At 46.9% G+C, this 70,014-nt stretch overlaps 3 protein-coding genes and 1 long non-coding RNA gene across 8 annotated transcripts; 1 reads left to right on the top strand and 3 right to left on the bottom strand.

Moving 5' to 3' along the window:
* Positions 1–2,803: 2,803 nt before the first annotated feature.
* LOC147351495 (uncharacterized) lies at positions 2,804–5,520 on the bottom strand. Its single transcript, XR_015147556.1, has 2 exons — positions 5,454–5,520; positions 2,804–3,723 (listed from the first exon to the last, which is right to left on the bottom strand). It is a non-coding gene; the product is annotated as an uncharacterized LOC147351495 (long non-coding RNA).
* Positions 5,521–5,747: 227 nt separating this feature from the next.
* DUSP3 (dual specificity phosphatase 3) lies at positions 5,748–20,494 on the bottom strand. Of its 2 annotated transcripts, XM_086357502.1 has the most exons (5): positions 20,425–20,494; positions 20,188–20,232; positions 19,002–19,143; positions 15,612–15,838; positions 5,748–9,450 (listed from the first exon to the last, which is right to left on the bottom strand). In XM_086357502.1, the coding sequence occupies exons 1-5, from the start codon at positions 20,492–20,494 to the stop codon at positions 9,245–9,247; spliced, it is 690 nt and encodes a 229-aa protein (XP_086213628.1). In that variant the 3' UTR covers positions 5,748–9,244. The 2 variants fall into 2 exon arrangements, with proteins under 2 accessions (XP_086213628.1, XP_086213627.1); XM_086357501.1 differs by lacking the exons at positions 20,188–20,232; positions 20,425–20,494 and having other exon boundaries at positions 19,002–19,158.
* A 167-nt stretch (positions 20,495–20,661) lies between these two features.
* CFAP97D1 (CFAP97 domain containing 1) lies at positions 20,662–23,431 on the top strand. The gene is made up of 5 exons (XM_086357504.1): positions 20,662–20,813; positions 21,365–21,435; positions 21,694–21,812; positions 22,746–22,869; positions 23,375–23,431. The coding sequence occupies exons 1-5, from the start codon at positions 20,690–20,692 to the stop codon at positions 23,429–23,431; spliced, it is 495 nt and encodes a 164-aa protein (XP_086213630.1). The 5' UTR covers positions 20,662–20,689.
* Positions 23,432–34,431: 11,000 nt separating this feature from the next.
* Positions 34,432–62,160, bottom strand: MPP3 (MAGUK p55 scaffold protein 3). Of its 4 annotated transcripts, XM_086357499.1 has the most exons (20): positions 61,977–62,160; positions 61,595–61,671; positions 60,722–60,778; positions 60,360–60,478; positions 60,115–60,192; positions 58,831–58,911; positions 58,448–58,585; positions 54,561–54,642; positions 52,968–53,053; positions 51,119–51,193; positions 47,646–47,842; positions 45,342–45,406; positions 43,708–43,728; positions 43,099–43,140; positions 41,506–41,670; positions 41,330–41,410; positions 39,888–39,981; positions 39,366–39,474; positions 37,630–37,752; positions 34,432–35,516 (listed from the first exon to the last, which is right to left on the bottom strand). In XM_086357499.1, the coding sequence occupies exons 3-20, from the start codon at positions 60,744–60,746 to the stop codon at positions 35,340–35,342; spliced, it is 1,758 nt and encodes a 585-aa protein (XP_086213625.1). In that variant the 5' UTR covers positions 60,747–60,778; positions 61,595–61,671; positions 61,977–62,160; the 3' UTR covers positions 34,432–35,339. The 4 variants fall into 4 exon arrangements, 2 of the variants coding, with proteins under 2 accessions (XP_086213625.1, XP_086213626.1); XR_015147554.1 differs by lacking the exon at positions 43,708–43,728; XR_015147555.1 differs by lacking the exons at positions 34,432–35,516; positions 43,708–43,728 and having other exon boundaries at positions 37,639–37,752; positions 45,342–46,188; positions 61,977–62,084.
* Between the last annotated feature and the right edge of the window lie 7,854 nt (positions 62,161–70,014).

Below are 70,014 nucleotides of genomic sequence, written 5' to 3'. Positions count from 1 at the left end.
CTGGAGGCCAAAGTCTGAGATCAAAGCATTAGCAAGGTTGGTTCCTTCCAAGGGCTTCAAAGAAGAGTCTGTTCTGTGCCTACCCCCTCATTGGCAGTCTTCGACATTTCTTGGTTTTGCAGAAGCTTTGCCCCAATCTCTGTCTTCATCTTCACATGCTATTCTCCCCGTGTGTGTGCGTATGTCTTAATTCCCCCTTTTTACAAGGGCATCAGTCATGTTGGATTATCACCCACCCTGATGACCTCATCTCAACTAATTATATCTGCAACAACCCTACTTCCAAATAAGGTCACATTCTGAGGTCTTTGGATTCAACATATGAATTTTGGATTCATAGTCAATCAACAATTCAATACATAACAGCATGTTTTTCCACAAGGCTGCCAACCCTGAGTGTGGGCTGTTAAATTTTTTTTAATTGAATTTATTTATTTGGCCACATCACGCAGCATGTGGGATCTTAGTTCCCCCTCCAGGGATTGAACCTGTGCCCCTTCAGTGGAAGGGCAGAGTCTTAACCATCAGACCATCAGGGAAGTCCCTTAAATTGAATTTAATAATTTAAATTCAATTATTAGTAGTTGAATTTCTAGCAAGGCTGTTTTTCTACATGATGATTTAGTGGTTTTTGTTTCTATCAAGCTGCCTATTCTTAAGTTCACTTGTCAAACATTTAATGAAGCAAGACCTCAGGCACAATGAACTGATACATACTCCCCACCCAGGAGCTCCAGTATCAGGGAAGGAATAAATTCTTCATCCACATAACCCCAATACCAAGTAGAAAGTGATTGGTGACACTAAGGAAAGGGCCAGATACATTCTTTTAAAAGGAAAAAGTGTTTGGGACCTTTAGAGAAAAGAACAACCTCTTCTTGCTGGGGTGGATCTGGGAAGATGTGGCATTTGGACCAGACTTTGCAGGACAGGCCACATTTGGAAAGTAAGTTATGCTCCTCTGACTCCTCAGGCTTGTAGAATGCTTAATCCGAAAGTGTTGGCAAACACAGTAGTTTCAGTCTCTACTTGGTTCCCAAGCCCCCTGTCTCTAATTCATGGAAACTGAGGACTCCTAGTGACTGCGTTTTTATTTATATTTTTAAAAATCTTTTTTCCTTATCTGTGTTTCTCTAGTCTTTTAAAAAATATTTATTTTGATATATTTGGTTGATCTGGGTCTTAGTTGTGGCACGTGGGACCTTTGATCTCTGTTCCTGGTCGTGGGCTCTTTAATTGCGGCACTCAAACTCTAAGTTGCGGCATGTGGGATCTAGTTCCTCGACCAGGGATCAAACCTGGGCCTGCTGCATTGGGAGCGTGGAGTCTTAGACATTGAGAAGTCTCTTGGCTGCATTTTTAAACAGATTTGCTGCCACAGATCAGTGGTAAAAATGGAGGATCTGGATTTGGAGGGCAATCTCTGTTTATAGACAGTGTCTGCCCTGAGGGAAGTCCAAATCACCCTGTCTTTATTCACAGTTGAGAAATCATTCTCTGCAGAGGGCAGGGTCTCAGGACAGGTGGAAATCTACTTGGTTCAGCAGCTCCTGAGGGATGGCACTAAAGAGCCTGGTTATTCACCCTCCTGCTTAGAACAGGCCAGTGGCTCCCCAGCCCCAACACGACTAAACCTCCACTTCCTTCTGCCTAGCAGACCAGGCTGTTTAAGGTGGGGCCCTGAGTCATCCCAGAACCTAACTGCCACCCTTTGCCTGCAGGAAGGCCCTTCTCTGTAAATCCTTGTTTCAAATGATAAATAAGGGACTTCCCTAATGGTCCAGAGGTTAAGAATCTGAGTGCCAGTGCAGGGGACTCAGTCCAATCCTTGGTCTGGGAAAATCCCATGGAATTAAGCCCGTGTGCCACAACTACTGAACCCATGTGCCACAGCTACTGAAGCCTGTGTGCCTAGAGCCCGTACACAAGAGAAGCCACTGCAATGAGAAACCCGCACACTGCAACTACAGAGTAGCTCCCACTCGCTGCAACTAGAGAAAGACCATGCGCAGCAATGAAGACCCAGCGCAGCCAAACAAAAGAAAGAAAGGTAAAGACGGAGCGGGGGACCATCATAATAGGTATAGGGACCACTGCAATGGAGTTGGGTAGTGGGGAAGACAGATTGGACTCAACTCTGAATATAACAAGGAAAGTGGGAATTTATAGCCAAACAGCAGGGTAGGGGGGTCAGTGAATGGAAAATTACCAAGAGGACACATCGGGGGTGAGGGAGGATTCTGGCGAAAGGAACCTAATGAGATTCTTGCTGAAGGCAGGCCGGGGTGGTCAGACATCACCTGGGGATGCTGGGGGGTGAGACACCTGATCAGGTATTGAAGGTGACCAGATATGGAGGATGGGGAATTCAGGCTAAACTGAGTTGGCAGGATTCTTGCTAAAATGAAATAATACAGAGATGACCGTAAAAGTCTAAAAGACAAGGAAGGCCTAGCTGAAGAAGAGTTCAGCGGGGCCTAATAAAGTTGACCAAAGAAGACTGTCACCCTTTGCGTTCAGAAACGTCTATCCCCTCAGAAGCGATTCCTTCCTGCCGGGGTCCAGCCCCGGTGGATCCAGGGAATTCGAAGCGGGGACGGCGTCCGCGAGGATCAGGAAACAACTGCTTAATTAAACGTTAATTAAGGATATAAAGAGTAATGGAATAAAGATAGCTCAGTGAGGAAATTCAGTGGAGAAAAGAGGCTGAAATAAGGATAGCTCAGTGAGGAAATTCAGTGGAGAAAAGAGGCTGAATAATTCAGCCAGAAGGTAAGAGAAAGAACGACATGGTGAGACCAAGTTTCAGTGAACAAGGCCCGCACTTTATTTTCCAAAGTAGTTTTTATACCTTAAGTTATGCATAGAGGATAATGGGGGAAGGGGTAGAGTCATGCAGCAAGCCAGGCTCTCTTCCTGCAAACTTATCATATGCAAAAGCTTAGGTGATTTGCATCATCTTCTGGCCCGGAGGCCTGTTAACATTTTAAGACCCTTTCTTCAGAAAACTTATTTTTCTCTAAAGGTGATTGGTCAGGAGCCACCCTCCAAAAGCATTAGATAAAGTTGCATTCCTACAGAGCAAAGGTGTGGTGGGCTATAACAAGAAAAAGAATTAACTCAAGGGTCCCAGGTTACAAACATTAAAGCTACTACTTACACCAATTATATTAATCAATACACTGCCAGGGACACAGCAGGTAAGGGATATGGAAACTTAGCAGCAAACATTGGCCCAACAAGTGAAAATCCCTTCACCAATACAATTTCTAATCAATCTTTTAACTACTCAAAAGAATCTGTGTTTAGACAGTTTAGAACATCTCCTGCCTCTCACAGTTGGGAGGCTCTGAACAATCACATGTGGCCGGGAAAACCTATTCAGGCAGGCTAGAGGATTTCCAAAGGAAATGTAGGTTGAAACACTGTCACACCCAGGAATTATTAACTGGAGCTGTAAGCTAACTCTTTTTTCAGAGAGGTAGTGGGGGACAGCCCCCAGTAAAGTCAGAGGTGTAGGTGAAGGCACAAAGCAGAAAGTAGGCAGACTCTGGTTTTGGGTGTAAATGCTCGAGAATTTCCACGGGGACTCGAGGCTCGATCCCGCCTTTGCGTATGCCAAGCCTCCTTCCTCATGACCTTTGTCATGGGTGGAGCTCCTCACGCTGGATCCCGGCAGTGATAGAATTCCAGTTGAGCTATTCCAGATCCTGAAAGATGATGCTGTGGAAAGTGCTGCACTCAATATGCAATATGCACTCAGTATGCAATATGCCGGCTCCCGGCACCTTCCCTTCTTTCTGCCCTCCTCCTCCTCCTCAGGGTGGCCCCCAGGCGCGATATGCAGTCCTCTGGTTCATGGGCCTTCAAACTAGATCCCCCAGAACCCCAGCTTCCACAGAGATGGTTCACGGCTTAAAAACCATGTACATTTTAATTAGTTAAAAATATAATAGGGAATTCTCTGGTGGTCCAGTGGTTAGGAATTGGTGCTTTCACTGCCAAGGGCTCAGGCTCAATCCCCGATTTGGGAACTAAGATCCCACAAGCCCCATGGCCAGCCTAAGTAAATAAATAAAAACATAATAAATACACACATTATAACAGTGTGGTATGCATCTGCTTTGAATGAATTGGAGATGACCCACTCATGGTATTGCCTGCAAATTAACTCATTTTGATGTAGACTTAAAAAATGCAGTCTTCGTGCATTTGGACCTCTTATAAATGGGATCATCAATTCAGGAAGCCATAGCTCAGAGACTGTCTTTTTTTAAAAGTTAGCCTGGACATTTCCACACTCATGAAATTACACAAGGGAGCACAGAACATCCTTCCTTAGTTCTGAGTAGCAGGCTGTGCCTGACACTGTTCCACCCCAATGGACAACAGAAATTAACCGGATACAAAGCAGATAAAACACTGTGATTATCACTCATGAGTCTCATTTTATATTTGGTGCTCATTACAGCAGACTGGACCTTTAAAACAACAGTATACAGAAATCGCAGTTTGTCCATACACAATGGCTGCTAGGTAGCTGATAAAATGAATGGGAATATAAGAAACAGAGGGTACAATATATTGTTTAGCAAAAAAAATCAAAGTGTAGAACATTTTCCATTTATGGATATCTACATACACACATGTACTTCCCTGGTGACTTAGTGGTGAAGAATCCACCTGCCAATGGAGGAGACTCGGGTTCAATCCCTGGGTTGGGAAGATTCCGTGGAGAAGGAAATGGCAACCCACTCCAGTATTCTTGCCTGGGAAATCCCATGGGCAGAAGAGCCTGGCAGGCTACAGACTATGGGGTTGCAAGAGTCAGACACAACTTAGTTGACTAAACAGTAACAACAAACACACACGTATCCAAACGTGTGCTTACACATGCACGTCACTTTTCTAAAAGGATATACTTAGAACTGGCTTCCTCTGAGGGAGAGGTATTGAAGGTTTGGGGTAAGGTTTACTAAACCTTTTTGCATTGTTTGAATTTATTACTGTTCCTATACAGTATTTCCTTTTTAATTAAAATGTTTAAGTTCCACTTTAAAAACATTACCCATTTTATATAGCAGTGCTTTTGTATCAAAATATGAAGATTAGGTTGCCAAAGAGGTTTGATAATACTGAGCTAGTCTAATTGCCTCCTGCTGTAGAAGGTGAGCTGGAGACCAGGAGGCTCTTTTTCCGCCCAGGATCTTTCTGTCTGGAGGAAAGTCACTCGGTTTTCTCTCAGTTTTTTATTCAGAGGGGGAAAAAAGCAATGCTTCTTATAAAAGAGTTAGTGCTAATAGAGGAACTTATAAAACATCTAGGGGCAGGGGATGTTTAGGGACTGCCCATTTGCAGGATCACTCAACTCCTAAAATGCCACGCAGTCATCTTCATGGGAGGCGACCCTGAGACTCACCCCATCCCCCCTTTCTTAGGAACATAAATCTTACCTGCCTCATTGACAGTGGTGGGCCATTCCAATCAAGAATATTCCAATCAGTTATACAATCATAAAGCTAGAATTTTAAAAAATTAAATAAAAAGATTATTCCTAAGCCAGGAATTTTCTGGTACTGGAGAGATGTTCAATAAATATTTACTACATGAATATAATTATCACAGAACCTATAACTAGATCAGGAGGGTGAATTTTTAAATGATGATCATTAGAAAAAGCAAACATAAAAGCTAAGCATGAAAGTATAAAAGAAAATCAACTATGATAAGAAGGACAAAAAAGACCATTTCTTCATAATATAAGACATTTATTTTGGTTACAGTTTTAGTGTTTTAACACTAATTTGTGATATGACAGACATTAAACTTATTTTTTTTAAAACCAGTTTAATACCTTTCCCTTTTCTGTCCAGAAAATTGATGCTTTCACAGTCAAATTACCCTAAAAGCTGACAGCAGGTAAGTTAAGCTTCCAACCAATCTATTCTCTCAACCGGAGATGGCCTCCCTTTCCAATCAGGATAAAATCTTGACTTGGAAGGACCATCGTTGTCAGCTCTTCAGTGATTCTTGATGCCGGTTTTATGACAGAAAATTTCCTACGAGAAAAGCTAACATCTTCATATTTTAAGATCAGTGCTTATTTCGATTAAAACATTAGCATCTTAACATTGTGACACAAAAGGCACCAACATTTGCCCAAGCATCCATCACCATGAGTGGAACACAGCGCCACCTGCTGGTCATCATATTGTTACACACCCTATAATTTCCAGGTGGCGGTCCAAGTCAATGGGGATTCTCCTAACAACGCAATGGTGTCAGAGCCAAAAGGGACCTTAGAGGTCTTCAAGTTTAGTCCCCTTGCTTGAAAGATGGTGATTTCTGCTCTCCAGCTAACCTGGAGTGGCAGGGAAACAGACAAGCCAGTGGAAGATGTACTGCTTCAGAACTGAGAAGAAAACCATTTGGTGCTCTCATTTGGTCTAGATGGGGCTCTCCCAGTCAAAGAAAGAGACCAGGTCAGAGGAGGGGATAGAGGCACCCTGAGTTCCTATTCCATCACTTTCCGGTGGCAGAGGGGGAAGCTGTCCAGATGAGCATGTGTTGGCTCTTACACAACAGAAGTTGATTTTGTTTTTACTCAAAGTAGGAGCCACATTTCGTGAAGGAAATATAGGGTTTCTGGGACTAAAGACTGAAGAAATCCCAAGTTATTAGCAGAAAAGTAGCCCCAAAGTGATGGCAGTAATTCTCCCCATGGCCTTTTCTCCAACATGTCCCCACACAAAGAGGCTTTTCAAGAGGTCCTGTCAGCAGACCTAAGTAGCTGAGGCTGTCTCGTGTGAGGACCACCGCCTGGGCATGCGAGAGGGACCCCAGCCCCAGCTCTCGAGCCTCTTCCGGAAGTGGAGCAGAAAGCTCTGACTTAGGGATGCTATGTGTTTCCGAGAAGAGCCACACATCCTAACCCAACTGGGGACCCACACTTCTTATTTTTCCTGTAGCAGGCCCCCCTCCCCTCCCCCGGCACTACGGCTTGACCTGTTGTCCTCTGGCTACAAAGCTAATTGGCCTCGTGCACAGGAGCTGGGTCAACAGCATGCACAGAGCACTGAGACCTTCCCGAGGGCTCATTTCTTGAGGAGGAGTGTAGTAGGAGAGGAAGAATTCAGCTTCAGAGAGCAGTCAACCTGAAGTTTCACCTCAGCTCTGCCTTTGAGCTGGGAAGCCCTGAGCACCCCACCCCTAATCACTCTGAACCCCAGTTCCTTTTCTTAAAGGTACCAATACATGAATGAGCCCAACACCAAGTTAATAAGGTTATTGTGAGGATCAAGTTAGATGAAGTGGAAGAGTTATCTGGCCTCTGTGAGGGACACAGTGGGGGAAAAGGCCGTTTCACTTGGGTGGGTCTATGGGGGCAGCCTGGTATCTGAAAAAGACAGATTCTAGTCTGTTCAGGGCTGCTACGGTCACAGAGCAAAGGGGACATCCAGGCTGGGCGGTGCTGCTTCTGTCAAGATAGAGATCATTACCCTGGGTGTTAAGCCCCAAGGCATACCTGCCTCTCCTCCACCTAGCTGGAAGCTTCTGGTCAATTCTCGAAAAGGCACATTTCCCACCTCCACATGGTCAGAACCACTGCCTGAATTGAAACTTAAAACTGAATTTTAAATATTCAACAAAAGTCCCTGATATTTCATTTCAGGTAAGACTCCTTTGCAAATCCTTGCAAGGGATCCTACCACCAAGTCAGGCTTCTGGGAGCTTGATAGACCCACCAGAACAATGCCTTGCATATATTTGGTGCTCAAGAAAAGAAAAAAAAAAAGTTTAATTCCACAAACTTTTATCAAACATCTATGTGCTAAGTGCCAGGGGGCAGAGCTGAGGACCACCTCTCTGCCATTAGGGAACCTGAAGACAACGGCACTGCGTTGCTTGCCCTGATGACAATTATGCCGAGTGCTAACAAGACTGTGTTCAAAACAAAACTCCTCTATTCTGACAAATGTGTACACACGTGTGAGTGTGAGTGTTCATGGCTTCCAACATCATCCTAAAAAGTCCTTGCAAAGGCTGTTTCTTTTTGTTTCTTTGCTCTACCATCAATAAAGGCGCCATTTGAACCTTCCGTCATGTTTCCTTTCTGCCTGGCTGAATCATTTTTGCTCCCAAGGCTCCAGAACCTTTTCTGGCAGCAGAGAGCTGTAAGAACTACCTGTGAGTGGGCAGGGTGTGAGCCTGGGCCGTTCAACCCCCCGTTTGTCCAGCCACTGGCTATGTTGCTCTCTCACGCACACGCGGCACACGTGCTATAATTGGCCAATTTCCTCCTCCTGTTCTTGGAATAGCAACTGAGACAAAAAGCAGTGAGCACGAGTGGCTTGGGCCCGCCAACACTATAATTCAGGACAAAACCCTTGTAATTCTCCAAATGGTGGGGTTTTTAAATAGGCTGGACTTCAACACCCTGTTTTCTAAAAAAGAAAAATAAAACCCTGCCTAAGGAACTACTCTTCTAACGGACCAAGGGACTGAGAGCCGAGTATCCCTAAAAGGCGGATTCTGAACTCAAGCCTTCTAAGGAGTCACATTTTTCAAACTATTGATCTAGGAGAGTCCTTCAAGAAGGGGGATGTGTCTGCCCACACAAGGGCCTCTTTGTTTCAGTATCGTTAATCCTAAGGAAATCGTCAAATGCAGTTACTTGATGAGCATTTCCACCCACGGATAACTGACCCCAGCCAGCTTCAGACCTCATGACGTGTCTCTGTGAGCAGGGCGTGGACGGCTGTGAGGATTCAGGGGAGACAGACACAGTGGCGGGAGAGGGGCCCACATTTGCATAGTTCCTTTACAGAGCCCCATTCAGGAAAGGGCTCAGGGGTGGGGGCTCGGAATAGGGGGCGGGGGAGGTCAGGAGGGCCCCCGTGAGCATCTCAGGCCTTGCACTTCCACAGACCTCTTGCCCTGGGTCGTCCAGGAGAAGCACACCTGTCACAGGCCTTCCCCCTCTGGGCCCCCACCTCAGGGTGAGGGCGTCATAAACTGCAGGTGCAGGACACGCCAGGGAGCAGGACGCCCTCCTCAGCAAACTTCTTTATATGCTCCCCAGGGTAAAAGCGGCCCAGGGCCGTGCTGGGACAGACGTGTGGGCAAGTGCCTGGTGATGCTGGGAGCAGGGTACACTGTGTTTCCTAAACATGGCAGCCTGTGACATCACAACCAGGGACCCCCACCCCCGTCTGACCTCTAGAGAAGAGGCAGTGGGGGCGCCCTAGAGTTTCAATTTTCCCTCCTTGACGAGTCTGTCATTGAGCTGGCAGAGCTGGGCCAGGAAACCGTCGTTGGGGCCGATCTCACGGTTCTGCCTGACGATGCTCAGGGCGGACTTGACATCCATTTTCTGACGCATCATGAGGTACGCGATGACGAGGGTCGGGGAGCGGCTGTAACCCTCACGGCAGTGGACCAGCACTCGGCCTGTGAGAGACGGGGACGTGATGAGCTGGGGCTGGCCCGCCACGCCTCAACTCCAGTCAAAACTCTTCCCAGGACATGCACATGCAACTTACACTGCCAGGCCATCCTGGGCCCACCAGAATGGCTAAGATGGCAAAGATAAATATAAAACACACAAAGCACTGTCAGGGATGGGGAGCATAGATAGGACTTTGATCTGTGGCTGGGGCAAGTGAAAAAGAAAAGTCATAGTTGCTCAGTCATATCTGACGCTTTGCTAGGACTTTGATCTGTGGCTGGGGCAAGTGAAAAAGAGTGACAGTTGCTCAGTCATGTCCAACTCTTTGTGACCCCATGGACTATTCAGTTCACGGAATTCTCCAGGCCAGAATACTGGAGTGGGTAGCCATTCCCTTCTCCAGGGGATCTTCCCAACCCAGGGATCGAACCCAGGTCTCCCACATTGCAGGCAGATTCTTTACCAGCTGAGCCACCAAGGAGGACCAAGAATACTGCAGCCTATCCCTTCTCCAACAGATCTTCTCGACCCAGGAATTGAACCAGGGTCTCCTGCATTGCAGGTGGATTCTTTACCAGCTGAGCTACTGTGGTTAGGGGAGGGGATGTACCAGCCCAAGAATATTGCAGTGGGTAGTCTATCCCTTCTCCAACAGATCTTCTCGACCCAGGAATTGAACCAGGGTCTCCTGCATTGCAGGTGGATTCTTTACCAGCTGAGCTACCATGTTTGGGGAGGGGATCATGGCTTCAGGAAACCATGTGGTGGGATCTACTCAAGCTGACCATGTGCATCCCCCAGGGCCTGGCAATTCCATCCCAGACCCACACCAGATAGGACTGCATACACATGTCTGCTAAAAGAATCCCACCAGGACATCATAGGCAGCACTAGTCACAACAGCCCCAAACTGGAAACTCCCAAAGGCTGGTCAACAGAAGAGTAGATAAATACTAAGTCTGAACAGTCTACAACTTCCCAGATACAAACTGGATGAAACACACAAACAGGATGTGTACGATCCCACAGAGTAGAAGTGACAGGGGAATTTACTGGTGGTCCAATGGTTAGGACACAGGGCTTCTACTACAGGGGGCACAGGTTCAATCCCTGGTTAGGGGACTAGATCACATATGGTGCGAGGTGTGGCCAAGACAAAACTGAAAAAAAAAAAAAGGCCAGCAAAACTGAGCTATGCGTTTAGAAGTTTGGATAGTGGTGTGGAGGTGGGAGATGAGACACTGGGAGGAACATGTGGGGCTTCTGGGGTGCTGGTCAGGTTTAGTTTCTTGATCTGGGGGCTGATAGTGAAGGACAGGGAAGTTTGGCATGCTGTCCATGGGGTCGCAAAGGGTCAGACACAACTTAGCAACCGAACAACAAAACATGGGTGGTGTGCAGTGCATTGATCTACACACTGCGATCTGGTACTAACCTACATGAATTTTCTATTTCAAGCAAAAGCAAAATATGAAAACCACCCAAATGTCCATCAACAGGTAAATGGATAAACAAACTATGGGACGTCCATCCAACAGAACACTACTCAGCATTACAAAGGCATTCCTGCCACGTGCAACAGGATGGAAGAAACAAAAGAATTATGCTGAGTGAAAGAGGCCAGACCGAAAAAGCATACATACTGTGCAACTCCATTTACACGAAACTCTACAAAATGTACACTAATGTCTAGTGATAGAAAGCAGATCAGTGGTTACTTGGGAGTGGAGGACAGAGAGGAGTGGAAGGGAGAGGTCACAAAGGGAGGTGAAGGAAATCCGTGGGGTGATGGATAAACTCACCATCTTGGGTGTAGTTATGGCTTCACAGATGTATACATATGTCAAAACTTACCAAACTCTGTGTAGTTTAGGGAACGTCAATTAATGCCTCAACAAAACCATTTCAAAATAAAAGGACCATGAATGTCAAACACAAACACAGAGAATCAAACAATGTATGCACGTGTTGTTCAGCTGTGTTCCACTCTTTGCGACCCCAAGGACTGCAGCCTGCCAGGCTCCTCTGTCCATGGAATTCCCCAGGCAAGAATAGTAGAGTGAGTTGCCATGCCCTCCTCCAGGGGATCTTCCTGAACCAGGGATCAAATGTAGGAGACCCAATGTACACTGCAGACAGCTTCTTTACGGTATGAGCCACCAGGGAAATTACTAGATCTGCCCCCTCCCCCTGACTTTGACATCATCTCCTCGTTCCCCTTCTCCCTGCAGTCCAGCCAGCCAGCCCCTTGGCCTGCGAAAAGTGAGAGTATTAGTTGCTCAGGCCTGTCTGACTCTTTGTGACCCCACGGACTGGAGCCTGCCTGCAACACCTCTTTTCACAGGTATTTGCTCCAGTGTCCTAGGAAGGTCTTTCCTGCCCACCTTCTAAAGAGCCACAGTCCCACTCTCTATACCCCGTTATCCCCTTGCTCCCTGCTTTAGTCATCCCCATTTCCTGGGGGCCACACATCTTTTTCACTTATGTCTACTGTCATCTTCCCCCAAAATGTAAGCTCCTCGAGGGCAGGGATGCCTGTCTGTTTTGCTCCCTGTTGTATCCCCAGCATTGGATGAAGGAAGGAATGGATGGTCAGGAGAGGCCAGAGCATCATCAACAAGGTTCCCCCAATCTTTTATTAAAGTGGGAAGGCCTCTTGAGCAAGAAGCCTTGGCTTCTCTTATCCCTACTCTCTCCTCACACAGAGTGCTCAGTTCAGGTCTTCATCATCTCTCACCTCTGCCCCTTCACCTCCAAACTGAGCTTTCCCTCCACCCTCACCCTCCACCAACCTACACAACAGCTGGAGGGATCTTTTTCCAATATAAATGGGACCTGTCACCATTAGTTGGGTAGGCTACCACCAAAGCGTTACTTACCAGGCTAACCGCCCGCGGCCCCGACACCTTCCCAGGCTATTTCTCACCTCTGTGCCTTCACTCATACTGTTCCTCCTACCTGGAACACCCTCTCCCTCCTCAACCTGGCAAACTCCTATTCATCCTTAAGACCCCAGCTCAACTATTTCCTTTGTCAGCATAAGGATGGAGAATCCCAATCCTTGAAGTCATGGGAATCTGGGTTTAAATTTTAACTTGCTGGTTGTGATGGTTAAATGTGTCAACTTGGCTTGTCTATGACACCCAATTGCTTGGTCAAACACTAGTCTACAAGAGATTTTGTAGATGTAATGAACACCTCCCATCAGTTGACTTTAAGTAAAAGAGATCACCCTTGATAAGGTGGGTGGACCTCATCCAATCGGCTAAAGATCTTAAGAGCAAAAAACTGAGGTTTCCTGGAGAAGAAAGAATTCTGTCTGCAAAGCCCTGCCTCAGTTTCCAGTCTGCCCGACAGATTTCAGATTTGCCAGCCCCATGATCACATGAGCCAATCCCCTAAAATAAATAATATATGTGTATTTTATTGGTTCTGTTTTCCTGGAGAACCTGGACCAATACCCTGGTTATCACCCTATGACCCACCTAAGAATACTGTGCCTCACTTTCCTCATCTGAGCTAATAATACCCATGGCCCAAGATGGCTGAAGATTCAGGGAAGAGATATATAAAAGCCTCAGACTAGCACCTGGCAGACATGAACATTCAATAAATAAATATAAGCCAACACTACGAGTCTTCTGCTGGCACGTGGTGCATCCTCTTCTGTAGCAGTCCAGCTCTGTGTTTCTGTTGGTCACACACAGACCAACCCTCCTCTGCCAGAGTGTGAGTTCCTTAAGGGCAAGGACTATAGGGTATTGATTCTGGATACCCTACAATTCCCAGCATACATTAAGTGTTCAATAAATATTTGCTGATCAGCTGAGTGAATGATTCCCCACCAACACCTCTGCATGGGCATTACTGTGAAGGAAACTTGCTGACCCAGAGTCAAACAGTCTGTTCTATTCCCATGACCCTAGCCCCAAAACATAACCTTATTTTTCCCAATGCTCTCAGGGTAGAAGTGGGGAGTTCTCCACTTCCCTGCCCAGTCACTCTCTGGCCAATGGACCCAAAGTATTCAGAGTAGGGCTTTCCCTGTTCCCATCCTGGCAATGGGACCCTCTGCAGAGCAGCTGCCTCATTATCTAGAACCTGGAACATACTCAGCATGCACAGAACTCATAGAGCCAATAAGCAAGGGGAGAGGTCAAAGTCCATCCTTACAGGCCTCGCCCATACACTACCTCCTCCAGGAAGTCTCCCTTGATCTTCCCAGCTGGAAATGACTGCTTCCTTCTCTGAGGGTCCCTGGCCAATTCCCCCACCCCAAAGTGATGGGCCCCCAGCTCCCTTGAGCCCTGCACAGTGTTGGAGGCCAGTGTATTTCTGTTGGCTCACTTGACCAATCAATCCTATAAGTATTTCCACTGGGCATTAGAACCCATGGAATTTTTTCCTGTCACTGGTTCAGTATTCCAGTGTACCTGCTACATGCCCAATCTATGTCAGGTGCTAGGGAGACAGGCAATGGACACAGTGGATTCAGACCGCGGGCAGGCTTCATGGATGAATGGACACTACGTCTAGGGCTCAAGCATGAGGCAGGGTCTGCCAGAGGATGGGTCAGGAAGATGCAGAGAGATCCCTCCAGACAAATGACCCAACCCACATGGGCTAAGGCAGGAGGTCACCCAGTTGCATGGAAAGAGGAAACTGTCAGGGAGCTCTAAGTTCCCTGAATGAATGACCAATGGATATACAGGAAGAGCAAAATCCATCCCCTTCACTGGGTCCCTCATTCTTGTCTACAGCGGAGCTCAGTATAGCTGGAGAGGAGGCATGTGATGTGTACGAGGCTGGGGAGGACCACAGAGGGCCTGATGATAAAGACTGCAGATATCCCAGGCAATCAAACCTCCCTCCTGGGCCCCAACTGTGTGATAACCAGCGGCTAGTAAATTGTCCGCTGGAAATCATTGCTGTGGGGAGGCTGCTGGGACAAGCAGCATCAGGGCAGCAGAGACAGGCTAGAATCAGGGGGACAGGGCTGATCATGCCTCAGTGGGAGTCGCTCCCCCTCGCCAGGTTTGGGTGAGGAAGAAGAAAGGGGCTGGAGGAAGCGGCAGGAAGGTAAAGGCAGTTGCTGACAGAATCAAGCTAAAAGCAGAAAGGGCAAGCGGCCCAGCCTGCTCAGCTGCTGTCTGCCCTCTGGCCTTCTAGGATTTCTCTCTGGCATGCCTCACCTGACAGCCAGCATTCCAGCAGTTCTGCTTCGGTCCTGCCTTATATTTTGGACCTGCAGGAAGCATTTAAAAACTGGGCCAAAGTTTCCTGACTCCCAGCCTAAGCCAATCGGGGCTGCCCCCCTCCCCTAGCCAGGTAATGCATGTGACCCAGCTCTCACCAGTGAGGTGAGGGGGACTCCACTGGGTGGTTTCTATGGGCTGTTTTATTGGTTCTTAAGAAAAGAGAAGGGGCATCCCTGGTGGCCCAGTGGCTAGGACTCTGTGCTCCCAAAGCACAGGGTTCAGGTTCCATCCCTGGTCAGGGAACAAGATCCCACATGTTGCAACTAAAGACCCCACATAGAAGACTGAAGATCCTACATGCTGCAACTATGACCCGGCGAAGACAAATAAGGTAGTAAATATTTTAAAAAAAAAGAAGAAGAACAGAGAGAAACATGAGGAAGAGATGGTGGCCTCATCCATCACTGCACTTTATCCTGTTGGGAGGTGGTAACCAGATCTACCACAGGCGTCTTCGGACCATCAGGGGAGTCCCCAACACTGAGGGTGGCAGAAGAGTCCTGAAGCCACCAGAGAGCTACTGCATCAACCAGCCCTGGAGCTGGTCACCTGGGGATTTCTTATCACAGAAAATAATAAATTTTCACTATTGCAGCTATCTGAATAGGGGAGCAGGGCTGGCAATCAACCCTCAGCCAAAGTCAATGCAAACACAAGGGTGCCGAGGCCTTGTGTCACGTGTGGTCACTTAACAGGCAGCCAGGTGAGCAGAGAGAGACCCAAAGCTCTCAGCCTTTCACACAAGAGCCAGAAAACATCAGGTTTTCCAAGAAAAGGCCTGTCATGTGCTTGTTTTCTAAAAAAATCAAGTTCAACCTGCCTCCCAGTAAAGCAACTCTACTCCAATAAAAATTGATTTTAAAAAAAGCTGCCTCCCACCGTTTCCTGGGTGGCAGGTCCCTTACCGTTCTTCTGAGCCAGAGCCTGGTCGATGAAGTCTGCCGCCTTTTCAAAGTAGGCGCTGAGGTTGAACTCCTGTGTGTCATTGGCCTTGATGCCCAGGTAGGTGATCCCGGAGTCCTTGTAGAAGTTGGCATTGGTGTTGACGTGCATGAAGGACCTGCCCTCAGCCGCATTCAGGACATGGGTGATGCCCAGCTTCTGCAGCTTGGGGATGTCTTGAGCGACAGACCTGGACAGGAAACAGCAGCAGGGGAGGATCAACTGACTACCTGGCAGCCCTCAGGGGAGGAAGATGGAGAAGACCCTAAGCCTCTTGGCTCAGAAAGGAACCTTCCGTGCTCTGGCCCCTGCTGGCTTCTCCAGCCTCAGCTTATGACCCTCTGCCCTCACTCCAGCCAGCTCCAACTACCTGCCGCAAATAGCCTGGGTGCTTTCATGCCCACACTATTCCCGCTACCTGGAATGTCCTTCTCCACCTTCTTCATAAAGGTGCACCCTCTCATATCTCACCTCCCTTGGCAGCATTTCCTGATCTCCCCTTCATCCAGCATCGTGCTCTCGATCCTGTGGGTGGTGATATCACCAAGAAGCTAAAAATGGAGCCAGACTCCAGACAGCCCTGTCACTTACTAAGCTTGAACAAGTCACTTAACCTTTCCATGCCTCAGTTTCCCTATCTGTAAAATGAGGATGATAACAGTATCTACTCCTGGGGCTGTTGTTAGTGTTAAATGAGCTGTTCTATAGACAGAGCCTGACACCGTGATCAGGGCCACTATCCTAATGCTTGATTGTGCTTATTTGTTTAGATGTCCAGGCTATGAGCTCCTTGATGGAGGAACCATGTCTGCTTCATGTCCGTATGCCCTGCATGTGCTCTAGTACCTGGCACACACAGTAGGTACTGAAGGAGTATGTGGTGAATCAGTGAAGAATGAAATCAGCACAGCCCAGCAGCCTTCTTCCTTGGATTATAGAGTGCAGCAGCCCCCTTCCATCCTCTAGAGGGATCCTTCCTGCCATAGTCCACTAGCCACGTCTCTGAAGCTATCCTGGGTGAGTAAGCACTTGGGGAGCCAGTAGAGGTTACAAAACATTCGATCTGAATAGTCAAAGGGCTGCTTTATTTCATCTCACAACAACGTCCCAATTCAAATAGCAGTTTACACTTTACACAAGGCCTTCTCCTGCGTGATCTTGTTTGCCTGTCACATCAGCCCTGGGAGGAAGGAAGGACAGAGCTTCAACTCTGGCCCGACAGGACAGACGAAGGACATGCATATGCTCTCAAGGGCTGCTGCATGGCAGGGCTGGGAGGAGGCCTCTTTTCTCCCGACACAAGGCCTGCTCTATCTTCCCCCTCACTCTGCTTCTCATGCCCACATCAACCACAAATCTCACGAGGCAGAAAACGGGGCTCCTCCAGGTTTCACTCTGCCCTGTGAGCCCTGATCAGGGGCCCTGATTTTGTTAAAGCACTTCTGACTGCAAGGGGTAGGGGAGAAATAGGTACTCAAGTCAATCTTCCCTGTGGAGCACTCCCCATGCCCCTGTCTGTGTCAAGGTCAGATTTGCTTAAAGGCAAGGGACGTGTTTTCTACAGTGGCCATTGGCACGTGCCACCCTTGACTACCACCAGATGTTCACATCTTTGGTTTCCACCTTGGAAGTAGTGACAGCTGACTGAGCCAAACTGCCCAAGACAGCAGGGTTTCCAAGAGTGCCAAGGCCCCTTGCTGCCTGGGTGGATGGAAAGGGGTTTGTTCTCAGAACTCGGCAATTACTGAGGACTCTGGATGAGACTCTGGTACCCTTCGTTAGCTATCAGGACACTGCACACAACTGTAAAGTTGCTCATTAAAAAGGATCTAAAATAACTAACTTTGAAGAGTCACTGCCATTCACCTTCCTTCTCAAATACTAAGTCAACATTCAACAACTTTACCATCACTACTGTGAATGATGGCTTGTCTGGTGGCTCAGACGGTAAAGAATCTGCTTGCAGTGAGGGAGACCCAGGTTTGATCCCGGGGTTGGGAAGATCCCCTGGGGAAGGGCATGGCTACCGACTCCAGCATTCTCACCTGTGAAATGACACAGACAGAGGAGGCTGGCGGGCTGCAGTCCATAGGTGCACTGAGTCGGACACGACTGAGCAATTAACACACACACTGTGAATGACCTTTGTTCAGTGCCTGACACCAGTGATGCTCCATATGGTGAATGAGTGATAGATGGACGAGGTTGGCCCCCATGAAGCTGGGACCTGACTTCTAGACCCCCTAGTGCTGTGATGACCCCCATTTTTGCAGCAGTCCTTGGCAAAGTAAGCATCAGGTCCTAGTCCAAGACCTGGGATACAGACATGAACAAGATATTGACCCTAACCTCACAAGCCCTCACCTGCTCTGGGCCACCATTTATTCCTGTGAAAAAGGAGAAAACCGGGTTAGACTTGCGGTCTCTGGGCCCACGGAGGTTAGGGCCTCAGGGTCTCATGAAAATCCAACCCAACCTCCTGTGCCCTCCGGAGGCTACACAGGCATGGGAATCTAGTTTTTACTTTTGGCTGAGATTTCAACACCTCTCAGAATGGCTATCACTAGTTCTCTCCTGCTACTGAGAAATTCTTACTAGTAGTTTGACTATGAGAAAATGAGAAAATCGATTTGGTAAGAACTCCTAAGTGTTAAATAATAAATGCATTTCCTGGTGGCGAAAAGGTCGGCAGCCTTTGCTAAGTGATGGCCCAGGTCCTCAGGGGGTTTATCATTGGGTCGTTCTAGAATTCTAGATAAATCAAACCCTAAGTGGAAGGTAGGGGGAGGAGCGAGGAAACCTGTCCCCAGATCTCTGAACCCCCAAGTTTGGGAAATGTCAATTCTCCGATCTAAGCCTGCCTCGCCGGGAAAATTCCACGCCCGAATTGTGACGTCAGCCCGTTGCCATGGCAGCGAAGACAGACATTCCGCGGTGACCTCACTGCAGAACCAGGCAGCTGTCACATGACGCGCGGGCCGGAGACCGGTCGGGCGACAGAGGGCCACCTGTTAAGTGAACCTGGTCGCCCCGACACCGCCCAAGGCCGAGCACCTAGAGGGTGGAGGCCCCGGGCCGGACACCGGCTGCCCGAGCGGCCCCGGGTCTCCACCACCCAGGGAAGGGAAGGACAGAGCGGGGGCGGGGCGGGGTCCAGCCCCTCCGCCCCATGCACGAAGGGTGGGCGGTGACTCCAGCCCCCGCCCAGCCCCGGCCCCGGCTTCCGGAGGAGCGACCCCGCCCCGGCTCCCCCCACCCGCTCCCGCCGACGCCCCCACCCCAGCCCTCGGGTGGGCGGGGCGCCCCGGGGAGGGGTCGGAGGGGCGTCTCGGGGCCCGGGAGAGGCGACTCACGCGTTGCCCACGTAGATCCTGGGGGTGACCTCGTTGCAGGGCTGGCTCGGGAGGCTGTAGCAGCCGCTGCCATCCGAGAGCAGGTCGTTGAGATCCTGCACGGAGAGCTCGAACGGGCCCGACATGGCGGCGGCAGGGCCCTGCACGCCCGGGCAGCCGCGAGCGAGGGGAGAGCGGCCGGGTCAGCTGGGCGGGGGCTCCGGAGCCGGGACCCGCCCCGTCCCGCCCTGGAGGCGGGCCCGCAAGGCGCGGGAAGCGGCGAAGCGCGGGCGCCCAGGCGCGCTCAGCTCCGGCAAGTACGCGCGCCGCTTGGTGCCCGGGGGACGCGGGGAAAGACTTCGGGGCCTGAGTCCGGGGCGGAAATGCTGCCACCCTGGAGTTTCGGAGTCCTCTTCCCGCCCCCCGCTGAAGCATGGACGTGCAGTAACTACACTGGACTAAATGCAGGGCGTAATAAAAGTTTTTCTTGACCGGGGGTACACCCAAGTGTCGCTTAATTTTCTCAGGATTACAGGGACACCCGGGTTCCGATTGTGAGCTCTGACTGCCTGTTGCGGACCAGCAGCGTTGGCTTCACCCGGGAGCTGGTCAGAAATGTAAAATCTCCCCCGCCCCCCCACCCCGCCCAGCTCAGACCTGCTAAATGAGGATGTGCATTTTACAAGCCCTTCTGGGGATCCCTACGAAGGTTAAAGGCTGAGAAGCCCAGCTCTAGGGCTCATTTCTTCCAGCCTTCAGTGAGAGTCGGCATCCTGCCTAAAGCTTGGGCTCTATGCAAGCAAGCATGGCATTCTGGTCCTGGGCAGTGACTTAACCTCTCTGAGCCTGTTTGTTGAAAAAAAATGGGGGTAATAAAAGCACCTAACTCCTAGGGCCTTTTGAAAGATTCAATATAACATTCCAGGAAAGCGCCCAGCTTTACATAGTGAGCACTAGGTAGGGGTTCTCCCTCTCCATCAGCAAACGTGTAGCGCACCCACTAGGCGCTACACCTCCTAGAGCAGCTGCCAGCCCACTACAAGCCACATGATGTCAGCAACTCATCATTTACTGAGGTCCGGTTACCAGCAAATGACCATTCTCCTCCACTGGCATGAAATGGCAGATCTCCCCACCCTCCAAAGAGCAACTGTGGTGCTGGGAATTCAGGAAACCCACATCCCGAGCCCAGTTCTGCCACTAATTTTCTCTAGAGCAGTTTGGTTGTTGCTCTGGACTTCAGTTTCCTCACCTGCAAAATGACATTGAATCAAATTATCATTAAGGGTCTTGTATTGATATCTCCAACAGCTGTAGTCTCACACCTTCAGGGAAACCATTGCAGTGGAGACTAAACTTACAGCCCAAGGTGTATAACCAAGGCTGGTTTTCTCCAACCTCCCACCCCCACCCCATGCCTTCCCACCCCTTCCAGACAACACACTTTTTCCTGCTGCCCTTGGTGGCACCTGCATTCCAGATAGGTGGGAAATCTTCTGAGCCTCAGTCCTCATCTTGACTGGGACATAGGTTAACTTTCAAAAGAGAAGCCCAGGGACAACCAGGCATGCTCCACTGCTCCTCTTTCTTCCCCGGGGACCTGTCCCTGATGTCATAACTGAGTAACTATGACAACCCATCATGGACAGCTAAGTACCTCACAGAGGAGCCTGGGTGCCTCATTTCAGAAGTGAGACTAGGAAGAGAAGATGAACAATTCCCTGGATTATCTGGCCTACCCTGTAATTGTCTCTAATCATAGACAGAGCACATCCTTCAGGAAGAAGCTGGACTTTGGCCACTATGCATTTCATAAGAATAGAATACAAATAGGTATGTGGGGCAATTTAAACTGGACACTATGACTAGAATTCTGAAAGGGCTCACCTTAAGAGATATTGATGGTAAACCAGAGCAGTACACAGCTTTGCAATGATATGGCCTTATCTGCTGAGTCTGGTCAAGAGGGTATTAGCATCAGTGACAAAATTTATCTTCCACCAGGGAGTTCCTTTGATGGAAACACTCATTTAAGCTCTTTAAAGCCAAAAAGCTAGACAGAGGATGAGACTGCAGCATCCAGTAGCCAGGCTAGTCATATTGGGAAAGGGTGGGAGAAAGGCTCTTTCATTAGCTTCAAGGAACATTTATGTCTGTAAATTTTATTTTTCTCAGCCCTCATCATGCTTTCATGTCTGCTCAAAACTCTTCAAATGATGTCAGTTTGGGAAAGTCAACTAAACCAGAATCCCTGAACTGAATTGGTTCAGAATTCAAACTTGCAATGTTTTAATCAGTGTCATTGTGTAGAATGTGAGCAGAGTCTCTAAGGCTACTAAGAGGATACCTGTGACATAACATTGCTCTCCTTCCTTCCTCTCCAGTGAAGCCTACTGTTGATACCAAACCTCCAGCAGCGCACACACATCACATCTTAAAATTGAGCAAACTGCAGGTATTTGTTCTTGCCATCTGCAAATGTACCTTATCTATGTCCCAAAGAGGTCCAGTTTCCCAGAGCCTTCTAAATACCCACCACTTCCTCCTCCTCTCCATACACCACCCCTGGATTCCTCAGCCCTGCTCCCAGTCTCCACTGTAGCCCCCAGTTTGCCCCTTTCCCATAATCCCACAGGAGGGGGATGCTCACCATTGTGAGAGGGAGCATCATGTAGTGATGATGTCACCATGGTGGGGTGGGGTTTCTCACCAGGGTGAACAAAAGAGAATCGACAAAATTGAATACGAAAACAAGCAACTGTGTCAAAAAATCGCCAATGCCCACCGAGGCCCCGCCAAGGTGGATTGCTGGAACGAATATTTTTCCAAGAGGTAGTATTATTTCTCTTCATTTTCTGAAAATCAAAACTGACTTCCCCCTTGCTGGGCTTTAGTACTAGAGGCACACTTAAGGAAAGTTATCCTGAGGGATAACCAAAGAGACCATGTTAAGGAGAAAGAAAACCACCCCAAACAAGAACCTTTCTCTAACGTTAAAGAGCTAACTTTTGTTCCCTAAGAGACTCTTTGGAGTCCTATTTAGAGTTCGTCACAGAAAAGCACTTTTGTAAAATGGTGATGATAACTGGGATTTTAATATAGCATTCTTAAAATTGTTTCTGCAAATATTTGCTGAGCAACTACTATGTGCTGAGCACCAGAAATACAGAGGTGAAATGAGATGTATATTTCCTAACCTCAAAACACAAGGTCAGAAAGGGGACATTTATGCAAATAATTATGCAGTCTGATCAGGGCTACAAAAGGAATGTATGCGAGGAAAATGAGTGTTTTCTGTGTGTCAGTGTGTAGGGGAGAGTGTCAAGATGTCTTTCCTGATCCTTGTGTATTTAAAACTGGGTTGAAAGCTGAGGGGAGTAAGGTGAACCAAAACTATTACCAGCTATTTATGATTTCTGGGTAGACAAGACCTTCATCACCTAAACCAGAGAGTCTTAATCCTGGTTTCATATAATAATGCCTGGGGAGCTATTGCAAAATGCTAATCCCCAAGCTCCATCCCAGACCAATAAACTAGAATCTTCTAGTAGGCTGCAGGGCTGAGAACCACTGGCCTTAACCTAAAAAAGCTTTGCATGTTTCCCAGAACGCGGTCTGGTTCAATAGGTTCTCAGGGCTCCGTGGAACAGCAGGCTCCCTGCACTCAGGCAGCCTGAATTTCTGACATCATAACTTCATCTTCCCCACTCCAATCTGGAAGGAGAATTTTATTCTTCACCTATTTTAGGATTTTTTTTTTTCCAGCTTAAACAGAGAAACAAGGAACCGGGAGCTAGTGAGAATCACTGTGGAAAACCAGGGCATTCTGAAGAGGCTTGGTGATCGCAAACCACACTATGACCGCAAGTCGTCGGAGTTAGATTGGCAGGCACGTGGGTACTCTGTGATAGCTTTATTCACTCACAGAATCTGGCTGTGTTCAGAGGAGTCAGTCTCAGGAGAGGACAAAATTGTTGGAGGACAAAATCATGAGGAATGTAACAATCTGTAAAAGAAAAACTGCCCAGAGCCTACAAAGCTAACAACAGGAGCAAACCCTTCACCAGCTAAGGACATCCCCTTGATAGCAAAGCCATTATGTGACAGCTTCAGAAAATATCTGGTAACATCTTCCCTCATCCCTTAATTCATTTAGATTGAATGAGCAAGCAAAGAAGATGAAGGGTATACAATTCAGTATGTGGTTGATTTGTTTCATGTAGGGACAATCCTGCAAGAGGCGGGGAAAAGCCATCTGCAGTGTTTTTATAAACTTCCACTCTCTGGCTTTGGTCTGTAAGCCTTTTCTAAGACCCATAGGATTTAGAACTTCAACTTTCACACCAGCACCTGGGCACTGACATAAATCTTTCTGATTTTTTTTTTCCTTCAAGAATTCAAGACGCTATATCAGAAATACAACCAGATATCTTCTCTCCCGAGATAAATAGGTATGTCTCTACATGGCTGCTTTTTATCAGAGAACATGGTGATCACAATTGATGGCAAAGCCCTAAAACCCATGTAGATGGAGAACGAGGGGCCCAACCAAGGGGTGAATTTTGCTCTTCTGTAATATTGATTGGCCATCCATTCGGGGACTAGAGTTCCGTTTTTGTTTCCTCTCTCCATATAAGTAGGAAATGACTGCCTTTTGTCACCAGCTTTGAGGCTTTATGTGAGTCTGAGGGGAAGTGATTTGTTTTAGTAAGACATAAACAGGAGGTCTCGTGGCTTTAATGTTATGTTGAAGTTATATTATGGGTCTCTGTCACTGTTCAAAAGTACTATTGTGTTGGCATTTTGTATTATTTCATATTATTAGTAATGACTAAGTTCCCCTGCCCTGCTGCTGCCCCTATGGAGAAGGATAAATGGACACGTGGGCTTTTCAAAGAATAATTCTGTATAATTGATGGCTCTCCATTTCTCTCCCTCTCCTCTCCTTGAATGCAAGGTTACTCACCATGGATAAGACAAGAGAAGGCCCTAGGATTTCTTAGCTGCTTAGGATTTCAAGGCACTCCTAAGTGGCTGAATGCTCAATCTTAGGATGCTACAATAAAGCTTGGAACATAAAATGAGTAAGTTACATGTAAAATACCCAAAGGCATTAAGTTCCATCCCCAAATGGAGACAGAATGGGACAGGCAGAAGGAAAGATCCAACAAGCACTTTTATTGGGGGCTATGAAAAGTCTTAATGAGAGAGAGAAAGTGACAGCTTTTTAAAGCATACACCATTAGCACCACCCCAAGCAGGAAGAATAGGTTGGGTGAGATAATTCAACCACAAGATCAGCTCTGTGGAAATGGAAAACAAAAAGCACATGAGGAAATTAAAGTTCAGACAACACAGAGGAAAAACACCATTAGCTTCTCTGTGAATACCCAGGATTGGAAAAGAATGCTTCAGTGAGATTTTCATGGACTCTGTTCATTTGTAGGGAGAAGCAAGATTGAAAATGTCAAAAATATCTCAAAACACATGACAAGACAATGTTGCATGGCTTCTGGGATTGGTCATGCTGGTTTTGAGCCTTTTTAAATGGTTTATTTGGAAGGAGAGGAGATCTTATATGTTCTTATCAGAAATAAATGTTTTATTTTAAAAAGATTTACAGGAAGTTACAAATAAATGTATGGTGAGGCCTCCTGCACCCTTCTCACCCAGCTTCCCCCAATGTTAACATCTTATCTAAATACAGTATGGTGTCTCTCCAGGAAAGTTGACATTGGTACAATCTATAGCACATACACAAATTTCACCACTTACATATGCACTCATTTGTTATGTGTGTGTATAACTCCATGCTGTTTTTATCATAAGTGTGGTTTTGTATTAATACAAACACTTTCAAGACAGTTAACTGTACCATTATGGAAAATACCTTACCACCGTTTTTGGCCACAGCCAGCCTCTGCCTCCCAGCCCTAAACCCCGGCAATTACTAATCTGTTTTCCATTTCTATAATTATGCTGTTTCATGAGTGTTACATAAATGGAGTCATGCAGTATGTAATCATTCTTTTCAGATTGTTTTTTCCACTCCATATAATTTCCTTGAGGTTCATCCAGGTTGCATGTGTTGATAGATCGTTCCTTTTTATTGCTGAGTGGTATTCCATGGGATGAACGTACCACAGTTTATTTAACCATTTACCCATTGCAGGATATTTGGGTAATTTCTGGTTTTTTGACCATTATGAATAAAGCTGCTATCCACTATTATGCACAAGTTTCTGCATGAAAATAAGTTTGATTTCCCTGGGATAAATGCCCAAGAGTGTACTTATGGGATTATGTGATAAGTCCATTTTAAGAGAAATTACAAAACCATTTTCAGAGTGGTTATACCATTTATATTCCCACCAGCAATGAGTAAGCCAGCTTTTTCATATCCTCATCAGCATTTGATGTTATCGCCATTTTTAGTTTTGGGCATTATAACATGTGCAGTAACATCTCATGTGGTTTTAACTTGCATTTTTCTAATAATTAATGAGGTTGAACATCTTTCATATGTTTATTTGCTCTCTGCATATGCTCTTTGGTGAAATATTGGTACATTTGCCATTTTCTAATTGGATTACTCTCTTTAATATTGAATTTTGAGATTTCTTTACACATTCTACACCCAAGTCCTTGGTGTTGGACATGTGATCTGCAAAATATTTTCACTGTAATTTGTCTTTTCATCTTTCACAGTGTAAAGCATTTAAGTTTCGCTGTCATTCAGTTCATCAATGATGAGCTTGTTCTGTATCTTGGCTCTGTCATGCCCATCTCCTGGCTGTGATACTGTGTGTAGTTTTGCCAAGGGCTACCACCTGGGGAAACTGAGTAAATGGTACACAGGATCTCTCTGTATTCTTTCTTTCACACATGTCAATGTATAATTACCTCAAAATAAAAAGTTTAAAGAAAAAAATCAGTGTGTGCACATACAAATTCAATTTTAAACGGATTCCAGTCCATCTCATTTTGAGGAGCCATTCTTCTAGACATCCTGGTGAGAAGCCTGGCAGTCATCCTTTCCTCCCTCTCTTTCATCCTTTCCGCTCCCCTGCCTATTTTAAATCTACCCATCCTCTCAGTCTTTGTATGTACTACTGCCCGTTTAGGCATTTGTGATTTACAACTGGTATTATTAATGGGAAAATATGCCCAGATCACTTTCTAGCTTCACACCTTCAATGATTTGCCATTCTTTCCAGAATAAGCCACACGTTTCAATGTGGCATACACAATATGGGCCCCTCACGAGCTTGTTCCTTCTGTCTCAGAACCCTCTATCAACAGAAATTTTTATTTCAAGCAATGTAAATTGACATCTTATTTTAGTGAAAAAAAAATGTATAATTTATTGAATGAAATAGCTAACAGTATTTGCCAGAAAACTGCAGGACTGAGCTTCAAGCGGCACATTCAAGGAACAATGCCCCAGGTCTTGGTGTAGAATTGGTCTGTGGTGCTGTAGCTCACACAGTTGCCCCTGTTCTACCTGGAATGGAACTGGATCTTCCTGACCTGCTAAGTTCTCATTGATCTGAAGTCTTTGTGTCACTAGCTCTAAACTCCAAGTCAGTGAAGGTGTATCTAATTGATGTAACTTAGATCATATGTACCCATTCCTTATCTGCAAGGGAGATTGGAAGGGTATTTGCATTTTTCCAATTCTGAACATGGGTTCTGCTTCTCATTCTCACCAGAATAGGGAATTTCCCCCTAGTTACAATAAGGTTCAGATACCAGAATTCCACAAAAATGACAAATGCCTGCACCCTTCAGTTCAGTTCAGTCGCTCAGTTGTGTCCAACTCTTTGCGACCCCATGAACCGCAGCACGCCAGGCCTCCCTGTCCGTCACCAACTCCCAGAGTTCACCCAAACCCATGTCTGTCGAGTCGGTGATACCATCCAACCATCTCATCCTCTGTCGTCCCCTTCTCCTCCTGCCCTCAATCCTTCCCAGCATTGGGGTCTTTCAAATGAGTCAGCTCTTCGCATCAGGTGGCCAAAGTATTGAAGTTTCAGCTTCAACATCAGTCCTTCCAATGAACACCCAGGACCAACCTCCTTTATGATGGACTGGTTGGACCTCCTTGCAGTCCAAGGGACTCTCAAGAGTCTTCTCCAACACCACAGTTCAAAAGCATCAATTATTTGGCACTCAGCTTTCTTTATAGTCCAACTCTCACATCCATACATGACCACTGGAAAAACCACAGCCTTGACAAGACTGTTGGCAAAGTAATGTCTCTGCTTTTGAATATGCTATCTAGGTTGGTCATAACTTTCCTTCCAAGGAGTAAGCGTCTTTTAATTTCATGGCTGCAATCACCATCTGCAGTGATTTTGGAGCCCAGAAAAACTGTTTCCCCATCTATTTTCCATGAAGTGATGGGACTGGATGCCATGATTAGCCTGCAACCTTACGTCTCATCATTCCTTGCCTTTTTCAGCTAATAGAAGACATGTTTTCTTCTCATTCCATTCATCTGTTTTCCCCTCTAGCCAGAAAATCCATAGTTCTATGTCTTTATCTGGATAACACCTATACATTATTTATACAAGAGAGTGGTCCATTCTCCAGGAAGTTTCCATGAACTTTTAAGGTTATATCAGGTATTCTTTCAAATGATTTGGAGATTTTCCTATTGTCTTTCTGTGACTGAATTTGAGTCCATTATGGTCAGAGGACATACCCTAGATTTCCAATTCTCTTAAATTTGTAAATATGGCCTACCTAGGTAAATATTTCACGGGCATTTGAAAAGACTGTATATTGTGCTGCCATTGAGGGGATTGTTTTATAAATGTCAATTAGATCCTCTTAGTTGATGGTGTTCAGTTCTTTTATGCCCTAGATAACTTTCTGTTCTAATCCTATCAGTTGCTGAGAGTAGAGTGTTGAATCCCCCAATTATATCCGTAGAGTTGTCTATTTCTTCTTTTAGCTCTGTCATTTTTTTTCCTTCTTTTTGGCTGCACTGGGTCTTCACTGCGGTGCATGTGGGCTTTTTTTGTTGTGGTGTGCAAGGGTTTTTCTTGTTTAGGTGTGCGGGTTTCTCTTGCCGCAGTATGTGGGCTAAGTTGCCCCACAACATGTGGGATCTTAGTTCTGTGACCAGGGATCAAACCCATGTCCCCTGCATTGGAAGGTGGATCACCAGGGAAGTCCTTAGCTATGTCAGTTTTTGCTTCATGTATTTTAAAGCTCTGGTGTTTGTTGCACACACATTTAGGATTGCTCTATCTACTTGATGGAGTGATCCTTTTACCATTATATAATGTTCTTCTTTGTTCCTAGTAATTTTCTTTCTCTGAAGTCTACTTTATCTGATAATAATATAGCCTTTTTAAATTATGCTTTTAAAAAAATTGTTTGCATATGTTTCCATCCTTTCCAACTACTTTTGTATACTTGTAGATGACATATCAGATCAGATCAGTCGCTCAGTCATGAAGTTAGGCGTTACTTTTTTTTGGCCGTGCCACACATCTTCAGTTCAGTTCAGTTCAGTTCAGTCGCTCAGTCGTGTCCGACTCTTTGCGACCCCATGAATCGCAGCACGCCAGGCCTCCCTGTCCATCACCAACTCCTGGAGTTCACTCAAACTCACATCCATCGAGTCAGTGATGCCATCCAGCCATCTCATCCTCTGGCGTCCCCTTCTCCTCCTGCCCCCAATCCCTCCCAGCATCAGAGTCTTTTCCAATGAGTCAACTCTTTGCATGAGGTGGCCAAAGTACGGGAGTTTCAGCTTTAGCATCATTCCTTCCAAAGAAATCCCAGGGCTGATCTCCTTCAGAATGGACTGGTTGGATCTCCTTGCAGTCCAAGGGACTCTCAAGAGTCTTCTCCAACACCACAGTTCAAAAGCATCAATTCTTCGGTGCTCAGCCTTCTTCACAGTCCAACTCTCACATCCATACATGACCACAGGGAAAACCATAGCCTTGACTAGAAGGACCTTTGTTGGCAAAGTAATGTCTCTGCTTTTGAATATGCTATCTAGGTTGGTCATAAGTTTCCTTCCAAGGAGTAAGCGTCTTTTATATCGTTGGATCATTTATTTATTTATTTTTGACTGCTCTGGGTCTTCATTGCTTTGTGCAGACTTTCTCTAGTTGTTTTCTCTAGAACAGGGGCTACTCTTTGTTGTGGTGCAAGGGCTTCTCATTGTGGTGTCTTATCTTGTTGTGGGTCCCAGGCTCTAGACGTGGAGCTTCAGTAGTTGAGGCTCCTGGACTCTGGATTTCTGGCTCAGTAGTTGTGGTGCATGGGTTTAGTTGCTCCACAGCATATGGAATCTTCCTGGACCAGGGATTGAACCTGTGTCGCCTGCATTGGCAGGTGGATTCTTATCCATTGCACCACCAGGGAAGTTCAGGTCATGTTTTCTTTTAATCCACTCTGCCAATATCTTCCTCACTTTTAGAATATAATTGTCTTATATATTTCCTCTATATACACTGAACACTGCATCAGATGGTGACATAACTTTTGTTATCTAGAAAATATGCATAAAGAAAGTCAAGAAGTGAAGAATAACCTATTTACTTCTAGCTTACATATTCAGTTGTTTTTTTCCTCTCTGAATGTCCCAGCCTTCTGCCATTTTGTTAATCATTTTTTAAGAGTTAGTCTCAAGAAACTATGTTAGTTTCCCTTTACTGGAGAATGTCTTTATTTCCTCTTCATTCCTGAGGGATAGTTTCATCACATTTAGGATTAAAGACTGAGAGTCTGCTGTCAGCACTTGATAAATGTCATGTCACTTTTTCAAGCCTGCACAGTTTCCTTTAAAGTAATATTAAAATAGAATTTGCGTTGGTGTTCCTTCCTGTTGTTTCTCCCGGTTCTTAAGTTTTTGGTTTTGGGGTTTTTCTTTAGTCTTTAGTTTTCAGGAAATTAATTATGATGTATCTTGGTATGGATTTCTTTGGGCTTATCCTATTTTGAGCTTATCAGCTTCTTGAATCTGTAGATTTATATCTTTCACTAAACTGGGGGTATTTTTGGCTATTATTTCTTTGAGTACTTTCTGGCACCACAGTTTCTCCTTATGGGATGCTGATGATACAAGTGTTAACTCTTTTGTCTGTAATGCTTTTTTCCAGTTATTTGTTCACATGGCATAAATTTTATTGATCTGTCCTCAATACCCTGATTTGATCTTCTGTCACTTCTACTCTACTACTGAGTCCATCTGAGTTTTCAATTTTTCAATAACTTTATGTTTATATCATTTCCATAGAGTTATTTTTTATAACTTCTATTTCTTTGTAAGATTATCTGTTTTTAAATTTTTTTCTAGAATTTGTTATTGATTGTTAAAGCATTTTTATTACAATTTTTAAAAATTCTTATTAGATAAATTTTAACATCTGAATCATATCATACTGGTATTGGTTGATTGGAGTTTTCTTGTTCTGTATTATGATGAGTAATATCACATTTCTCTCTCATATCCTGGATATTTGGGTGATTATCTTAGGGGTCTCTTAATCCTATTTAAATCTTCTATTATAGCAGATAGTAGTCCAGTTTAGGTGTTGGTATAAATTTCTGCTTCTTTTATGTGTCTTATTTTCAATGAAGTATGGTTTTCTGAGCCTTTGCAATACTATTCTCGTCTGCTTGTTCTTTGGGTACTGCCAGGACTCCCACTCAGTCCCTTCTGGTGTCTTCTGCAGTGTGGGAATGTGCTTCCCTGGGCTGCACAGTGTTGCTGGGTTACCTTCTGCAGAGGGGTGGGCGGGCATTGCTGGGCCTGGGTCTCCTTTTGTCTCTGGGTGGAAGGCAGGGAGACATAAGGCTTCACTCCTGCTATGAATGAACTGGGCCACCTGCTGGTATCCTGGTGTGGAGCTAGAGCTGGGGCTCCCTGGTAGGTCTCTTCCAGGCTTCTTTCCCCTTTCCTGTCCTTTGGCAGAAAAAGCAAACTTTTTTTCCTTTCTTCCTGCCTCACTCCCCCCTTCTTTCTCTTCCTTCCTTCCTCCATTTTTTCCATAATTTTTCCTTCCCTGTCTCTGCTATTGGTGGTTCTGGGTTGTAGGCCTTTCCATATCTCAGTTGGGTGTGGGAAATGAAAAGAAAGCCCAGGAAAGTCACTACATTGTTTGTTCCTCAAATCTTGAGTTTCCCCACTTAACCCATTTTCTTTCCATCTTTCAGAGTCCTTTTATCAATAAATTCCTAAGATTTTAAGTTGTATTTGGAGTTGTGGTGGTGGTATGTACACACGTGTGTGCTCTGTAGTATCCAACTCTTTGCAACCCCATGGAATGTAGCATGCCAGACTCCTCTGTCCATGGAATTTTCCAGTCAAGAATGCTGGAGTGGGTTGCCATTTCCTCCTTCAAGGGATCTTCCCAACCCAGGGATCAGACCCAAGTCTCTTGTGTCTCCTGCATTGGCAAGTGGGTTCTTTACCACTGTGCCACCTGGGAAGCCATTTAGAGTTGAAACTGAAAGTGAAAGTCACTCAGTCATGTCCAACTCTTTGCGACCCCATGGACCATACAGTCCATGGAATTCTCCAGGCTTAAATACTGGAGTGGGTAGACATTCCCTTCTCCAGGGGATCTTCCCAACCCAGAAATTGAAACCAGGTCTCCTGCATTGCAGGCAGATTCTTTACCAGCTGAGTCACAGGGAAGCCCAAGAATACTGGAGTGGGTAGCCTATCCCTTCTTCAGCAGATCTTCCCGACCCAGGAATCGAACCAGGGTCTCCTGCATTGCAGATGGATTCTTTACCAACTGAGCTACCAGGGAAGCCAGATTTAGAATTGAGAAGGAGGGAAAAAATGATTCTACATCATCTTGCTCTGAAACCATAAGCCTGACTTTTAAAGGAAGCAATGGTTGGAGACTGTATTCAGAGGACAGGAAAAAAAAATAGATTCATATTGACTCCACCAGATAGAAAAATGCTGCTTATTGTTTCTAAACTATATGATTCAAGAGGGCTTTGTGCATATGCTGGTCAGTAGTTAATAAAAAAGTCAACAAATGCTTTCTTTTTTTTTCACACGTGATCCTGTGACTGGTGGTATAAATGGTGTAACTCTGCATAAGTGGATGTAAAACTGTGATGAGTCACATGCCTTAAAGCATGTATGTATTCAATGGTAAAAGCACAATCGGCCAGTGTTTAACATAGCTAAGCATTGTCTGTGAAGGACAGATGGTTGTAATTTTTAAAAATCCACTTCCTGCAGGGAGTGCAGTGGATGACAGAGAAGGTTAAAATTGCTGCATCAAGGATGGCAAACAAGATTAATTCACTTGCCAGTTCTGCTCAATTGAGACCAGATACTATATCCTGAAATATCCAAAAGCAATATCTACATTCAGCAAGAGAGTGCTATGATCAATTAGTGATGTCTGCCGTGGGTGTAAGAGTGGGTGGTGGCAGCTTATTGGCCCTGCCCGTCTAACATCCTTGACCTAGAAAAAAGCCCTCCAGAGCTCACCATATTCTCTCTGGTTGGAGACACAAGCAGAAACCTTACCAGCCATTGAGGGCCCAAGTGGGAGAAAAGGGACATATTGGAAGGTATAAAATAGGTAGGTTTCTTGGTGTCAGGCCCAGAAAGACAAACACGCAGAAATTTTGCCCAGAGGCTCAGAACATATGTGCTATTGGCTAGAATGGGACTAGGAAATGAATTTATATATATTCCACCAATATATATTTGTAAACAGGTTTGTGGTTTTTTTAAAAAAACAACAGTTTTATTTTTACAAACAGCAAAAACACTTTACAAATGACCTGTCTCTGGGGCCCTATCCATTCTACTCTCACAGATTTTAGAGCAGCCAAGCAGTTGTCAACACAGTTTGCCTTTGGGGTGAGGAGGTTGCTTAGACAGGAAATAAAGCAGGCATCACATCTTAATGCCTTGCTTCACAATACACATGAAGAGAAAGATGAAGAGATGAAATAGTCATCTGAAAATCATTAAGAAAATATTAAAAATAAGAAAATGCTGAGTTGTTTGAAATTAAAAAAAAAAAAATCTGTTATTCAACCACTGTGCTCCTACAATGGGGGAAACACCACCCAGTTGGGCCTTGCTAAGAGTTGGTTAGGATCTCCACCAAGGGGCCACCCTAGAGGACTTTTCAAGAGTAATTTTGACTTACATGTTTTTTGCCTGAGGGCTGATTTTAATCCTTCTCTCCTGTATAATGGCGTAAAGAATCTGCCTGCGATGTGGGAGACTCGAGTTTGATCCTTGGGTCAGAAGATTCCCTGGAGAAGGGAATGGCTACCCACTTCAGTATTCTTGCCTGGAGAATTCCATGGACAGAGGAGCCTGGCGGGCTACAGTCCATGCGGTCACAAAGAGTCGGACATGACTAAGCGACTAACATGTTCACCTTTTTCTTTCTCCTGTACAATACACACAACTTGGTATGTGCCACTCAGCTTCAAAGAGCAGCTGCCTTCCCCACCGGTTCTATGTGGAATAGCTAAGGCTAATTTAACTTGGTAAGAATCCAGTGCTTTGTAAATACAAAGAGGCCCTCATCCTTTTGCTAGAAAGGTCTGAAGAATGTGATCCTGTTCCGTGGACCTACCAGGTTCATGAGCTATGTGGGCTGACCAAAAAGTTCGTTTGGGTTTTTCTGCAACATTGTAATGGAAAAACCTGAACCAACATTTTGGCCAACCCAATAGAAAGTGGACAAGGTATCCTTGTGTAAGAAGGCAAAATGGAAATTTCTAAACAGGCAGCAGATCTTCTCCCTGGTGCTTTGCACTTTACCTCGCCTCCTTTTTTTCTCATGAGGAAGAGCTCTTTCAAGAGCTGTAAGCAGCCTCTTTCAAGTCTTAGAAGTTGCAGCCATACTGCATATTATTGTAAATTCTAGCTGAGAGCACATTCCTCACTTCTAAGTCAATGGCTTAATAGGCAGCCTCAGTTATGGGGCCACAAAAGAGAGGCAGTATAGTGGTTAATGACAATCACTGGTATTAGAGTTGGACTCTAATATTATGACTCTGCCATTTTTTTAAAGCTGTGTGAACTTGAACACATTATTTAAACTTTCTTAGTCTTGTTTTTCTCATTTGTATAATAGGGATGATAAGAATCCTACATCAAGGAATTCCCTGGCAGTCCAGTGGTTAGGACTCTCACTGACAACAGTACTGGTTCAATCCCTGGTTGGGGAACTAAGATCTCACAAGCCATGGTGTGTGGCCAAAAAGAAAAAGAACACTACATCACAGGCTTGGTGCATTTGTCAAAGTCATGTAGGTAAAGGCTTTAGCATAGATTCCTGGCACAGAATAAAGGTTTATATACATTGGCTATTAAAAAGAAATACAATTCTCTGAAGCTAAGCTGTATCACAAATCTGTTGTGATATTAAACACTTTTGCTCAGAGACAACCCATCAGGCCCACACTCAGAGTCTACATACTTAGATTTTGACGGTCAGGACTGATTTATTGTGGTTTAGACATAGATTTGATGGGGGTGTGGGGTGCAGGTGTGGGGATCATCTGTTTTTCCATGACCTGGCATGTCAGGAGCTCCTATAATCTGAAGGAAGGGACAGGTGAGAACCAGGGCAACTGTCAGTAACAAGAGAGACAAGTGACAACAGAATAAATCAAAGCAAGCAAGGGTAAAGTTTTGGAGTCTGAGGATATATAGAAAAGGCACAAGCAGCCTTACATTCCACGAGTCCCTGAAAACACCACCGTATCATAGATAGTACAATAACTCATGGTGACAGGGAAGCATACCTTAGTCTGTCAAAAAAGTTTGTGAATGCTCACTATTCAAGACGGCAGAGAACCACATTTTCCATTGCCAGGCAAACACAAACTTTCAAAACCTTTAAAAAGATCAACATTTTAGTGCCTGAAGACAGGCAAACTTCAATTGCATGTTAAGTCCTCTTGGGTAAAACAACTCAACTCTGGACAAAGCCCGATAAATGAAGTGTCAGTCTGTTTATAAAGCTTAAATTACCTCTGCAAATTGGTACTGCATACATTCACCACCACCTCCCCCGCCAAAAGACAGTGGCTACTCAACTTTGGTACAGAGAATCAGGGTCAACTTGCCTGTGATACTTTAATGAATGACATGTGTTATATGGTGATATATACCGCCTTTTGACTCATGTTTTCTGCTCCAAAGGAGTGCAGTGAAAAGCAATGGACAAAAAACAATCACAAACAAGACTTCCCAGAGAGACTCTTCTTGAGGATGGAGTTTATGGAAAATTCTGCCCCTCTCACTTGAGATTCCTTGATGGTAGCATGGGGTAGGCCAGGCCAGGTGGTCTTCCAGGTCCCCTCCAACCTGGATGTTCTAGGATACAGTTACCTGACCCAACTAATAGGTACCCAGTGAATGTCCTTGCTCAGCCTCTCTAAGAGCGCTCTGAGCTGGCTGTATGCACTCTGGAGGTCCTCCTTTACCAGTACAGCATCCACCAGGTGCCCGTAATGCTGGTCTATGAAGGAGGCAGAGGCGGCCATCTCTTGCTGCTGTTCATCCTGCAAGGAAAAGGAGTAGTTACGGAACAAGTGGGTTGTTATCCTCCTGACAAGTAATGGACCTACAACCTTTGTCTTGGGCAGTGTTGCAACCTCTAATTTTTAGGCGATAAGTGGATGAATATGGCCCTTGAATAACCAACTGGGTACACAAGAACAGGGCGTAGTGATGCTAGCCTATCCAACGTCCAAGAAAAGTTCATGAATTATAGCCATAATCACTGTTCAGTCATTCAAAAGATATCTACTGAGGACGTGTTAGCTTTGGGTAGATGCTGAGTCTATATCTGCGTGTATATATATGTCACTATCACACTTCCTGTCTGAAGGTATTTCCAAAATAGTACAATTATGGTGCATGGCAATTTGGTTAAAATAATTACAGGGAAGAACCACAAATAGTATTCACTATACAAAAGCCAAGCAAGCATTTCTGGAATCAATAAGGGTAAAAAGGAAAAGAAGTAATTTGAATGCCCTCAGAGGATACCTTAATTCACCCTGTAGAACTCAGTTCTTCTTTTCATTTCCTCAAACCAGAACCAACCACTTGCATAGTAGACAAAGGAGAGTTATTTAAGAAAGTCTGGGACAACCCTGACCCAATGCCCCATTTCCTTAGGATACCTGACTTCTATCAGATTGCTTTCCTGACACCTAACACTAAGGCATAGACAGCCAATGAACCCTCCTTCCCCCAACCTATGCAAGTGTCTGCATCTTCATTCAGAAATACCTCTAGTAAGTAAAATTCCAAGCCAGTAGTTCACTGACAATGAACTTGGGTTTTGGAAGACAGGAAAGTGGCAGAATCCACTCAAGTAAAACTGCAAAGTGAAATTTATCACTGGCATTCACCCACCTCCCTTTCTATCTCCTTCCAATCCTCTGTTGCCTTCTCTCCTCTGCTTCTAGGGCTCAGTGTTTTTATTCTGTCATGGAAGGGGGGTGAGCTGTCTCCCCCTAAAAGGATATTCCAGAATATTCCCTCCTCCTCTTCTGTCACCAATCAAAACCAGATTCCTTCTTTAGTGACAGTGTCCATACTTCCAGAAAATATGTTCTAAAGCACTAGGAAACAGTTTTTGCCTGCTACCGCAAAGACAGTAGACATCTACAGGAAGGCTGAGATGATTTCTTCTCCTTACTTCTAACCCCCTAGGAGGGGAAAAAAAAAACTATTGAGTTGGCCCAAAAGTTCATTCAGATTTTTCCATAACATCTTGTGGAAAAACCCAAACGAACTTTTTTGCCAACTCAATAGATTAAATTGGGCCAAGCTTCCCAATTCTTTATGGTATCTTGCAGGGCTCTTCTCCTACTCAAAAGCACCCTGCAGCATCCCACTGCTGCCCTTGGATCTAACATCCTGCTTTTCCCACCGTCTTACACATACACGTCCTATAGACCTGTCCACCACTTCTGGAGTTTCCTCTCCCCCGGGCACCCTCACGGTTCATCCTGGAAGCAAGTATCTATTCGAGAAATTATAGAAGGGACTTTTTTTGGGGGAGGGGCCCTAAATCCCTCTATCTTCCTAATAAATATCTGTCTCTTGAAAGAACTCAAGTAAATCTGTAATGGAGTAAAACGTGTGACATTTTTTTTGCAGCCGTCAATCCCTTGAACCCTTTTCCTGACCTGTAAAGGTGGAACTCAACCACCTGCGGCTTCAGCAAGAGAGCCTCAGTCCTGAGCAGCATGTAGGGAAGACTCCCCCTGCTGCCCCTTGCCTCCATCTTGGATTAGCTTTCTGGACCTGAAGTTGGTGTTTCAATTAAAAATTATTCGGGTTTGACTTAGGAGTTCAACAAATTATTGTGGTTTGTCACACTCAGATCAGGTCCCTGAAAGAGGTTAGTCCCTTATTTTCTGAGAAGATGCTCATGTGAGGGGGTGGAGGGTGGGAAACCCTGGTTAAACCGCCCCTGTGTGAATCAGGTGGCGCTTCCAGCTGCCCAACTTAAACCTTCCAATCATCACATGACATCTGAGTCCGGGCAACAGGCAAAAATGGAAAGATGGTCTCATGCAGAAGGTACGTCTGCCCACATGCAGCTGTAACAGGCCCTTTTAGGCCTTAGGAGATGAAATGATCAACTTGAAAACTTACAAGTGGGGCTGCTGCGTCCTCACAAGCTGGAGACATGGGTGACGTCTTCCTTTTTTCCTGAACTGCAGGCTTTACAAATATAACATAGGGTTTAAACTCTGAGGTCCTCAGTTGTTGCAGAGCCTGAAAAAGAAAGTTCAGGAATGTTATATACTTCGAGAATATTTTATTGTGAAATGTATTTCTCGAATGCTCAATAATGATGTGCTTCATCACATCACCCCAATGGCAAGGGTCCTGACTATATGGTCATATGACAATTGACTTCAACCACGCAGACCACCTGCTCTTTTTCCCACTCTTCACTATGACACTGGGCTCAGCTGGGCCCTGGAGGCTCACTCGCTGAGAACAGAGGTTCCAAAGCCTCAGTTCCAAGAGCTGCCATCTCTCTTAGCTCTGCCCACCCTCCCCCAAGCTCTAATTAGCCTTCATACACCCTCTTTGCCTGCCTACTCCTGAAGGAAGAACCAGCAGGATTCAATGTGTGTATCTATTTAGTCAGATGTCATCAATTTGGACTAATGCAAAATCTGTGCTATCACACAGGCCTCCTCATGATATTCAAAGAAGAAAAAGTTTGTTAAGCAAATGAAGAGACTAAGAGATCCCTTGAAGTAAACTGTAAAGACTTTAAAAGGTTTTCCGTATGCAAATTGTCCTGTTAATTAGCTCACTTTATTTATGATGTGAGGGCCTCTATTTGGACACACCGGTATTAAACTGCTATATATACAGTTTGCATCCCCCCACCCAAATCATAAAATCACTTCTCAAAAAATTTTTGAAATTCAGACTATTTTAATTTCAACTACCAACTCCCAGGAAGTCCAAATTAGTGAGGATTTTCCTTTCTGGACATAAGGTGCTTTGGGGAATCTGTTTCAAGTCTAGCTCTGTAAAATAAAACCTACAGTTTATGTGATAAAATCAGAACTCTGTTTCCACACAGTGGGGGGAAATGCCCAGACTGAGTTCAAAGCTTAGAAGTTTTTCTCAAAGACAAGGTGAAAAAGATGGTTAAGCCCCTGCAGGATGTGGGAGACTGGAAATGTTTCTGAAACACTTTACAAGGTCAAATCTGCCCTTTTCCCCTTTCAAATTGCTCTCCTGACTGCCTTCCTCAGTGGTCCTCTAAGCCACTGACTTCAATTGTCCTAGTTGGGAAGGGGGTGGCCCAGCTTTCATTGGTGCATTTATATCTGACTGTCCAGAAGAGCCTGGCAGGCTACAATCCACGGGGTCACAAAGAGCCGGACATGACTTCACAACTAAACAACAACCCTGACTTGTCACATCTAATGGACAAGTTGGTGTCATCATCTGCTGCATGATTTACTGCACGCAGTCTATCCCAGGTCTGTGGGCCACCAAAAGGTTCCTTCCAATTAAGGGAGTTTCTGCATAGAGGTGCACATTTCGGGGTACAAAAGCTTTCATTAGTCAAAGGGATACCCAAGGAGATGTTTGGGGCTTTGTTTGCTTTAGTTGCACCACGCAGCATGCAGGATCTTAGCTCCCCAATTAGGGATCAAACCTGCACCCCCTGCAGTGGAAGCACGGAGTCTTAACCACTGGATCCAAGGGAAGTTCCAAGGAGACCCAAAGAGATGTTAGCATTCACTGCTCTGGAATAAAAAGCCCCTGCACTGAGGCTGGATGTTCTGTAAAATGTATAGCCCCCCAGTTTACAAGTTCCATTAATGGGAAATTCCTAACTGGCCCCAGGAACTCACATCTGGCTCCACGTCCACCAAACAAACTTTGTTTTTGGCCATCACAACCCGAATGGCTTCCAGGCTGGTTCCGTAGAGGTTTTCCTTATATTCACCATGCTCCAGGAACCTAGAACACCAACCACCACAGGGGAAAAAGAAACTTTCAGCTCCCGAGCTCACCTAAGTTCGCACCGAAGGTAAATGTGAAGTGAAAGTCGCCCAGTCGTGTCTGACTCTTTGCAATCCTATGGACTATACGGTCCATGGAATTCTCCAGGCCAGAATACTGGAGTGGGTAGCCTTTCCCTTCTCCAGTGGATCTTCCCAACCCAGGAATCAAACCAGGGTCTCCTGCACTGCAGGTGGATTCTTTATCAACTGAGCTATCAATGGCCCGCCAGGATTACCACCCCCACCTGTCCCCGCCCCACTTCCTCTGCCTTTTCCAGGAAGCCTTCCCAGGAGGTCAAGTGGAAGATTGGCCAGAGGAAGAGACACACAGCTACACGGAGGTCCCACTGGCCCATCAAGATGACATACTTGTTGTGATGCAAGTCAGCCTCAAATGTTTGCTTAGAGACAAAGTGATACTCTACTCCTTCCTTCTCATGGCTCTTCCGGGGCCTGGTGGTATCTGTGGAAGACAGAAGGACCACTGGGCAGAGATGTCATGTCACAGCGAGGCTGTGCTCTCGTTCCTTTCAGAGGTTCATCGCTGATTTGTGCACATCCACTTCCCTTCATCAAGGGTCCCTGTGTGCAGGTATGCCATTGATCTGCACAGCTCTGTGATGCAGGCAAAAGGAGGCCCCAGTTTTGCAGTGAGGAAACTAAGAGGTGCAGAGGTTAAGCCCTGTTCTGAGGTCCAAAGGCTGGCAGGGAGCAAAGCCAGGCTGAACACACTCTGTCTCAGGCCAAGTGTATGCCCCTAACCACTCAGCAAAACTGCCTTACTGATGCTGCAGGTTTTAAAGAATTGCTAAAGGAATTTCTAGTCCTCTAAGTTTTAATTTCCCGATTGTTCCTCTTCTTAAAAATATTTTAATTTATTTATTTGGCTGCACCAGGTCTTAGTTGTGGCACACAGGATCTTCTATCTTCACTTCAGCGTGCGAATTCTCAGTTGCAGCATGTGGGATCTAGTTCCCTGACCAGGGATCGAACCCAGCCCCATGCATCAGGAGCTCAAAGTCTTAGCCATTGGAGCATCAGAGAAGTCCCTCCTAATTGTTTTTCTTTTTGAGAGCCAAAGAGGCAAAAACTCAGATGACCCTGCTGTATGCTTTTAATTCTTTATTCAATTATTTCTCATTTTGAGAGGAAAAGAGACATGAAGACAGACAGTCCCCTTATGGACTGGATGTTTCTGCACAGCTGGCTCTTACACAGTTTTAAAGCATAGTGTTTTCCTCTGATTTCCATAATAGAATCAAGGTGCACACCTCTGGGGAAAATCAGATTCCCCATAGAACAAGGAACACACTCAAAGCAGTACACAGCTTTTTCTAGAGCATTCTGAAAGAAAAGAAGGGGTCTCAGAGGGCAGCCACCCAGGGGATGCTCTGCACTTTAATGTGTGACCTCTTTGTCCAACCTCTGGCAAAGCTGCTAGGGTCACTTGTGATCATGTCCTTGCGTTAATACTTTTATTCACTCACTGATTACATTCCAAACACCTTAGATGAGTATATGAGACCCTCTTGATCAACCCAGCCTCCCATTCAGCTTCATACACCACCAGCCACCCACACTAAGCTCCTCACTCCCTCACACTGCTACTCTGGGTCACACCTTCAAACCTTTGCATTTGTTCTCTTGATATAGAGAACTCATCCTTCTCTGCCTGGAAAACTCCTATTTACTCTTCAAAACCCAGCATTAAAGTTACTGCTGCTGGAGTCAAGGCCCCAAGAAATCTTCGTGTGCACACATATGTGCATGCATGAACATACACACAAACACACACACTCGGACCCTCTTACGTGGAATGGCAACACCAAAGTGCTGAGGGTTCTCTGCCACCACCTTCTGCTTCAGCTCGTGTAGTCGGGCTCCCAGAGACCCTGAGAAACAAGAGGAAGGCTGCCAGGTTCTAGCTGGGCTCCCTCCCTTCCCCGCCAGGGAGGAAACCAGCCCATTCTCTGGAGATGTCACCTACCGATCAGAACCACCAGGCGGGGCCGCTCGCCAGGCTGGTGCTGGTACCTGGTCACCTCCTCGTAAGTCGGCAGCTCCTGAGACTCGGCCACTGCAGACGTCTTTCCTTCCTGTGGGCTTCCCAGTCTCTCTCTACGGCCCAGCCGGAAGCTCCTCCGAAGACCAGCTTGGAGAGAAGGGCAGGGGGACACTGTGGTATTTGTCCCAGCATCTCCCTATAGACTTTCTCCACCTGGTAAGACCTGGAGGTGCGACTGAGACCCACTGGCCTCTCCCAACCACATCCTGCTGCAGGATACACAAGTAATATGATGAAAAGGGGACCACTAGGCACCCAAAATTAGGGTTCAAGGCTACTATCTTACTTGGCATGTGACTGACCTCAGGCAAGTCATCACCCCTCTGAGCCTCAGTTCCCCTATCCATGAAAGGAGACACAAATCTACAAAAGCAATGGGTGCTCCTAGATTGGATCCTGGGTCAGGGGAAATGCTCTAAAGGACATAACTGGGACAATGGCGAAAATGTTGATATGAACAGCATAAATTAAAAAAATATATATATATAAAAGAAATTCCCAGAATTGATAATAGCCCTGGATTATAAGAAAATGTCCTTGTCCTTAGAGAACACATACTGAGCTATTTAGGGGTGAAGGGACATGATGGCCACAACTAGCTTTCACATGACTCAGGGTGGAGGATTAAACGTGTATATGCGGGACTTCCTTGGTGGTACAGTGGTTAAGAATCCGCCTGCCAAGGTCGGGGACATGGGTTCAGTCCCTGGTCCGGGAAGATCCTATATGCCTCGGGGCAACTAAGCCCACGCACCACAACTACTGAAGCCCATGCACCTAGAGCCTATGCTCCACAACAGCATAAGCCACTGCATGAAAAGCCCTCGCACCACAACTCGAGAGTAGCCTCTGCTTGCCGCAACTAGAGAAAGCCTGTGTGTAGCAATGAAGACCCAGGGCAGCCAAAAATAAATACCCTTTAAAAAAAAAAGTCTTAAAATGTGTATATGCAGAAAAAGAGAATGATAGAGATAACACGGCAAAGTGTTGACGTCTGGTGAACCGAGATGTAGAGTATATGGAAGTTCTCTGCACAATTCTCACCGCTTTTCAGTAAGCTTGAAGTTACTCCTGAATGAAAGGTTAAAAACCCTTCGCCTGTCTCTAAAGGCCTTTGAAAAGATTTACCAAAATAAAAGAAGCAAAGTTACTTCGGAGACTGGTAAAAGGTGCCACTGCCGTATGGGGGTGGAAGAAACACTGAATAAACTACAATTGGAGTTATGGTAATAATAAAATTGGTATTAAGGTAGGGGTCCTTGTCCAGGGCACTGCTCCCAGTGGCTGGGTGAAAGCTGGGGGCAGGCTGGGGACCCCAAGACCAGGGCAGGCTCAGCTTGGCCTCTGGCTAACAGAGACTGAAGGGAAATGTGGGTCCCACAGACTCAGCTGCTCTTGAGGGGCTCCTGGGTCTCAGTCACCTCTCCCTGACCCAAGAGCCCGCGATGGGCTAAGTTATGCATGGGTGGGGGAAGGGTGTTAAGGCAGGGGCGGAGGAGAGCCCCCATTACTTACCCACATAGTATCCTTTGAAATACCCTTCACAGTCACAGGACTCTGGGAACCAAACAGAGAGAGGGAGGCCAGTGAGCCAGGCTGGACACATGCCCCAGCCCAGAGGCACCCAGCCGTGGGTGGCTAGGCAGGATCCTCTGGGATGGAGTCTCAGAGGGGCTTGGGACAAATGCCATGTTCCAGTCAGCCCTAGGTTTACAAATTCCTCTGTTTCACCCAGTGCTCCATGCTTAGACCACAAACAGCCCTTCTAGACCTGGTAGGGTTCGGGGTCAGCAGGCCCCATTCCAGCCTCTCTGAGTTAGGGCCCGTGAGGATAAGGAGAGGAGATACACTCGCCAAGCCCTGCCGTCCTATCTCCTGCCCGCTGCCCAGGCAGGTCACGTGACCAGCCCAGTCGGAGTCCGGGGAGGGCTGGGCCCGTGTCCCCACTAGCTCTGCATGCCTGAAGGAGCAGATTGGTCCAGCTGGCAGAGCCGGGAGAGAGGTGCCAGGAGGGGTGCCTGAGGGGCACCGCCCCCCCAGGAGGAGGGGGTGAAGGGGCTTGTTCAGACAGTCTACAGAAAAGGGACCTTGTCCATGCGCACAGGGGACAAATACCAGGCCTACCTTTGTCACAGGGCTCATCGTCTGCGGTTTGCACAAAAGACAGATGGAGCAGAGTTAGCAGAGGGGAACCGGGAGGCCCTGCCACCAAGAGGCAGCCACAGCCTTGGGTCCTCAGGAGCCCTCCATCTGTCCCCTCTTTCTCTCCTCCAGCAAGCCTGTGATCTGAGCTGCGGTGCATTATTAACCAAGACTTGCTCTAATTAGTCTTCCTGTGTGTTTCTCATTAGCGGCCCAAAGAAAGCCTGCTCATTACTGGCGTAAGTAAGCAGCCTCAGGGCCAACGTACTCAGCAGCCCCTCCTACTTGAGAGCAAGTCTGGAAAGGCAGCCACACAGCCCAGGGAGCAGCTCGCTGAAGGGTGTCTGCGGAGGACCGGGACCTGCTCCCGCTTTTCTGGGGTTTGAGACTTGCCTGGGTGAGCACAGATGCAGGTGATGGCAGAGCACGGAGCAGGGCAGCCGGCCAGCTGCGCTCCAGTCACCTGGTGTGGTTCTAACCCCCCAACTTGGTTCCGAGCCCCACTCTTGACCCCAGGCTAGAGAGGCCATCCCCTGACGTTTCTTCACCACCAAGGGTTCTAACCAGGGGGCTCTGGAACCCTGTTCCCAACCCCACTTCCTTGACCTCATGAGCCTCTGTTTAACTATCTTGGAAAAAAGGATGACCCTGACTCCACTATGAACCAGAGCTGTTGTGACAATTACAAGGCAAGAAGGTAAGTGAAAGTGTTTTGTAAAAGGTAAGGGCTGCACAGAGTAAAATTCCCAGGTAAAATTCAAGACACTAAGTTAAATGTGAATTTCAGATAAACAATAAATAATTCCTTAGTATAAGTATGTCCCAAATTACTTTCTTTCTTTTTCCAAGCTTTAAAGTTTTTATTTTGTTTTGGGGTCTAGCCGATTAACAATGTTGTGGTAGTTTCAGGTAAACAGCGAAGGGACTCAGCCATACATATACATGTAGCCATTCTCCCCCAAACTCCCCCACCACCGCATCCAGGCTGCCACACAACGTTAAGCAGAGTTCCATGTGCTATATAACAGGTCCTTGTTGGTTAACCATTTTAAATGTAGCCGTGTTTACATGAGAATGTCCCAAATATTGCATGGGATATACTTATATTAAAAACTGATTCACTGTTTATCTGAAATTTGAATTTAACTGGGAGTCCTTTTCTTTTATTTACCAAATCTGGCTGCTAACACAGAGGCGTGAGATCACTCACAGCCATCTCTAACCCCTTCCAGCATCAGTGGTTCTTATGTTGTCAAGGTCAGGGGGCCCCTTGGGGATCTAAGGAAAGCCATGGAGCCTCTCACAGACACAACACAACACCCACGATCTGCACACGATTTTGGAAGCGACATCATCATGCCCTGCAGTGTTATCTATGGGCCCCCAATATAGTAGCTCCTCTCCAGGGAATAGCTCCCCACCACTTACCCCCATTTCTCCTCCTGACCCCTCTCCCCAGCCCCTCCTCCCTCAGGAAGCCTCAGAGCTCAGACAGGAGTACCCGCTCCAGCCTAGCGCTTGCTTCTTCCCCACATGACGTCCCAGGGTCCTAGGGTCCTAACCCCAGCTCCTCCCTGAACTGCTTCCCTGAAGTGCCATCCTGCCAGACTACTCACAGGGGGGCTTCTTGAGGCTCTGGGGACTCGGCAGGGTGCCTGTGGCTCTCCGGTAGTTCAATCGCCTATGGGGACAAAAGGAGATGGGCAGGCCAATGAGCTGGACTAGAGAACCAGTCAGAGGGAACCTTCTGGAAAACTCAAGGAAACCAAGGCCTAGATCCCACAGTGGGGTGCAGCCTGGCACTCCAAGGGCCTCCTGGCTTCACACTGAGTTCCAGTGCAGAGGGACATTTGCACAGGTGCTCACAGGTTCGTGAGGAAAAAACTAAGTTTCTTGCTCTGAGAGATGCTTGCCCAGCCTAAGATGGTCATTCATACACAGAGGGGGCAGAGCCCAGTATCCATGGTCAGTGGTTGGTTGTTACTTTCCCAAAGCTGATTCTCAAGGAAAGGAAGCCCCTTCTCCATAGTCACCCAGCCTCCCCATCTCTGAGGAAGCCGGAAAAGAGCAGAATGACTCTTAGGAGAAGTCGAGGGTGAAAGTGACTCTAATTTAATGCCCTAACCACCCTCTCCCCAGCCCAGTGGAGAGCTCAGCCTGGCACTTTATTTATTTATTTATTTTTAGAGAAACATTGTGTTCAATGGTAAAGGTTAGCACACTCCAGCACTGGGCATGGCCTGGAGTCGAAGCAGCAGGGGTGGGTAGGTGACTTCCACGGAGCCTCACATGGCAAACAGGATGAGGAAGGCGACCATCAAACAGAAGAGCCCCATAGCCTCAGACACAGCCTGGCACATTAGAAGCAGCTTCCAAGGCCTCATCTCTGAGCTGATACCCAGGGCTCCTGGAGGTATCTAGATTTCCACAATTAAATGCAGCTAGAGCACCTTCCCCCACAACCTGTGAAGCCAAAGATGCAGATGGGTCTGAGGCTGCCCTGAGGAAACAGACCAGCAGTCTTCAAACCCCAGCCCCTCAGAATCACCTGGAATATCTGTTAGAACGTAGAGCTCAGACTCTGGCCCTGGGGTCTCTGATTGAGCAGATGTGGGGCAGGGCCCAGGCAGGGACTGGCTTTTCTAACAAATTCCTAGGGAATGCTAATACGCCTGGGAACCACACCAGGAGAGCCACTGAAATGGATGAATCCTGAGGTTTGGAGATACAGCGTCAGTCCACACCCCTAAAGTGGAAGAGGGCTGCAAATCTCAGGAGAGGCATTGCAGGCGTAAATGCCACACCCTCAGGGTTTACACTTCTGGAAATCCAGCCTAAGGAATCAATTTGAAATGTGAGGACCAGACTATATGCAAGATAATTATTACAGCCTTGTAGCAGTGAAACATTGAAGACAGCTTCAAAGTACAGCCACAGGGAAGAAGAGAAATCACTTGAGGTATGACCTTTCTTCCCTGAAGCCTTTCATGCTGGCCCTGACTAGGGCCAGTGCTCCTGCTAAGACCTGGTATCCTCCACCCTCACACCCATCACATTTATATGAAGTGTTCGTCTGAACCACTTGTGACTTTTCAGCTAAACTGTCAGCTCCTGCAGGGCAGAAACCATAGTTGCTGCCTGTGAATAAATAGTACATCTCCTGATGAAATATTATATTACCATTAATTAATATTATATTGCAATTAATTGGGCTTCCCTGGTGGCTCAGATGGTAAAGAATCCACCTGCAATGTGGGAGACCTGGGTTTGATCTCTGGGTTGGGAAGATCCCCTGGAGAAGGGAATGGCAATTCCAGTATTCTTGCCTAGAGAACTCCATGGACAGAGGAGCCTGGCAGGCTACGTAGTCCACGGGGTCTCAAAGAGTCGGATATGACTGAGTGACTTTCACTTTGACACTCTTCACTATTAATTAATAGTATGGAATAAATACTATTATTCTATAGTAATGTTAGAAATGCTCATGTCAAAATGTTAAGTTACCAAAAAAAAGAAAAGGCAAGACCTCAAATTCTATACACACCACTCACATAACAGGCACAAGAAAGAAAGAAATTATGCTGTTTAGATAGTGGTGAGACTGGGTAATTTTCTTTTCCTTATCCTCCTCTCCTGTATTTTTACATTTTATTTTTCAACTTGCCCAAGTAGGCATTATAAAATATACATTAATTTAATATAGTACAGATTTATATACACTGACTAAAATCTCAAATAGCCATCACTACCGATGACGAGAGAAGAACCAACACAGGCACAATTGGTACTTTGCTTACAGAAGGACACTCCGTGGGCACCCCCGCCCCGGGGTTTGCTAGCAGAGATTTGGGGCTCTGCCATGTACTTACGCCTCCAGCCACTTTAGAACCACACCCCCTTACAAGACGCCCCAGACCCACCTTTCCTGGAACTGCTTGGAAGGGATGAGGCCAGCTCGAAGGTTGGTGTCCCCCACTCGCTTGGCCTGCCACCACGTGGGATCATCCTGACTCACCACCTCCAGGACCTGCCTGCGCTGGAAGGGCAGTCCTGCCTCCTGGCAGGGAATGGCCCGGTCTTCCCGAGGGTTGTAGTGGAAGAGGGCCCTCATGAACACCTGCAGGGGAGGAGCTAGGTGAGACGGCCTGAAAGCACTGACGTGTCTATGCCACATGGAAAGCTGAAGAAGGCTGTTCACAATTAGGAAGAACAAGCAGTGTCCAGAATAGAAGGCTAATCAGAAACCCACCACACCTATTTTCTTACTGTTCTTCGATCATTTTTAAGGGAAATCCATCAAGAATCAAAAAAATGGGGACTTCCTTGGTGGTAAAGTGGTTAAGACTCCACTCTCCCAAATGCAAGGGGCCTGGGTTCGATCCCTGGTTGGGGAACTAGATTCTCCACGCTGCAGCTAAGAGTTCACCTGCCACAACTAAAGTTCCTGCATGAGGCTGCAGAGAGGAAGGAGGATCCCGATCGCTGCAGTTGGGACCCGGTGCAGTCAAATAAATAAATAAATGCTTTAAAAAACATCAACTTGCTAAGCTATTTAAAAAAGAAAGAATCAGAAAACGATTCACGGATTTCCCTTTCCAACCTAAACATCTTCTTATTAACCTTACAATAGCCTCTCAGCCTACACAAAGCAACCATTAGTCTTGGGAGCAAAAAAGCAAAGGCAAGCACAATTTCTAACTCAAATGTTATTTCTGATATGCTAACTGCCGCTAATGATGTCAGCAGCCATCTGTTAAATAAGTAGTCTAGATGTTTTGATAAGAACATAAATATCAATGAAACTACTGTTACCAATTCTTCATCATCACTTTTCAGTGGGTAATTGACAGTCATGTCTTTGACAGCTCAGCCCTGTCTCATCAGTCACATACTTGGCCAACCCCCAGCTCTCTTCTGTACCCAGAAGCCATCCCTCTAGAGAACAGGATGGGAACAGCATTTGGTCCCATTTCTTCATTCTCTTCTATAATTCAGTGGCATGGATTTATTTATTCCTACTTCCAAATCATTATGGCCCAATTGCTTCAGCAACAAATAGGGGGGAAAAAAGGCCAGAGGTTTTCCTTAGACAAATCCAAATCCTTTAGGTGCCAAGAAAAAGAGATTCAGTTAGACGACAGTATGAATTTTCTGGCCGTATATTAATATTATGAGGACAGGGACCCTCATTTAGCCATACATGTCACCAGGCTCCCAGGCACTCAAAAGGCGGCCAGCCCTGACCAAGCGTCTAGCTAAAAGAAAAATATTCAGAAAGGATGGACTAAGAGATAGGCTACCCATTTTGTCCTCCAGGAAAACCAAATCCTCTTCCTGTATCAAGTTAGAACCTGCAGAAGCTGCATATGGAGATCATACCAGCTTGTCCCAGGAAGAACAACCTTCCATCGGGTATTATGTGTGCCCTGGGATTCAACTGAAGGTGCAAATAAGAAATCGTCATATGAAGATGATTTCTTCATTTACGTAAAAAAAACCATCAAAGACACTGTCTGCTATTAATTGCCATTCATCAAAATATTTACTGACATCTACTCTATGCCAAGTGTTTTCATGCCTTATCTTTCCTGCTCCTGGTTCTGGGAGGTAGGGGTGGAAAATTAGTTTTCTTGAAAAAATCAGCATGCTTCCTTCCATCTTCCAAGAGAAGTATGTAATTCATTATGTTCTCCTTTTTGCCTTGGCTGCCAGAAAGTTCAGATCCAAGTTTACTGGGAAGTCAGAGTAATGCCTCTTCCATCCTCCCTACCACCACGTCAGCTCAGGGCTTAACAATCTCTCACCTGGGCTTTTACAACAGACTCCTACCAGGTGCCCAGAACCCCATCTCCACCCTCCTCCACTCACTGCCCTAGGGAGCTTTGTAAAACACAAATGTGATTTCCATCACTTCCCTCTCAGAACCAAACAAGCAAAGAATACCAAAAAACTAAATACCTTTAGGAGTTTCTCACTGCCTCTGAGGCTGTTACTTGGCCTGTGGGGTGCCTTCCCATATTCCCCGGGGGCCTCACCTTTTCAGTGCACCCCACCCTGACTGCCTAATGACTTCCTCCAGCCACTGGGATCTGCTCTCCCCTAATCCAGCAGAGAGGAACTGCTGGGAATTAACCCCTGGGGTACAGCCTGGTGAGAGCTGGTATCTAGATTCCCATCCTCCCCAGCTCTCCCAGCTGTTAGGAGGAATGGAGGAGGCATGGTCTACAGGGGACGCCGAATTCTGAAGCAGGATTAAGTTCTGGTTGTCTGCGGTGGTAACTTGCTGAGAAGACACCCTTTGTTGCACTGGCTACCTTCCCTTCCCCAACCCTGTTCTGCTGTTTCCTGGGGTCACTGGCAAATGCCAAAACTCTGAACAAAGCATTCAAGGCCATTCAGACAGAGCCTTAACCCACCTCACCAGCACACCGTCTTCCTCCTCCTGGAGCCCCACACAATGCACTTTCTCATGGACCTCATACTCCCCTGCCATGTCTGTGAGCCGCCGCTTATGCAGACCTTTCTGCCCGCCCTTCTCTTCTCCCTCTTCTTCTAGGCTCACTGCCAACCCTCCTATTATGTACCACCTTCCAAAGTGCCTAGGGACTTCCCTGGTGGTCCAGTGGTTAAGAATCCACCTGCCAATGCAGGGACACGGGTTCGATCCCCGGTCTGGGAAGCCCATGTGCCACAACTACTGAGCCCTAGAGCCCCATGCTCTGCAACAAGAGAAACCATTGTAATGGGAAGTTCGTGAACACAACTAGGGAGCAGCCCCTGCTCACTGCAACCAGAGAAAGCCCACATGCAGCAACGAGGACCCAGTGAAGGGAAAAAGAAAGTGCCTAGAACTCTGCTGCAGTCCATGGGTCACAAAGAGTCAAACACAACTGAGCGACTGAACTGAGAACTCTGCACAGAATTTTCCTGAAGCACTTATCACGTAACAAGGAGACACTGGGTCCCCGGCCTCCCCTACTGAACCAGGAAACCTCTAAGCTACTAATCATCCTGGTCTCCAGCATCTGGCAGGGCGCTTGGCACAGAGCAGGTGCCCACCAAAGGTAGGCTCCACTAGGTTAAACAAATGGCAGTTACTTAATTGGGCCTGAAGCCGGAACATTTGGTATCTTCTCCTCCTCTTCATGGCCTGGCTTTTCTACTTCAATTAGAAGACTCTTGTCTTTTATTAGTAAGCTACGTCAAATCCTGTTTAGAAGAGATGGGGTACAAATGAATCACTTGGTGACTGAATTGCAGGTCTCTACCGAGCACTTGCTCCGAGGACCAGATGGATGATCTCTTCCCAAGTGACTGTTTCAAAGACAGGGCTGGAGTCCCACCACCCCCACCACCCGCCTTGCCCACTCCCTTGCCTTCAGCTCCGCCATACCTTGCTGTCCTTTAGGCGGTCTTCCTCCTGGGTGGCTGGGATGATTTTCAGGGTGATGGATCCCTGGGATTGTGCCTGAAAGGAGACAGCACATGACCATATCATCTCCCAGGTCTCACCCTCCAGGACATCACATGTTACCTCCCAGATCTGGAAACTCACATGCAGAAGGAAAGTTGGACGTGCAGCCTCCCCTATGACCTGCCCTTCAGTGGTGGCACCCAGATGAATTAACTGAAGCATTTTTATGGGACAAAGGGATAGAACACTTTTCTCTTTTTTTTTTCGGCCACACCATGCAGCTTGCAATATCTTAGTTCCCTGACCAGGGATTGAACCTTGGCCCTGGAGAATTGAAGGCGTGGAGTCCTAACCACTGGAGCACTAGGAAAGTCCCCAGAAGATTTTAAATGAGAGCGTGAGAACAATGCAGACAACAGATACAGCTCTCTCTCTCCCTTCTGACCTCTAGTGCCCCCAAGCACTGCCCTTCTTTTCTCTTGGGTTATTTTCATATCATCGTTCAATTTCATTTTCCTCTTTCCTGCCTGATTTGGGGCTGGTTCCCAACCAGCACTTCCCTGTTGACCTGCATCTTCCCCAGTCTCAGGCCACTCCATCTTCCCCAATCTCGGGTCCCCCTCCCTTCTACCAGAGACAGATGCTGCACCCCACGTGGGGGCCCATGGGGAAGCACGTGTCGGCCCATTAAAGCACATCTCACCCAATGCTGTCCCTGATCCCGCCTCACTCTGGAAAATGGAGACTGGTGCCCAGAACCAGGGGAAAAGGAGAGGGGGCAGAAAGACTGAAGGGTCTGCCTGCAACCAGGGTCCCCTATAGTGGGGGCCTTAAAGAGTGAGCCTCCGAACTTGAGATCTCATCTCATTTCCGCCCCCCCCAAACCATTAAAAGTTAGCAAACAGTGTCGTGCTGGAAGAGGATGCCTGAGGATTATAGAGGTCAGAACTATGACAGGGGCTTTTTATAATTTCAGTTTTGACTTCCATTCCCAGAATGGACTGAGAAGGTTGTTTCCATCCCAGCACTGGCTACCCTAGAATCCCCTCGCAGTTGTGAAATGCAATGCCCTCTTCCAGATGTTTACATCCTAATGATAACTATGCCTTGGTTGAGAAACCATCCCTACCCCTATTGTACAGGGAAGGAAATCAAAACTTGATGATTTGATGACTTGTCCATCAAGGTTACACAAGACACCCCTGGTGGCTCATTTAGTAAAGAATCTGCCTGCCAATGCAGGAGACCTGGGTTTAATCCCTGGGTCAGGAAGATCCTCTGGAGAAGGAAATGGCAACTCACTCTAGTATTCTTGCCTGGGAAATCCCATGGACAGAGGAGCCTGGTGGGCTACAGTCCATGGGGTCACAAAAGAATCAGACACAACTTAGTGACTAAACCACCACCACCACCAAGGTTGCACAATTGTAACGTGATGGAGACAAGATTCTAACCCAGGACCAGCTGACCCCAAAGCCCTTGCTCTCCTGCGCTACAGCCTTTTACTCCATATTCCTCAGCTCTTTGGAAGAGGGGACCCTTTCAAGAGGGTCTTCTAGAAGGATCCTCAGGAAACAAGGCTGGGGGTAGGGAGTATGGCTGTGCTGAAGACAGGGTCTGAGAGAGGCAGATGGTCTGGGCACTCCCTTCCTCCTGTCCCCGACACCCTCCACCCCCGCCCCAGTGCAGGGCACACTGTAAGGTCACCAGGCTTGCAGTCTCCCCATGAAAACAGGAAGACTGGGCTAGATCAGCCCTGGCTCCAGGAAGTGCCCTGCTCTGGGTCTCTGAAGAACCACCGCACCCCCGGCTCACACACGGCACAGACCAGAATCTGGCTAATCTCGTCGGGCCGCTTGTGCAGGACTGTGATCCCGTTCACTTCCCGGAGCTCATCTCCAACGTGGACCAGGCCTAGGAGACACAGGGGCTGACCGTCAGCACAGCAAGGGGTCCAAGGTTCCCAGAGCGCGAAGTTTTAGGCACCTCTGGCACCTGCCTACAGAACCCAAGCAGGGGAGATTCAAGGCTTAAAGGTAGTGGATGGGACTGGGATGAACTTATCCCCAGGTGTGCTGGGTGGCTCACCTCGAATCACAGCCTCACAGCAGCCTGGCAAAACCCTCCAGTTTACAAACAGTCAGCTGAGATTCAGAAAAGTGATGCAGCTTGCCCAAGGCCACACTGCTAAGAAATAATGGAGCCAGTGCACAGATGCAGTTACTTGGCTATAGAAAGCCCATGTTCTTTCTGCCGTCACCTCTGCTTCTTTAAAAATATCATTAACTCTTCCCCTTCCTGGGTGTACAGACATAACTCCAAGGACATCCTTCTCCAATTTTACATGAAAACTGAAGGGCGCCAGAGAAGATGGAGTCAGGAGTGTTAGACACACCTGTCTGTTGGCTTCTGCTTTAATGATAAGCAACTCTGCATATGGGGCCCTATTTGCCACTCAACATGGACACCAGTCCAGAAGCAGCAGCATCACCCAGGACGCAGGAAGGGCTGCAGAAGTCTTGGGCCCACCCAAGACCTGCTGAGTCAGAATCTGCATTTTAACAAGACACTCGGGCCATTTCTGTGCTTGTTAATGGGAGGCACTGGTCTTAGGGCTCCCACCACAATGGTCCCCAGACTTTTGGGGGCAACACTCCCCTACACCAGGAGATCTGCCTCCCAACTTAGTTCCTCCACACACCAAAGATTCTTTTTCTTTTCATTTTTTATTTTATATTGGCGTATAGTTGATTAACAATGTTGTCAGTTTCAGGTGTACAGTAAAGTGATTCAGTTACATACATACATGTATCTATTCTTTTTCAAATTCTTTTCCCACGTAGGATATTACAGAGTACTGAGCAGAGTTTCCTGTGCTATATTCAGTAGGTCCTTGTTGGTTATCCATTTTAAATACAGCAGTGTTTACATGTCAATCCCAGACTTCCTATCCCCTCTCCTGCCCATCCTCTCAGGTAACCATAAGTTTGTTCTCTAAATCCGTGAGTCTGTTTCACAACAGTGATTCTTAACTTGTTTTCTACTCAAACAAATCAGGGACATGAACACCCTTCCCATGGTAACTGAGGCTGGCTAAGGCAGCTGGGGTGTCAGGAAAGGGTGTCTTGCTCCCTAGTTAGGATTTACCTACCAAGCTCAACTACCGCAATCCCCAGGCTAAGCCAATGCACAAACCCTCCTGATCACCCTCAAAGGACTCCATGCCTGACCTATTTTCAAACAAATAAATTTTCTACTGGGCTTAGGAAGGAGAAGAGAATTCCAGTCCGACTCCCACAAAGTAAAGCACATCCCGAACAGGTGAGCCAATGGGAGAAGGAAAGGAGACCCATGACCAAAGGAGGAAGGCTGGGGGGACCATGGCCATGACCGTGGCCAGGCCAGCATTGATGCCACTCACCGCTCCGGTCTGCTGCGCCCCCTCGCATGATCCTGGCCACCACGACAGCCCCTGAGTGCTCATCCCGCCGGATGGTGGCCCCCTGCATCAGAGACAGAGCAGGCAGGCCCCTAAGAAGCAGCCCCAAATCTCAGACTCTGACTCTCTGGACCAGAGAGAGCCTCCCCCTCCCACCCCTGTTCCTCCCTCTGCCACCCCAGGGGGGACAGCCCAGCAGGCACCTTGCCATGCTGAGGACAAAATAAAACCAACATCTCAAATTAGTATAGCACAGCACTTTAAACAAAGCACGACTGTAATGCTGTCACAGCCTCATGTGACAGGTAAGCGACAGGGGCACAGAGAAGGTAAGCACCTTCAAGGTCACCCAGCTTTCTGGGATGCCAAATGCAGTGTTTTCTCTATCACATCACAGCCCTTGCCTCTTGCAAAGACATTTAATCATGAGGAGAATACGTGCCAGCAAATTCTCAACCTGCCTTGAGCCAATCACAGGGTTACCAGGCCTTCTGTTGTTGCCAAGGGGAACCAACTATGCCCCAGGCGGAGCTTTGGGACCAGGACTTGGCCCCCAAAACACGGCAGACATGATGTCTAGGATGAGAAGGGCACTGACAAGCTCTCGTGCACCAGGCAGGCTGGGCTGTGGCAGGGCAGGGCAGCAGTCAGGAGTTGAATGGCCCTGGGTTTGAATCCACTCTGTCATTTACTAAGAACAATGGCCTTCTGTTAGCAAGGAAGCCCCTCATCTTCTCTGCGACTGTTTCCTCTGGGGTGTGGGAAAGCATTTGACTCTTGGGGTTGTTGCAAGGTTAACATTAGATATTACAGGCCAGGCACTTAGTACAAAGTAAGTGCTCAATATGGGCTTCCCTGGTAGCTCAGCTGGTAAAAAACCTGCCTGCAATGCAGGAGACCTTGGTTCAATTCCTGGATTGAGAAAATCCCCTGGAGAAGGGACAGGGTACCCACTCCAGTATACATGGGCTTCCCTCGTGGCTCAGACGGTAAAGAATCTGCCTGCAAGGCGGGAGACCTGGGTTCAATCCTGGGTCAAGAAGATGCCCTGAATGAGACCCACTCCAGTATTCTTGCCTGGAGAATCCCAATGGACAGAGATGCTTGGCAGGCTACAGTCCATGGGGTTGCAGAGTCAGGCACAACTGAGTGACTAAGCACAAGTGTTCAATACATGCTGCTGCTGCTGCTGCTAAGTCGCTTCAGTCGTGTCCGACTCTGTGCGACCCCATAGACGGCAGCCCACCAGGCTCCCCCGTCCCTGGGATTCTCCAGACAAGAACACTGGAGTGGGTTGCCATTTCCTTCTCCAATGCATGAAAGTGAAAAGTTAAAGTGAAGTCGCTCAGTCGTGTCTGACTCCTAGTGACCCCACGGACTACAGCCCACCAGGCTCCTCCGTCCATGGGATTCTCCAGGCAAGACATGCTAACCACTAATTATTGGCTGTAAGTGCAAACACACTGGCACGCTTTATCACTGACTTCATTTGAAGTCCATAAAATGAATGTTGCTGGAAAGAGAGACCAGCAGCTAAGAACCCTGTGGCTTCTTGCCCCTCAGACCATCAAACTTGCCAGCATCTCTGTCCACCCTCTCCTCCTTTTCCCCAAGTCAGAGGAGGGGACCCTCCTGGATAGGCTGGTCCCTCCATCTCCCTCCCTCCCTCTCCTGCATTCTCAATGCCCCCTCCCCAGTGGCTCCTTCTCCTGGTTCTAAAAATATTATCAAGCCTGTCCCATCATTAAAAATGTGGCAGCCCCATCCAGTGGATGCCAGTCTCCATTCCTTCGGAACAAGCTTCTCAAAGAGGCATCTGCTCTGACTCACTCCCTGCCCGCCTCAAGTGCACCAGCAAAAGGACCAGCGACCCGCGAGCTGCCATCTCAATCGCCACAATCAGTCTCCTCTCTCTGATCTTCTGATTTGCCCTTTCCCTGGAATGCTCTCTTAGCCTGGGCCCTGGTGACATCTCTTTCACAGTACTTCTCAGTGACCAACTGGTCTCCTTGGCTGAGTCTTCCTATATCTGTCTTTTAAATGTTGATTAAAGGGCCAGCACTTGGCCCGTGTCCTCTCCTTGTCTCTTTCCATACACGCTTCACCCAGGTGGTCTCAGCCTCTCAGATGGGATTGTAACCCCTTCTGGATGCTGGCAGCTACCAAGTCCGCATCTCTACAAGCCTTTATCTCCTGGACATCTCCACTTGCGGGCACCCATGCCTCTTGAATTCAATGGATCCTAAGTTTCTCTTTATTCCCCCTTTTGAATCATGGTCCCACTGCCCACCTGTCATCCCAGCTGGACACCTTCACTTTATATCCAAGATGCCTCCTCAGATTCCTGCCCAAGCTGGGGCAGTCACAAAGTGACATTAATTTTATTTCTGATGTATTTCTTGGATTCCTCTTCCCTCTTCCCACAAACCAAGGTCAAGCTCTGTCTCTGAACCATATGTATTTGGCCCCCACTCTCAAATAAGTCCTCTGTCTCCCCCTCCAGGTGACTTTCTACTTCATAGCCAAGATGATCTTTCAAACTGAAAATCTGACCATTTTATTTCTTACTTAAAACCCTTCAGTGGCTCCCCACTACCTTCAGAGTCCAGGCAAGCAACTGTGGGTGACAATCCAGTCTTTACGCTCTCCTAATGATCTGGCCTCACCTCTGTCACACTTGACCTCCAATTTGGCCAGTTTCCTGAATCTACCATGCCGTTCACCTTCCCATGGTTCTGCTCATGCAGTTCTACTGGTAGAATGCCCTTCTTCTCCCCCTTCCCTCTGGAAAAATTCTGTTCTTTTTAAAAAAAAATTTAGCATGGGCATCACCTCTTCCAGGACACCCCAGTTACTACCTTCTGTAAACTCTCAGAGGGTGATGACTAAGTCTGTTAATTTTTTTTGGCTTTGCCATGGAGCACGTGGGCTCTTAGTTCCCCAACCAGGGATTGAACCCGCAGCCCCTGCACTGGAAGGACGGAGTCTTAATCACTGGGCCACCGGGGAACCCCATGGAAGTCTTAACCCTCTCTGAACTGCCCACACCTAACATGGTGCCTGGCACACAGGAGGGTTCACGGTGTGTTTCCCGAGTAGATGGATGACTGCCCCCATTTTGAAAGTAAAGAATCCAAAGCAGAGGAGAACTCTGGCCAGTGTGCAGAAGCGGTTCATCTGAGGTCACTTGGTGAAAGTTGACAGTGAAGAAGGCCAGCTGTGGTATTCTCTAGGGCACGCCCTCAATTCTCTGGACTGCTGCTACTTCCCTCCATCTAATAAACAAATCTGTCCCTTAGCTCGGTAAATCAATGCTGAACCGGGACCAATGATAACAATCTGTCAGCTACAAAGAAGAATGGCTGCTACCCTGGGTTTCCTCAGAATTCAAAATAGAGGTTGGCCAACTTTTTCTGGAAAGGATCAAGTATAAATGTTTTACGCTTTGCAGGCAACACGGATTCCATTGAGTCTGCTGTTGCCATGTAAAGGCGGGGCCCCTAGACTTGTAAATGAACTGGATGGCCAGGCACCAAAAAAACTTCATTTTCAAACACTGACTGGCTTGGGTTTGGCTGTTGCATCATAATTTGCCAACCTCTTGTTCAGAGCATGATGATCAGGGCTGCCCTGAACAGTTGTACAGGTTCTCAACTGCACAAAGGAGCTTGGCCACAGCAAAGGGAGGCTGAATCTACCCAGAGAAAGGAGTACTCTGCACACAGTGGTGTCACAGGGACTAGCGGCAGCCTTGACAAAGCTGCCATCACTTACTCCAAAGACTGCAGTGGGGGGGTCCCTTCCTGGGTTTCTCAGTGGGTGGGTGGGAAACAGGGAGAGCATGGAGAAGAGAGGTAAGGACCACATACCAAGGGTTCTTTGTTTTTCACCAGGCGGACAATCTTCACTGATTCTTCATCAAAATCCTCGTCGATATTATCGGGCAGAGGGGGAAGAACGGGGTCAAAATTCTTCTGAGCGACTGTGTCGTGTACCATGAGCATGGCCTATCATGAAAGCAAGACAACAGAAGGGCTAGCCTCCAAAGCACATGGGGGTGCAGGGGACCTAGCCAGGGGGCAGTGATTCAGGGTCCCAGATCTCATGCCGGAGAGATGACCTCCCCAGACACTTAGGCTGAGGAACCCTAACTCAGAAATCTCCTTTCCTCAGTTTCACGGCCAAGCACTCCTCCTATCCCCATCCTGGGAGACACAGATGCGTGGGTAGGCAGGGACTGTGGCGTGACTACCCTGAGGTGGGGGGTGGACAGCAGCTGGAGCAGCTCCCTCTCATCACTGTGCACGGAGGCGGCCTGCAGCTCCTCCATCACCTGCAGGGGAAGGAGAGAGAAGGCCACAGATGGCTGCAGTTGCTGCGAGCCTCCTGGGAGTCACCCAAGGCGAAACCCTGCTCCCTGGGCCCCCCAGCCATGACTACAGCACCAGGGGGCATTGGACCCTCAGTCACTCCAGATCTGTGGCTCCCAGGGAAGTCATTCCAGGGATCAGAGAGCATGAGAAGCCTCTACAGGCTAATCCTAATGGGAGCTAATTTATGAAGGCTTTCCTGGGTGCTGTTTGCCTCACATGGATTAACTCTCACAACAAACTAGATGGAGCAGGTACTATTATTTGGCCATTTCACTGGTGAGAAGTAAATGAGAGAGATTAAATATTCTGCCCAAGGTCCCCAAGGTAGTGAATAGCACCACCAGGACTTGAACCTGGGCTTATCTAGCTCTGTTGTCTCTACCCTCACCATATTTTCCAGATGAGGAAATTGGGGCTCAGAGAGGTTGAATGACTTGTTTAGGGTCACAGAGCTAATATTAGAGGCAGTGCTGTGCCTAGGAGCCTGGCAACCTAACCTGCTCCTAATGGCATCTCACAGGCAAGAAAGGCAGGGAATCTGCCCCCATCTCTCGCTAGGCTATCTGCTGGGGTGACATGATTTTATTCAGAAACTGGCTTCAGTAATCAACTAGGACAGGTCCACAAGAAATAAGGAAGGATTCCTTTAAAAAACAAGAAGCCTAGGAATTCCTTGGCAGTTCAGTGGCTAGGACTCGGCATTTTCACTGCCTGGGGCCCAGCGATCAAAGCCCAGGGTTCAATCCCTGGTGAACCCCACAAACCACTAAGGAGCAGCCAAAACAACAAAAAACAAGAAGATGCAAGTCCCTGGACCCAGGACTTCACATCGGGCCTCACAAAGCACAGATATGCAGTGTGCATGTTTGACCTATTCTTGTCGCCAGCCCTCAACTGTTTGGGAACTGCTCTTATCACAGCTGGGAAAACTGACTTTCTCGGGAACACACAGTAAGTGGGTGTCACCATGTCGCCATGGCCCCTGGCCCTGTCCAAGGCTCACCAGTTTCTCCCTGCCTATCAGGAGGCCCAGGGAAGAGGTGAAGGGGAGGAGACGTTCTTCACCTTGGGGCTCCTGAGCCCTGATGGTCCCTTGCTAAGCAATGGCAAGCAGCTAGGGGTGGGAGAGGGGCTGAGGCCAGAAGGAGAAACTGGGGGCTTACATCCTCGGCGAGGGCCACAGCGCTGTGCAGGACGGGGGTTGGACTTTGCCTCTCGTAATAGCGAAGCTTCTCGTGAATCTGCAAACACAGCCGAACTCAGGCTGGGGTCTCCCAAGACAACTGTCCAGATGTACCCTGGATGTCACACAACCCACCCACAGCTGTGAGGATGCCTGGGGCTGCAGACCAGGTCATTCAGAGGGCAGCATAAGGCAAAGACCTTCCTGGGGCAGAAAGGACTTTACCTTCATTAAATAACTGAGGCTTTTTTCACTGAAAACATCCCTCAGAAAGCCCATCTCTTCCTTGTGGTTGGAGTCAGGTCTCAGCTGAGAGGTCAGTAGTGCCAGAGTTTCATGCAAACCTGAGGATGGAGTGAGAAAAACACAGTAGAGCCAATGCAGTGGCTACTTCCTGCCCCACGGGACCCCGAGCAGACCTTCCAACAGTATGTCAGCCCTGCCGGGGGCACATTTTCTCCCCCCCGGCTCTCATTCCCAGGGCTCCGAGCCAACGCCGGTAGCAGCTGCTTTCTTTGCTGCCCCGGGTTGCTGGGCAGGCTCTTGTCTTCAGGACTGTGGCAGGCCCGGCCCCGGGAGACACTCACCGGAGTCCTCAGACAGCACCGGCATGTCTGTGCCGCTTAGATCTCTGTCTGTGGATTCTGGGAGAAAAAGAGGGGATGGGGTGGGATGTGAAACTCTGGCAAGCTTATTCAATCAACAAACAGTGATTACACGTGTACTGTGACTGTCCATGACCAATTCGGGGACAGAAGGGATGGGAACAAATTCTCCACTCAGTTTTTTCAGAGAGGAAGGAAAGAAAACCAAGCTTGCTTTGTGCTCCCAATGTGTCAAGCACTGTCCTGGCGATTTCATATGACATTTTTCTTAATCTCTTCAAAGCCCTGAGGAACGGACATTAATATTTCCATTCACCTGATGAAGAAACAGAGGCTGTGGGGAGGGCCGTTCAGTAAATTGTAGATCAGAATCTATACTCCGTTGGCCCTTCCAGGCGGGTATCAGGTGAGAAGTGGTCCCTGCCTGACAGCGGGTGCTGTCCTTCACAGCTCGCCCCTCCTCTGTGGCCTTCTAAGGGGCTTCTCTCAAGTCTCCTGACTGTCAACAAGTACCTAGCTGGGCCTACAAGCCCCTCCTTTCCCACCATTCCCAAGCCCCAACCAGAAGCGATCCTGCCCCCAAAATAGAGCGTAAAGAGGAGGCGGAGAGAGGAGAGTCGTGTCTACTATGCCGGCGGGGGGAGCCCTATCTCGGCAGGCCCCCCTACGTGTTTTGCAGCACGTGGATCTCAAAAAGTCCTCCTTCAGAAGGGGATAAGGAAGAGTAATGATTCATTCATTCCGCAAACATGGAGCCAGCCCCACAGCGCCCGCCCGAGTCCCGCGGACACCAAGACGCAGAAGAATGGTCCCCGGCCCTCCAGCCACCGCCCCGCCCCCCTACGCCAGACTCACCCTCTGGCTCCTTCGAGCTGTGCCCCCAACTCCCCCAGGCAGCCAAGCACGGACTCCGGCTCGCTTTGGGAAGGAACCTGTGGGACCAACAAGGAGCGCGGCTGGGAGAAGGCGAGGCAGGACCTGGGGGACGCTGGGGGCTGTCTCGGAGGATGCGGGCCGGCAGGAAAGGAGCGGTGCGCATGGAGGAGGGGGTGGGCGCGGAGAGGAGGCCAGGGACGGAGGGGCGGGGACTGAGTCCCCCCCACCCCCGCTCTCACCAAGCTGGGGCGGGGGGGTTCCCTGGGCCGCGAGGCTGCCTGTGCAGGAGAGGCGGGTCTTAGCCCATCCTCCCCTCCTTACGGGCCTGAGTCCGTGGTCCATCGCCCGCGCCGGTTCCTACCTGGGAGAGCCGGGATCTCAGCTCCAGACCCGGAGCCGCGCGGGTGCCTGGAGCCTCGGCGGCCGCTGGCTCCGCCTTCCCGGCCCCTCCCTGCTGCGGCCGCGCGGGCGGGGGTGGCGGAGCGGGAGGAGGCGAGGCGTGGAGGGGAGGAGGAGGAAGGGGGCGCGCGGGGGGAGGGGGAGGGGCGGAGGGCGCCCGCCGCGTCTGGCACCGCCAGTCCCCTGCCGGCCTGGGCTTCGCTCTCCTGCGTTGTACCCCCTCCTCCGTATCCTCCCACCCGAGCCTCGAGGAGCTCCCTGCCTTGTGTCCCCAACCAGGGCACACAGCCAACCTTCCCTCCGCCCCCGTCGCCCGCACATTACCCACCCCCGCTCCCCCCACCCTCGACACACACACACAAACCGAGTACTGAAAGGTGGACGCTTGCTTAACACAGATTTCGATTTTGCAAACATTTATTGCGCGCCTTCCAAGTGCCAGGCGCTGTGCCAGGGGCTGGGGGTTCCGCGAGCACCCAGGCAGGGATACTGGATTTGAGAGACTCCCAGGCCCGGAAAGGAGGACCGGTCAGACGCCAGGGCAACTCGCTGTAACAATACAACGATGCTGGGAAAGATTTATCGGTGCGCGGGGCCCTGGGGGAGCGGAGAAAGGAGAGAGAAGTCGAGTCGGGAAGACTGCAAGGCTCGATTCTGCCCGGCTGTAGTAGGCGGGGGTGGATCTGCCGGGAAACGGCGGCTCGTGTGCAGGGGCTTCTCCTGGGGGACCTGCTCTGAAATAGTCCTGACGATCGCTGACTTTTATTGTGCTGTGTCTGTGCCCGAGATACTCCTCAAACCACTTCGAATCGCATTAACTCCTGAGCTACAGACCATTATTATTTCTGCTGTGTGATTGAGGAAAACTGAGGCTCAGGGAAAAGGACGTGTCTGGAGGAAAGGGTAGGAGCTGCGGGATGAGTGAGCAGGTGGTTGTGCGTATTCGAGAGTGAGGAGTGGGCCATTGAGCCCCCTCCCCTACGCCCCCAGCACGCAGCACGTACCCCGAGCGTGGACCCAGGGGTTAAGCATAGGAGTCGGTCTAGGGCTTCATCATGGAAAGGAAATGGATCCACAGGCCCCCACAGCCCGCGGTGCCTGGGGAGGCTGTCAGTGGCAGAAGATGTCATGATCACATTTCCCCTCCTTCCTCAAAAATTATCTACACCAGTGCTTCTCAAAATGTAATGTGATTACAAATCCTCTGGGGGTTGTGTAGGGCTGGCGTGGCACCAGATGCTGCATTTCTAACAAGCTCCCAGGTGATGTGATGCTTCTTGTCTTAGGACCTCACTTTGAGTATGGAAAGACTACTCGAGACACGTTTTTACCAGGGATGCTTAGTCAGAGAGATATCAGGATCAGTCTGATATAGGGTCAGCTGACTTTTGACATGAGCACCAAAAAATGTGCCAGAAAAATCTAGATATTCTGGGATGGAGGAGTCAAGCCCAACCTCATACCACGTACAAAGTTCAATTTGAGAGGGACCATAGGCATAAACATAAACTAAATTGAGAAAACTTCTAGAAGAACACATAGAAGTATATCTTCTCAATCTTTTGGAAGCCGATGATTTCCTAGAAAGGACATAAAAAGCACGGACTCAAATCTGACAAGCAAAATTTTGAATTTCTGTTTATCAAAAAAACACTGTCAAGAAAATAAATAGGCAAGCAGCAGACTACTCATAATTTATATATGACAAAGGATTTGTACGCTGAGCAAAGAACTCCTGCAACTCCATGATAAAAAGGACAAAAAACCCAAAGAAAAATCAGGCAAAAGATATAAACACACGCTTCACGAAAGATGATGTATAAACAGCCAATAAGCAAACATATGAGAAAGTGCTCAACCAACATTATTTGTCTTCAGGGAAATGCAGAGTAATCCACATGCAGGTACCACTTTGCATACACTGGAGGGTTAGAATGAGGAACACGTGAGGACGGGGAGAATTTAAAACCCAAACTGCTATGTTACAAGTATTTCACAGTACCGTCACTTCCAAAAGCTGTTTGGCAACTTCTTCAAAAAGTTAAGCATACATCTCTCCCATGATCCAGCAATTCCACTTCGAGATATTTGTCTGAGAGAAATAAAATCTCTGTCTACAACACCTGTACAGTACATCTTTATTCAGTACATCTTTATTCAGAATAGCCAAAAAACGGAAACAATTAAGGATGTCCATCAACAAGTGCCTGGATAAATAGTGGTACATCCTACAGTGGTTTATTGACTCATCAGTGAAAAGAGACTATCAACATTATTCAAAGATTATCCCCACAGTGCAACAACATGGGTGACTGCCAAGCAAATTATACTGGATGAAAGAAGGAAGACATGAAAAATACATACTGTTTGATTCTTGTGGGGTTGTGATCTTGATGTTGTCACTGCACTCAGAGGCTTTGACTTGGCTGGCCCAGAAACTCAGTTTACTATTATTATTATTATTGTTATTATACAAATTACCCCCAGAAATACTAACAGACTGACTTTAAGAGGAGGTGTCAAAGAATTGTTCCCTCAAGAAGCACCAGATAGTTCTGCAGAAGAACTCTACCAAACATTTAAGGAACAGTTATCCTGAACTCTTCTAGAACATAGAAATAGAAGGAAATCTTCAAAATTCTTTTTATGAAGTGGGCATAGCATTGATACCAAAACCTGCCAAAGAAAGCAATACACACATACATCAAATACATCAACCCTAGACACCAGTCTTATTTATTTAAAAAAAAAATCCTAAAAACTATATTGGGCTTCCCTAGGGGCTCAGACGGTAAAGAATCTGCCTGCTATGCAGGTTCAACCCCTGGGTTGGGAAGATCTCCTGGAGAAGGGAATGGCTACCCACTCCAATGTTCTTGCCTAGAGAACTCCATGGACAGAGGAGCCTGGTGGGCTGCAGTCCATGGGGTCACAAAGAGTTGGACATGACTGAGCAACTAACTTAAAAACTGTATTAGCTGATAATGTCACCAAAACACCAGAAGAATAATACAAAAGCTCAAGTTGAGTGTATTCTAAAAATGTTTTAATACTTGGAAATTAAATGGCTTAATATCTGGAAAATCTGTTAACTCCATATAAGGTAGTCCATTAATAGAATAAAAAGTGAAATTTTCATATTATTATGTCCATAGATTCTACAAGGGCAATCATATATGATTTTCAAATATATCTTTCAGGTAATTCCGTCACGGTCCAGTGGTTGAGAGTCTGCTCTCTCGCTGCCAAGGGCCTGGGTTTGATCTTTGGCCGGGGAACTTAGATCCCACAAGGTGTGTGGCAAGGTAAGCAAACAAACAAAAACTTTCAAAAATATATATCCTCTCCTACATATATACCCAAGAGAAATGAAAACACAAAAACTTATACAAGAATGCTGAAGCAGTATTATTCATCATAGCCAAAGGTCCATCAATTGATAAAGGGATAAAGAAAATGTGGTATAACCATACAATGGAATATTATTTACCAATAAAAGGAAATTAAGGAGAAGGCAATGGCACCCCACTCCAGTACTCTTGCCTGGAAAATCCCATGGATGGAGGAGCCTGGTAGGCTGTAGTCCATGAGGTCGCTAAGAGTCGGACACGACTGAGAGACTTCACTTTCACTTTTCACTTTCATGCATTGGAGAAGGAAATGGCAACCCACTCCAGTGTTCTTGCCTGGGGAATCCCAGGGACAGGGGAGCCTGGTGGGCTGCCGTCTATGGGGTCGCACAGAGTTGGACATGACTGAAGCGACTTAGCAGCAGCAGCAAGGGACTTCCCTGGTGGTCCAGTGGGACCACTAGAATCCACCTTGCAATGCAGGGGACACTGGTTTGATCCCTGGTCCAGCAAGATTCCATATGCTGTGGAGCAGCTAAATCCGTGCACCTGTGCTCCTGAGCCGCTCCACAACAAGAGAACCTCGGCAATGAGAAGCTCACACACCACAACAATGAGTAGGCCCTGCTGGCAACAACTAGAGGAAGCCTGCGTGCAACAAAGACCCAGCACACCCCAAAATAAAATTCATTAATTACTTTTTAAAAAAGGAAGTGAAGTATATGTGCCACAACATGGAAGAACCTCAAAACATAATGCAAAGTGAAAGAGGCCTGTCCCAAAAGACCACATATTGTATGATTTCAATAATATGAAAATTCCAAAATGGGCAAATCTATAGAGGCAGAAAGTTGGGAGGAGAGAGGTTGGGAGGGATTGATAATGGGCGTGAAGTTTCGTCCTAAGATAATGACAATGGTTTAATTAGATTTATAGTGATTGTTTTACAACTGTGAATATAAAAAACCATTGAATTGTACGCTTTAAATGCATGAAATTTATGGTATGTAAATTACATCTCAAAGTTGTTTTTGTAAAAAGTAAATGGTCTATATCCTCCAAATAAAAGACAGAGACTGTCAAGATAGATTTAGAAAGACTTAACCAAATGTTAGCTAGCAGAAACTCACTTTAAACACAAAGACACACATGTTAAAAGAAAATGAATAAAAAAAGACTTAGCTGGGAAGTGCTGAAAACTGAATAAGGAAAGAAAGCTGAAGTGACTACGTTAATATAAGGCAGAGTGTTAGGCGCTCATTTGTGTCCGACTCTTTTCAACCCCATGGACTGTAGCCCACCAGCCTCCTCCATGGGATTTTCTAGGCAAGAATACTGGAGTGGGTTGCCATTTCCTTCTCTAGGGGCTCTTCCCCACTCAGGTATCGAACCCATATCTCCTGCATTTGCAGGTGGATTCTTTACCACTGCTTCCCCTGGGAAGCCCCAATATAAAGTAAAGTGGACCTCAAAACAAGGACTACTGCCAGGGATAAAGGGATAAACTGATGAGGGATCAGTTAATCAAGAAAATATATCAACCCCAAATGTGTGTGACTGTAATAATCAAATCTCAAGGTGCCTAACCATCACCAGAATAATTTAACATCACTCTTGGTATGTTGGCCAATATGGGTAAATGAGAAAAAGAAATAACAGGCATAAATACTATAAAGAAGGAGGCAGCACAGATGATACATGTTATGTGTAGAAAACCAAGGGAATTGACTAAAAGTAGATATTAAAATTCAGTGACTTTTCTATGAACAAAAAGAAGTATAATTCATAATGAAAGAAAAATTCCAAACTAAAATATGTAATCAACCAAGATTAGATTAAATACCAAGTTCTAAACTGCACAGGAAAAGTATTAATAAAAGACCTATTGATATATGGTAAAGGAGAGACACTACAAACTGCAACTCAGGGAAAAGCACAGTTCGATACCATAAATACATCAACTCATTCCCAGATAGTCTCTAAACCCAGTGCAATCTCAATTAGAATATAAAGAGAGTTTGCAGAAGGAACTCATTAAATGGTACAAAAATTCATCAGGAAAAATAAGCATTGGTGAATAGCAGGAAAATTCTGAAAAGGAGAAGTTATGGGACTGGACTTGGGGGTGGGAGTGGCATTAACCCTTTCAGATACGAAACATTTCTGAGATGAAAACTATTTTTTAAAACTTTGTGCAGAAGAAACGATCAACGGCTAGACAAATAGAACAGAATAGAAAGTATAGAAATAGTCCTCATGTATATGGTAATTTAACTTTTAAGAAAGATGACATTATAAATAAGTTGGGGGAGAGAAATTACTAAAAAAAAAAATAATGCAACTACATGCAAAAGAATCAAACTGGACTACTTTCTCACACTAGATACAAAAATTAGCTCAAAATGGATTAAAGACAAATGAATCCATCAAACTCCCAGGAGAAAACCAAGGCAGCATACTTTTTGACATTGGTCAAATGTCTTTGCAATATTTTTTTGGATTTGTCTCCTCAAGCAAGGGAAGCAAAAGCAAAAATAAACAAATGGGGCTACATCACAATAAAAAGCTTTTTCACAGCAGAGGAAACTATCAACAAAAAGCTACCTACTGAATGGGAGACAACTTTTGCAAATGATATATCTGATAAGCAGTTAATATCCAAAATATATCAAAAATTCATACAACTCAACATCAAAAAAAAACCTCAATTAAAAAATGGGCAGAGAACTAGAATAAACATGTTTCCAAAAACAAGATGTAGATGACCACAGGCACAGGAGAACAGACGCTACATCACTAATCATCAGCAAAATGAAAGTCAAAACCACAATGAGATATAACCTCACATCTGTGAGAATGGCTACTATAAAAAAAACAACAAATAAACGTTGGCAAGGATGAAAAGAAAAGGGAAGCTTCATGCACTGTGAGTGAGAATGAAAATTAGTGCAGCCAGTATGGAAGACAGTAAGGGGGTTCCTCAAAAAGTTAAAAACAGAACTACCACACAATCCAGCAACTGTACTTCCGGGTATTTTTCTGAAGAAGAAAAAAACACTAATTCAAAAAGATATACACACCCCTATATTGAATGCAACATTATTTACAACAGCCAAGATATGGAAGCGATCTAAGTGTCCATTGATAGGTGAATGGACAAAGAAGATGTGGTATATATGTATATATATATTACTCAGCCATAAAGAGAATAAAATCTTGCTATTTGCAACAACATGGATGGACCTAGAGGTATTACACTAAGTTGAAGCCAGACAATGACAAGTACTATATGATTTCACTTGAATGTGAAATCTAAAAAGCAAAACAAATGAACAAACCTAAAACAGAGAAAGACTCATAGATACAGAGAACAAATAGGTAGATACCAGAGTTAGGGTTCCTTGGTGGCTCAGATGGTAAAGAATCTGCCTGTGGGAGACCTGGGTTCGATCCTCACGTTGGGAAGATCCCCTGGAGAAGGGAATGCCTACCCACTCCAGTATTCTTGCCTGGAGAATTCCATAGACAGAGGAGCTTGGCAGGCTCCAATTCATGCGGTCACAAAGTCAGACATGACTGAGCAACTAATACTTTCACTTTCAGAAGGGAGAAGGTGGAAAAATGAATGAAATATGCGAGAGAGAGATTAAGAGGTAAAAACTTCCAGGTAAAAAATAAATGTCAGGGAGATGAAATGTACAGTATGGGGAATATAGTCAATAAAATTGTAATAACTTTCTATGGTGACAGATGGTAACTAGACTTATCATGGTGATCATTTTGTAATGTATGAAAATATCAAATGCCTATGTTGTGCACCTGAAATTAACATAGTGTTAGATGTTTGGATGAATGAGAGTTTAGAGCTGGAGAGCTGAGGAGAGGGCTGAGCTCCAGGACAGAAAAGGTGACTCAGGTCAGTGTTGGCCAAGATGATTGGAAGCCCAGCAGGGTCACCCACCTAGGACTTGGTCCAGACGCTCCAGCCAGGGCAGCTACAGATGGAACAGGAAGATGAGCTTGATGCCAGAGGAATGAATGACTTGGGGGGTGTATCTTTGGAAAAAGAGAAAAGTACAGGAAGTACACTGTTCAGTGGTCCCTGGTCCTCAAAGAGGTGACAAAAAATCTGCTTCAGGCTACAGATCTGCATCCTTTGGTTTGGCATTCATCCCAGACACTGAAGGGAACAGGAAATAATTCCAAGAGGAGAAATGGGCTGATGCCCAGACATGGGCTCACCAACAGAGTGAGTCAGAAGGTCTGAATAAAGGGTGGGCTCAGTCAATTTACATCTCAGTGAGAATTAGGGAAAGTACTGTAAGTTTGCGGGGGTGGGGGTGAGATTTTTTTTTTAAGGAGTTATTTATTTATTTTTGGCTGCGCTGGGTCTCAGTTGCTATGCGTGGGCTTCTCTAGTTGTGACAAACGGGGGCTACTCTTCGTTGTGGTGCGTGGGCTTCTCACTGCAGTGGCTTCTATTGTTGTGGAGCACCGGCTCTAAGCACTAGCTCAGTCAGTAGTTGTGGCACACAGGCTTAGTTGCCCCACGGCATGTGGGATCCCCAGACCAGGGATCGAACCCATGTTCCCTGCACTGGCAGGTGAATTCTTAAACACTAGACCATCAGGGAAGCCCCCCTTTATATT

Source organism: Bos grunniens, chromosome 19, assembly GCF_055505025.1.
Source record: "Bos grunniens cultivar Pamir isolate PY7600 chromosome 19, Bosgru_T2T1.0, whole genome shotgun sequence".
NCBI lineage: Eukaryota > Metazoa > Chordata > Mammalia > Artiodactyla > Bovidae > Bos > Bos grunniens.
Note: the sequence above shows the minus strand (reverse complement) of the source record. Positions and strands in the feature narration are given on the sequence as shown.

Bases quoted from the DNA above. Each gene is read 5' to 3' on its own strand.
- DUSP3 (XM_086357502.1), bottom strand. From the start codon at position 20,494: ATGAGGACTGAGGCTCAGAAGATTTCCCACCTATCTGGAATGCAGGTG. The intron at 19,144-20,187 runs AAATTAGTGGCA...GCCCGGGCGTGC, and splicing joins CAACCAAACTGCTCTAGAGA to AGGGCCCTGCCGCCGCCATG. The intron at 9,451-15,611 runs GTAAGGGACCTG...CGTCTCTCACAG, and splicing joins GGCTCTGGCTCAGAAGAACG to GCCGAGTGCTGGTCCACTGC.
- CFAP97D1 (XM_086357504.1), top strand. From the start codon at position 20,690: ATGAACAATTCCCTGGATTATCTGGCCTACCCTGTAATTGTCTCTAAT. The intron at 21,436-21,693 runs GTATTTGTTCTT...GTTTCTCACCAG, and splicing joins TAAAATTGAGCAAACTGCAG to GGTGAACAAAAGAGAATCGA. The intron at 22,870-23,374 runs GCACGTGGGTAC...TTTTCCTTCAAG, and splicing joins CGTCGGAGTTAGATTGGCAG to AATTCAAGACGCTATATCAG.
- MPP3 (XM_086357499.1), bottom strand. From the start codon at position 60,746: ATGCCGGTGCTGTCTGAGGACTCCG. The intron at 54,643-58,447 runs GTATGTGGTCCT...TCTCTGATGCAG, and splicing joins TGAAAAACAAAGAACCCTTG to GGGGCCACCATCCGGCGGGA. The intron at 41,411-41,505 runs GTAGGTGACATC...CTTGTTTCTCAG, and splicing joins CCGCCTGGTGGTTCTGATCG to GGTCTCTGGGAGCCCGACTA.